This window comes from Rhipicephalus sanguineus, chromosome 1 (assembly GCF_013339695.2).
Source record: "Rhipicephalus sanguineus isolate Rsan-2018 chromosome 1, BIME_Rsan_1.4, whole genome shotgun sequence".
Lineage (NCBI taxonomy): Eukaryota > Metazoa > Arthropoda > Arachnida > Ixodida > Ixodidae > Rhipicephalus > Rhipicephalus sanguineus.
This window is the reverse complement of record NC_051176.1, coordinates 150292100-150364188: the sequence shown is the minus strand read 5'-3', so window position 1 is coordinate 150364188 and position 72089 is coordinate 150292100. Positions and strand designations below refer to the sequence as shown.

Sequence of the window (72089 nt, the reverse complement as noted above, 5' to 3'; positions counted from 1 at the left end):
ATTTATTCGCATTTTTGGGCGGCAAGCATCAGGCTTGTTGTATTTCCCTCTGTTGCAGGCTTTGATAGCAAATGTAAGAAATCCTGCGTTCTCTGGCACATCATGTAATCCCGTGTAGTTCAATCTTTACTCATACAATCGTCTTACGAGATATACCGCTACACGAACATGACACAGTTCATCCCGACATGAAAATTTAAAGTTGTCATTTGCTTGGGCTAAGGAAACGCTGTATGGGTTATGTTGCTTCGTTTCGAGGTTTGCTACCTTTGAGTGCAAGTAATTTTAACAATTCTAGTTCATCTATATCCAGTTCACGGTTCCCGTTCCGAATCGTGAACTAGATATGTGTGTTTGCATATGTACTGTTATGTATTTATTTAGGTTGCCTGAAAGAAACCTATTTTTTGTATTGCATCAGCGCATCTTGCGTTTACATTAGTTTGTGTGCGGTGGTTACGGTTCCCACAGGCATTCCAGTACATTTCTCCAGGCTTTGTGCAATGTGTTCCGTACATTCATGTGAAAAGAACAGACAGTGTCCATCATGATACAAGAAAACAAAAAACAAAAGAGCATGATCTCAAGGTTGCGGACCAATCTCCAGAGCCCTCCTTTAGTTTTGTTACAAGCGATGCACAAAGTGAACACGTATCATTTTGATATGCGGGTGGCTAAACCTGATGATATCAAGAAAACCGTCGCAGCTTCGGGCTGTGGAAAAGTGAAAAAGACCGCCGAGACATGCGGTTCTGGCGATGCCGGACCGTAACTAAACCTTCCTAATTAATGTTTCCGTCGACAAGTATCATAACATTCAGCACGCGAATCACTATTTTTTTTTTCGCGGCGCTTCACGTGGCTTCGCGTTCGGATACCGCAGTTACGCACCTGTTCCCCTCCCTCCTGCCCTTGTTCCAATTCTGTCTCCTCTTTCCATCTTCTCTTTCTCGCCAAGGCGCGAAAGCAGTATGCGCGCACTCTACATAATCAAAAGGCGTACACGAACAGCCCGGTCCTTCACAGCTTACGTCCCATTCACTTCAGGCCTGAACTGCGTTATGGAAAAAAAAAAAAAAGAACAGAAACGCTGCATCACCATCTACTCTAGCCACACAAGACACCACACTCATGTCGTCCGAAAGCACTTTCTTCGAAGTGCGCGTCACCCCTAACACCCGCAAGGAGTAATCGTCCCAAAGGCCACTATACTTGAGTCGCCGTCGTTACTCCTCGACACAGTACGCTACGCAAAGTGTGGCTGCCAAACCGTGCCGAAATCTTTCGAGATAAAAAAAAAAGGGGGAGGGGTAGAAAAGTGTAAATTCTTCATTTCAGAAACCTGTGACTTTGTTCGAATTGTCGCATGCTGCAAATAATTGGGCGTACGCGCAGCGATGCCTGTAGGGAAGAAATGTTTTATGCGTTCGTGTTTTGGGGGGAATGTCGGCGTGGCGTGAAAACAGAACGCGATGATTCCACAATCAACCATATAGCTCAAGAGAAGGAAGAGCTCAGCTTGACGATTCCCTTTCTCTCTTTCCCAGTTGTTGCCGTTTCACACCGACTTCCAAAAAAAAAAAAACCGCAGTACGTTTTGTTCCCTCCGGGCCGAATGCTTTGTAAGCATCCATGGAAGAGCCTTCGGCTTTAGCCGCAGCAGGCACAACAAAGCTGCGTACGAGAGAGTTCTTTTTTTCCCACTTCGGACGACTAAAGGAGTCACAAATCGTCTTCTCTTCTGATTACCCGCAAGTTCGGTGCGATGGTTTTTTGATCAATATATACAGATATAAATATATAGCCCCTGAGAACTCTTGCGGCACTTGAAGAAAGCTGCGAACAGGCGTCGCAGCGATATATCAGTCCCACGCACATCTCACTCGACATAGGCTGTTGTAATGCACCAATTTCTAGTTTTTTCTTTCGCTATTCGCAGCACTGCCTTGAAGGAGAGCGGCAATTCTCGAGGCCATCTGAAGTCGGAGGGTATTAAGCCTAAATCGAACCACTACGGTTTGCAATTGGTCCTCCTGTATGACCAAACTGACAATTTCTCTTATCGAAAGAAAAGTTGGGAGCGATGTTACATCGGCGTTTCAGAGTGCAGACGATTTGATACACTCCATTTGACGCCGCTGTCTGCTCGGTGCACGAAAGCAGACTGCAAATGTTGGTTAACTCGCGAAGCAATGCGTTATAGGCTTGTGTTTCTTCCTGATCTTCGTCAACCACCGGTTCTCGTGGTGATTTACTGGCGAACTTTAGAACGCCAGGAAGCGCTCCACCGAAGCGCTCTTCCACTATCTCTCATTAAATGTCGCTTTAAACCTCCGGCCCATCGTCTCGAGGTTGTCCCTCTCACGAAAGGTGCGCCAATGTCACCCGCGAGGCAAACCACGACGGTGGAGGAGGGCGTCTCTTGTGAGACGCGCGCATAATTCACGCGTCGTTCGCCTCACCCACCACCCCCCCGGAGCTTGCACCAACGAGGCTTGCAAGACTCATCTCTGGGTTTGTTTTAAGCCAACTTTTGCTCGACATCTGCCGCTATCCCCAACGGGCATCTCGCATATGGGCATCACGATAACATATACTAATCCAACAAGGGAAGAAGAAAAAAAAAAGTGACAAAAAATCGCGCGTTTTCACATTCCGCGAGGGCTTTCTATGGTTCTTTGTTCCTCTATGTTGTCACGAATTTCCCCTTTCGGCGGTGGAGGGAGATGCGTAGGAGGAGGCCGACGCGCACAAAGCAGTGAGGCCACATTCACCGGCTCTGGGAGTCGCTTCTCGCGGCGCCCTCTTTCGCGCACACTAAACCTCGACTGCGTCAGTACTACTCGCAGAATCGGCGTGACAGGGTTACTCTATAGGGTTCGGCAAAGATATGCTATCATTAAGAGGACACTAAAAAGCAGCACTGTATCACCTTAGACTGATCAAATATTATTTCGAAAGTATTGTCGAAAGAATTTGCTAATTTTAGGTTTTTCTTTAACTTTTTTAGCGAAACAACAGCACTGGAAAGACTCCGTGACATCATAGATATCAGGGTATTTGCTTGCACCTGCTTAAGTATTTGGTTATTTTATAATGCTATGTAAGTCCCCCTCTAGCGATAAGCAGTCACCTAGACCCCAGTAGACCCAGTGAAAATCTGTGACATCAAGGTGAACTGTCGCAGGATCATTAGTAGGCGCTGCTTTTCGTCTGCAGCTTTCTAAGTGGTTTTGGCTTAGAAAAACCTTGTTTCTTGTTGAGTGACCACTTTTTTTTTTGCTATAGCGCAATTTACTATTCTGCCTTTACTTAATATTCATTCTTGAGTTATGACCATCCAACGTGAATCATTTGTCCTTTGGCCTCGCAGGGTCGAGTCGAATGCGTTTAGAGCGTCGTCACCCATCGCGACCACAGTCAGTCGTTCATGCAGGGGCTTGTCACTTATGTATAAGGACATTATCTCATTTCTTAACTTCGCTTATGACCAATGAGTCATAATTACTTCGCTTATTTCTCTTTGAAAAATTAATATTGTCGCCGTAATATGTTCTTGCTGATGTTTATGCTTTTCTAGATCACCGGCCTCCGATAATGTAGCTCGACCCGCTTTTGTAAGGCGTCAGTGCGCTAGTTGTGGCCATCTGACGCCCCAGTTACGCGCAGCCAATCCGCGACATTGGCGCAAGTAAGCGCGGCTCAGCGTGCTTATTAAAGACAGACCTGTTGCGGTAAAGTACACGACAGAAGCAGATCCTTGCGCGTTCGCTTCTATTTCCTTCTCCTACGCTCTCTCTCCCGGTCGGGCTCTGCTGTGTTTCGTGCTCTCATGGTTATCATTATCTCGTCTGTTCCTCCCGGAGCGCGCCCCTTTAAGCCGCAGATGTTTGCCGTTCCTGCGTCGTGTGTCATTTGCCACGTCCCCCCAAATGCGCGGTACCATTGCAGCCTCCTCAAAAAGACTACTGCTAGTGCTACCACCACCACCACCACTACCCGAGTCGGTCGAAGGCTGTGTCATCCGTTAGTTAGAAATGTTGTTTCTTGAAAGGTTGTGGTCCAATTTTTTCTCTTACGCTGCAGCGTACGGCATCTGTCCGGTAGGAAGTTGGTACGCGGAGGGGTCGTAGATTTACTTTTTTTTTCCTTTTCACAATGTTCGCTGTTTTTTCTCGGGGAGGAAAGGTGCGCCCGTGGCGGGAGTTCGAATGACAGGAGGCACCGTAAACATTTCTTGATACACATACATATATGTAAGCGCGTTAAAAAAATTTTTTTTTTTCACTCATCTGCGTACGTCTGGCTGCAAGCTATAAATAATGCGAGTAGGCGAGAACACGGCCTTATTTAAAGTTTACGAGAAGACTCTCGTCTTTTTCCTTGCGGGCTTTCGATTTGTTTTGTCTCGTCCGTTTTTTTATTTCTTTCTTTGCCATCTCGTTACTTCTTTGGGGAACTGTACGAAGCAGACACTCCCTCTTATTTGTACAACACTGGCAGCGTGTTCTCTGCCTGTTTAAGCTTCGTACCGGGCTTCCTCCGGCCAGTCGCCGTGCGCCGACCAATATATCATTCCAGGCGTGCCGGGTGGACATAGCTGTTCTGCCCAAGGTTGAAGGCTGCCTCGCGTACTGTGCATTGCAGGCCGCTACGAGTCGTTCCTCTGCAAGTGTGGGGAAACGTGGAAATACTGGTGCCAATCATTCCAAACTTGTGTCACTCTCTCCCCGTTTCTCCTTTGTCTTGAGAAATCACGTCTTTCAGGTGTCGCCGCACAGAGAGCAGACGCTGCTGAATAAACGAGTCACGGGTTGAAACCTATAGTCACCCCACTGCGATCCAAGGCTGAAAGACATCTCATCGCGAAAGTTACGAAAACGATTGTCCAGGGGCGTCGGCCCTGCAATGTGTGTGCATTGTTTTGGCAAAATGGGGGTAATATGCGTTAACGCACTGCCGCAGCTTTCTCAGTTCGATGTGTCAAAGAACATGGCCGTTTCGTTTGTATGTTGCCACTACTGCTGTTGGTTGTGGTGTATTTGAGCAGTAAATCAGTCGCGTTAGATGTGTCACTCGCAAAGGTTGCTGAGTACGCTGATAGTCACTGGTACATGTTGAACGTCGCCTCCATTCAGGTACACGATGAACCAGACTTTGAGAACGCTCAACATGCAATCGGCACATCTTTAAAAATGACCGTGATGTGACCATTTTATTCGCTATATTGAGTAGTAAAGGGGAAAAAAACTTTTACATGACAGAGTGGTTGTTCGCCGTAGAAGACTGCGACAGAAGAGCTTTTGAAACACGTCAAAACTGCACACGTATCACTATTACCTTGTACCTCTTGTTCACTTAATGCTACGGTTAAAACAGCGGCTGTAGAAGAGTTTTCAGGTTAATTCCCGGCTGGTGTAATAGTATGTGAAGCCGATCTCTATACTTTGGACGTGCTTCCCATAAGATCACTTCACCTTTTGCCGAGAGTGGCAGAAGAAGAAAGGAAATGTTAACGAAGAAAAAAAAGTGTATATATTGCTGCTATAACTGTAAATAGATGTTTCAAATGACGTAGTGCTCAAATGCGGGCGTCACAAATCGCACGTGAGCTCTTTTATGGTGTTGATATTATTAAAAGAACACGCGACTACGGCGCTACGGCCTCATTTGCCGACATAGTGTTATCGACGCCATCGATGTTACGTGACAGTATGGGTACCGTTTCTTTTTTATTTTTTTGCTCCTTTCTTGTATAATTAGCTCGTGGTTTTACTATCGGCGCTAAATTTAATTATGGTCCTCAAGCTTGAAGGAGGCGATGTTCTTGTTTATCTGATTTTTTAAAAGTCTGTTACGAACACAAGAGTGCGTACCATGCGTCAAAATTAAGCAGCCGCGGCGCACACCTGTGTCGTGGCAGCAAGCTTTAATCAGAAGCTGCCAGTGATTAACAGCGTATAGTTTTTCTCTGTATTTTCCGTGTTACTTTCGACATTCGAGCAATTTGTAATCTCGGAAAGCTGCTTCCTGAACTGCGAGCCTCAACAAACAACAGCTACGAAAAAAAAGTGATCCGTTTTGAGCAAGAGATTGCATGCTCACGATTGAGAACCTGAAAATGAGCATGCCGACACCTGACGGCAAAAATGGGCCATGTCCAGTTCGGCACGCCCGAAGTCTGTGTTTCTCGTGTGATTCTGGTGATTACGGTTACAGTGAAGTTTAAGAACACAATCATTGTTTACGGACTTTCACACAGCCACTGTTGCATATTATATTGCCAGTTTATCCTTGCCCCCACCTCACAGACCAAACGGCGTTCACACAATACTTGACGCTATTTTGAACCTATTTTGATGTTGGTTGCTGTATTCATGGTATGTGTTTATGTGGGTGTGGTTATCCCCCTCCCAATGAGAACATGTGACAGATTTGATGAAATGACGGCGGGAAAAAAAAAGAGGACCGGAGATATTTGTATATATACAGCCTATTTACACCTATACATAATGTAGGCAGTTATACACTCTAAACTCTATAACAATAAGAAAATAAAATTCATTGCTTAAAAAAAACTGACACTTTTAAAAGCTGCATTGTATAAATGCGCAAAAGAGGTAAAACGAAACTCTATTCGGAGCACTTCTGATTCCTCCCACGCTGTTCATACCTAAGGCGCACATCTAGCCATTGCTGACAGTTTTGTAAAAACAATTCTTGGAAACGAAATAAATGTTACATGTTTCTCTGGGTGCGTGTTTACTTTTAGCTGCCAATGCAGTACGGTGACAACGCCTGGGAACGTATGCTGCCACATCAGGCGGCATTTATCTCTCGGAGAGAGCGCTAATGAGCATTGCTGTTAAATTTTTTTTTGTCGCTAAGCACCAATCGATCAGTCCTTTAAAGGCTTATGGCGAATTTGAGCAGCAATAAGGGCAAGAAGAAGAACGTAGCAGCGAGGAAACCGCAGCACAATTTGCAGTACTAAGGACTACAGGACTTCACACCAAGCTAGAAGTGTTGCGCTGTTTGCTCTACCTGCATTTTTTTTTTCTCATAAAGATGGCTAATACAATGGATGAAAAACAGTACACGCCCGCTGATTAGCTTACCAGATGTTCTGGCACATGCTGCCTGTAGTTACTCTTCAGCCAGAGTATCTCAAAGTGACGCGGCTAAAGCTGAGTGCAAATCAACCGTAAGTACTTTTTTTTAAACAAATAAATACTATATCCTCTGGTTTGCCGTGCTATAATCTCCAGTACGATGTACCGTTATGCCGACATAATAGTTTTTAATATCAAAGTCTGCTGCTGCTGCTGTTGAGTATACGCAGTTACTTTATGTGCGTTCGCCTCTTTCCCCTTCCACCTTCCATTCTCCTCTTTCTCTTCCAGCAGCCCTTCTTTCGTGCAGGGTAGCCAGCCGGAAATACCCCTTGCTGACGATCCTCCTACCTTTCTATGCAATTAATTTATCCTAATGATAAAGTTGGCTAGTAAAAATCATGGCTGTGCTCGAGCCCACTCAGACTTAGTGCCACTCGAGACTCATTTGCACTTCAACAGAGAGAGGGGGGGGGGGGGGAGGTGCAGATGTAGTAAATAAAGCAAAAAGGGATTGGCTCATTCCATTTTCATAGGAACCGTTCGTAACACGAAAGTTAAGTCTTCATAAAAACTCTCGCAACTTTGTCGAACGTTCAGAAATGCGACTTGCACCATGGGTATTACCATTGGGCTGTCATGCCAGTCTTTGCGTGGATGCACCAAGCTGACAATTAGTGCCACATCTTCACAGCCCTGACTACAAGCGTTGATGGTTATCAATTTATCATCAACCACTTCTGATAGCTGCAGTAAGTTATGTAATAGCTAGACGCACAGTGGATGGTAAATGCCGCAACCACGGGTGTTCGCAAACCGTACAAGCGAAGCCGAAGGTGTTCTCCATAAATAGCTTCGCGAACTCGTGGTCCTCCGCCGCGAAAAGCCCACGAATTGCTAGTTGCTGCATGTCTTGCGGCTTCGCTTGGCACGCCGCGTCCTCTTGGCGAGCGCCTTCACCGAAGACCCGAACATTTTGGTCCGTCTCAAAAGTGTCTGGGGCAGCCCAAGACCTTGCGACTCGCATATCATCATGCTTGCGGACGGCGCAGTTCATAGTACGCACCTTCTGCGCTTAGATTAGTTCTACTTCCCTGCGGCATATCTCTCGCTGGTGTAACGCGGTCTATTTTAACGCGATAGCGTTAAAGAGCTCGTTCCGCAGAAATTCCGGCGTCGGTGAAGTTGGTTGTGAGCGAAAAATCATCTTGAATAAAATAATAAAAAAATCTTAGGTTCGAGTGAGAATTGAACCCAGGCCGTCTGCTTGGTAAGCAGGTGTTCTACCACAGAGCCACTCGATTTTTTTTTTTTCTGTCATGGTATTTGTTATAATGCGTATTTGAAATTATCACAAACGCTATGACATAGTGATGCATTCACTTAGCGACAATAATCGCACAAGCACTGCACACGCATTCAAAGGCTTACATGCATATATACTGTGCAAGTCCAGAGGAACAGGAAAAGTTCTTCAAAGCTTGTCACACAGGGAGGCTGGTATGGATGAACACCTCATCAAGATGGGGTGCCAGTCTGGTCTGATGTCAAGTTCTTCGTAAATGTCTTTTAGATGGAGAGCCATACGCATGAAATGCATACTTGAAGCAGTGGTTAGTTCTGCATTACGGTCTTGCACGCGCGTTTTCCACAGACTGTGCAGTCCCATAAGGAAAAACATGCCAAAGGGCACTTCATCGAGAGACGTTGGGAGAAGGTAACGTATAGTATGTGAATTGATGTTGAAATATTTTTTAACAGTTCGCTGAAGGATGTTGCAAAACAGAATGTCATCTTTGCAGCTAATAAAACAGTGTTCTGCTGTCTCTGGTACATCGCAGAGACGATAGTTGACTGAAGAAACAAAAATACCTTTCCTCTGCAACCATGATTTCACCGGCAGTGTATCAGTATGGAGTTTGTAAAAGAAGGTTTTTGTATTAGGAGAAAGATGGATTTTCCGAACTCGCTTTAGTACATCATGCCCTGGAAGGTCAGAATATAATGAGCGGTAAATTGGAGGTGGAAAAAGCATGGATAACAAATCCTTGTAGAGTCTCTTGCGTGATACTGTGTATAAGTATTCTATGGAAAACCGGACCTTGAGAAACCGAACGGCGATGAAAACTTCCTGCATAAATCCCCACAAACACGGGCGTAACAGAGAAATCTGAAGAAACAATCAAGTCGGAGAAGGCATTAACAAACGTAATCTGCAAGAATGATCGAATGATGGGATGGGAACTGCCGCGAAAAAAAGTACAACTGTGAAACAATTTGCCATAGATATAAATGAACTAAACCTAGCCCTCCCTCCTTAACTGGCCTGAATAGGTTGTCCCGTCTCATTGGTTCAAAGGTCAAAGACCACACGAAAGTTGCGAAAGTCCGATGAAAGCGCTGTATGTAAGATCGAGCGCAATGAATAAGTTGCAATACATAGTACAGCTTTGTAGCTAAAAATGTATTGCAAGCTTCAGCTCTCCCAAAGATGGAAAGGCGTTGTGGAACATAAGTTTGGGCCTGTCGTTCAAGCTTAGGAACGCGTTCTTTCCAGTAACGTGCATTAAATCTGTACGCATCTAGCGGCACACCAAGGTACTTGGGTGGAGTACGAGTCCAATAAATTCCTGCGAACTTCTTCGGCGTACTACCCCATGATACAAACCATAATCCTGAACTTTTAAATGAGTTTAAACGAGCACCTGATACAATGCCGAATTTACTTATTGTAGATACCACATTCTCAATACTTCGTTTGTCTGAGCAAAAGAAAGCTACGTCATCTGCATAAGCCAATACCTTAACTTCATTGCCTAATATATTAAAGCCGCGAATACTATTCGATCGTATTATGCTCAGGCATAGCGGTTCAAGATAAAGTGCAAACAGCAGTGACGACATTGGGCAGCCTTGCTTTACAGAAGAGAAAATAGACACCGGCTTTGACAGATGGCCATTAATAATTAGACGAATTGAACAGTCACTGTAACAAAGTTTAACGCCTTCCAGCAGAACAGAGCAAACATTTGCATGTTCCAGAAGGGAATACAGAAAGGAATGACTGACACGGTCAAAAGCTTTGGCAAGGTCTACCTGTAGCATAGCAAGCTGTCCTTGACAACTGTAGCAATACTGAAGAAGTGTTCGAGCGATGTGTATATTTGTTTGTATGGAGCGACCCCTAATTTCACATGTCTGGTGAGAACCCATAAGTATTGACATCACAAACTGTAACCGATTTGATAATACTTTAGAAAAATTTTGTAACCATCTTTTGTCAACGCTATTGGCCTGTAGCCTTCAACGGAACGAACTGTTTCCTTTTCAGAACCTTTTGGAATGAGGACAGTACGGCTTTTGCAAAAAGACTGCGAAAGAGTCTTCATGACGTAACTTTTTCTAAATATATTCAGCAAATAGTATTGAGAGTTGTTTTGAATGATTTGTAAAATTCAGCAGGAATCCCATCAGGGCCAGGTGTTTTTGACAAATGTAGTTGATGAATGGCCTGCTTAATTTCCTCTAACGTGATGGAACTACTAATCATTGCGCAATCATCAAGATTTGTTTTGTTGTCGCCACCATGGTCATCAGGAAGAGCACTAAACAACACCTTGTAGTACCTTTCGAATTGCAAGATAATGTCTGTTGTATCTGTTAGAAGAGCACGGTTAGAACGCAGATACGGAATAAACTTGGACATTGCGTGGCGCCGCTCATCAAGTAAAGCTTGACGCGTCGGTAGATCAGAATTCAAAGTCCCGCTGTTCCGAGATCGAATACGTGCACCTCTGTAGCGAGCAGCATCATAATTTTGTAGCTGGCATTTAATGCTTTCAATCTCATTAATGTATGCGCCTGGTTTTTCGCATTCAATCTCGTAAAGTTTACACAGGCTTTTAAATAATCTCTTTTCCTCGTTCTCTCGATAGTACGATTGGACAGATCCAATTTCTATAGCTAGTGCACGAACCTCTTGCTTAAAAAGCTCTCAAGCAGCGAATACGTACAATCCTTTAGAAACAGAATTTCTCACTTCCTCTTTAACTCTATTATTGAATTGTTGATCGCTTAGGAGATCTGAGTTCATCTTCCAAAGTGCCCACGTCGAAAGTGAGTTCGGCGGCTTGGACCAATTTTTGCGATAACAATACAGTGATCCGAAAATGAAACTGGCTCAGTGCTGCACGAAAGTTCTCGAGGTAGGAGTGATGAAGATACGTAAATTCGATCAAGGCAAGCAGAAGAGCTTTCCTGAAGTCGAGTATATGCAGGTATTTTACCGAATATACCGATGTCAATGAGCCCTGCATTATCTACGATACCACTTAGAACTTCACCACTGTCTCGGTCACTATTAGGATTGTTGCGATCCCTAGGATCGCATACACAGTAAAAGTCGCCCATTAGTACAGTGAAATAATCACAGTTAATTAGATTGGACATATCTTCAAATAACTGAAGCGGTTTTGAAATCTCATTAAATGCATACAAGTTGATAATACCCCACGGCACTCCATGCAACACAAAATCGCAGCATATGTACCTGCCTTCACTGTCAACATGAGTAGTAATTGCTGAACAGGGTAGACATTTCTCAGAAGCAACCAGCAGCCCGCAGACAGATCCTTTGCATGTGAAACGCAAACGTTATAGTCGGACAGGAAGGGCCCTAGTGCCTTCTCAGTGCCTTCGTCACTCTCGATCTTTGTCTCCTGGATGGCGACAAAGTCGAGTCGTTTCCTTGTAAAAAGCCTGTGAAGCTGCGCCTGTTTCTGGAAAGACCTAAGGCCACGAACATTCAATGTTGCAAAGATAAGTCGCTCGGACTGCGCTATGATGGCTCCCAACAGTATGTTTACCGTCCCTTGTGATCACTTCTATAGGTCGCCGCTGACGGTGAGGCTTCTCTTGAACACCCACCAGGCCTCCTCGATCGCGACCGCCGACAATTTCCGTCGTGTTTTGATGTTCAGCGACTGCGCAACTTCCGATTCACACTCGTTGTGTCGCTCTCCTTGCTTGAATCGGAGCTGTACGTCGCGCGGCGCTTGGGAATCGTCGCATCTACAGAAACATGCATGTCGTCTTCTGACACCGTGGCAGGATGAAACAGCTGATGCGGAACTGAGGCGCTCTTATCTGGTATTTCTTCACTGGAATTCTCTGAAGGTACGGCCTGTTCTTTAACAGGCTGGTCAGGACAATTTTGGTTCAACTGCTTGCATGGTCCACTCGGTTCTTCGTTTACCGCAGCTTCCTCGGACGCATCGACTGTTTTTTTTTTTTTTTTTGCGTCTTCAGTAGGCGTTCTGCCTAACCCTGTAGCATTTGTGCTTGACGAAGTGTCTCCCGTCGCGTCGAGAACTTCTGTAGCATCCATGATATACTCTCGCAAGTTCTCATCTAGTTGCTACGTGCGTTGTCGTATTTTGTTGGCGTAAGTCATGACACATTCCTCAGCTGAATGACCAAGGCGTCGACAGTCGTCGCAGCGAGGAGTCCGGCAGTTACGACGAATGTGCCCTCCCTTATTACAGCGAAGACAAAGTGGTAGCCGGCCAGGAATGAGCACGAGACTGAACTCCGCAGACTGTCAGGAGATGTGGACTGTCACCCACTCGGACTCCATCGGCAAGGGACAATACATCACGATTAAGAGTCCGCATTTGCTCCATGTCCGCTATTTTCCAGCTTTCTGTTGATATTGACTTGATCTTCCCGAAAACATGCAGTGCATCTCGAATGTAGGTGTCTTTAAGTGCTCAGGAAGCCACAGGAGCTTCATCTTTACTTCTGTGGGTTCCTAGTCAATCAGAAGGCATCGACGGCTCTTGACGAGAAATTCACCACGTGTGACTAACTTCGATTTTGTCGTTGTTGACTTGCACGTTACCATCCATACGTGCGACATTTGGAATTGGCCTATGGAGCTTATTTCCTTGAAGTCGATAATGTTCCGAAGAGCATCTCCGAAGTCTTGAACGCGGTAAGGGCGACCAGCCAAGTCCGCGTGTAGAAAAACGGAGTCCACTACCAGCTTAACGGTAGGAAGGCGAGGCAACACAACACGGTAGTCATTACTGCTGGCTGAAGCCTGAGCAGCACCTCGGCTCAAGACCGATAGATCCTTTGAGGCGGAGAACATGGTGATGATGATGATGATGACGATGTTCTCGTCCTGATGGCGCTCACCCACAAAGGGGGATGGGCCAAGAACTGGGTGGCAGGATGCTTAAGGTAAGCTCCTATGATACTAAACAAATCTGTAAATTTAGGTTAAAAATGAAACGTCGAAAACATGAAATTGTTGAACGGTTGAGCGGTAAGACTATCGTTTGGGTTTCTAAGATAAATAATGACAGTTTTCAAATCAAGATTACGAACAGAGTAAAATAGACTAACACGGTAATCTTTTTGTTTCACTTATGTAACCGAACACAGCAGAGCAGACATCCCTGTGGCTATAACCTAACCAAGTGCCACCAAATGATAAAATTACTGGAACATTTATTGCCAATCCTAACATGAAAAACGCCACCGTTTGGTCCGTCGTCTTCGTAGTCACAGAGCCACTCCATTGCTTGGAAATGCACTGAGGTTAACTTTAATGCGTCACAAACATACGCGTCCTGTGTACAGGTGTCACAGTACCAGATGTGTTATTGCAGTAAAACGGGGTACAAGTGTATATTGCCATCGGGCGTCACACCATGGGAACTGCAGAACGAATTGGAGGTACTTTGAAAATGTATCGCAATACGATACAAGATACTCGGGCAAGAACTATTTGAAATACAGATACAAGATACTTCCGGAATTCCTATATCCGATACGATACTTCCCAATTGTATCTTAATTGTATCTGACTTTTCATATTTTACTTATCAGCTGCCGTAAAGCGTTCGCTAGACGTGCCTCGAGCGAAACAACCGGCGCGCGGACCGTCAGCCTACCAGTTCTCAGGGATTATGGCGTTTCCTTGCGGTATGCGGCCGTCAAAAATACTGCCGCACTGTGAAGCCGATGCTGCGGCCGCTCATTTCGCCACGGTCCACGCGCTGGTTGTTTTGCTTGAAGCACGTTTGAGAGCGCTGCAGTACGGTAGCGCACGAGAGCAATCACATGTTCATATTTTGCGGGCTTTCGTTAACCCCGGAAAAAGTCGCCACGCAGCATGTACGTTGCCACAAAAAAACTGCATCGGTCGTTTTGGAATGCCCTCAACAACATAACAAAACACACGTGGCCCTATAGTGAATTTTAAAAATGTTGCATAATTGATCCGACGTAATTAATCACTTAAGCGCAATATAGAAAGTACCCTAACGAGCGCCAACTCACGGAAAATCATGTCGTTGGTTTCATTCAGTTGAGGTTAACCACTTTTTTGTAAATATTTGGTTCTAGTTACGCGAAACGCTGCAGAAACACAGGCGGCTCCCTAAAAGCTCTGACAACTGAGCATTATGTATCGTCAACTTAGATGATGTTAAGGTCAGACAATAGGAAACTCAGCACTTAAGGAAAATATCATAAAAAGGGTCGTGGGGACGCTGATGAGAAAGATGGAGTTCTTGGTACTATAATGTTTCTCGAATCCCCTTTCTAACATATTTAACACGTTTCCTTAGAATTTCCATTATTATCATGCAAACTTAAATTCGCTATTTTACCAAGTCATATGCAGAATTTTTGTTTCTGTATAATCCAGGCAGGGCTAGATTGTTTTACCTTTGTTCTCAACATCACCTTGACATAAAAGGAAACTCAAATGGAACGCAGATACGTAAATAGTAAGAATGACGAAGACAGCAAAAAAAAAGAAAAGAAAAACAACGAATAACGCAGAGAACGTATTTTAGCAGCAGGTTTCAAAAACATATTGCGGTAAACAGACAGGAAAAAATTATAGATGCCTCGGTAATGTACGGAATGCAAACGGAGGACAGCAAAAAAAGCACTTGTGCTAACAATCAAATCATGATTACACGTACTCCTTGAATAATTTGGCAGGAAGAACGAAGATACAGTACGCCAAGATATCTTCTGTTACGTAAACGCTTGTTCTGTTGCATCGGCACCAGTGGTGCGACGGTTGTTAGAATCTGATTTGCATATAACTCAATCGCATCGTATAATTATAATTGTTGGGGTTTAACGTCCCAATCCACGATATGATCATGAGGGAGGCCGTAGTGGAGGGCTCCGGAAATTTCGACCTCCTGGGGTTCTTTAACCTGCACCTAAATCTAAGTACTCGGGCCTGAAGCATTTTCGCCTCCATCGAAAATGGGGCCGCCGCGGCTGCGATTCGATGCCGCGACGTTCGGGTCAGCAGTCGAGCACCGTAACGGCTAGACCACCGTGGCTTGTCAATCAATAGAAGACTGTAGGATTGGGCGTGTAGGATTGGGATTGGGCTCATAATCAATCAATAGCATCGTACGTAAGTCAAACCTACATCCACGAGATATTTCAGATTGCTTATGTGTGAAGGCCGCGATGCGCAAAGCAACCCCATCCTTGAACTTTTCAGACACAACGAAGCACCACGCAAAAGGAACTTCGAAACGACGCTATAACGGCATCATAATGTGCGCGAAAGACACCGCACCTATTGAAGTATACTTCAGTGGGTGCGGTGTCTTTCGCGCACATTATATCTAGCACAGTACAGCGGCTAGGAGCAAGTGTCACGGTACCGAAAAAAACTAAAACGGAAAAAAATATTCAGGAAAATGAAGGTCGGCTGTGCGTGGACGTTCGCGCGCTTGTTTTTGTCGAGATGGCGCGGGCGCCACCACGTCACTCTGCTCCACCAATACGAACGCGCAGACCTCATCTCCTGCCCTCGCTGGAGGACACTGGCGGTAAGATAAAAGGAATGTCACTGTCTCTAGTTTTATTCAGGCGGGTGGCAGCAGTATCAGCTTGGGAAGCGGAGATCAGCCAACGTTTACTATTTCGCATGGCGTTGTTTCTATGGCAGTATCTTGTATATTAATATACACGATACAGTATTGAATGTATCGGGAATACAGATAGAGATGCTTGTCTTGCGAGGCGCATCGCGAAACGAATACAAGGTACCCAAAGAGTACGTAAGATAGTATCTAAGATACATGCATCTTCGATACTGCCCTGCATTGATTACGAGTGAAGCATGCAGTTGGCGGCGTGTAAACACTGCTGCTGCATTTAACAAGATTCGTCATTGGTTAATGCGATGCGGAAAAGAATCCACGCGACGAAACTGCATCACCACCGCCAGACCAGAAAGCTCATACGGCCTTGCGAACACGCGTAGCCTCCGCCGCACCGGGTGATAGATGGATGCTATGAGCGTCCCCTTTATAACGAGGCGGTGACCCACCAAGCTCAACTTTTAATTCGGCCTAATACCTTGCCTACGGGAATTAAATCTTTTTTTCCTAAAGAAATTAGAAAAAAGAACAAATTATAAGCTAAACTATCTGCGTTTTGCGGTAGAGTAACTTTAGTTTTCGAGCTGCTTTCTTTCTTGTACTTTCTCCTCGCCTTGCCACCCATCTTCTGTCTTTTACTGATTTCTGTCGTGGACATGTTTACCTTTCCTGTGCTGTCCTTAATAAACAGGGCTTCATGTAGGCTAGTGCCAAATGTAAATCCGGGCCGATATCTTGACATTGAATTAAAACATGCTCCGTCGTAATTCTTGCTTTTCCACAGCAAGTACATGCGTCATCTTTACGGTATCTCGCTATATACCTGCAGGTTCTTATGCAACCAGACCTCGCTTCAAATAATAGGGCGCTTCCCTTTAAATTATCACAAGATACTTCCCTCCTTATTTCGTCTTTACCAAGTCAGTGGTTACTCCTACCTGTTTTTTTTTTCTTCGCATCTATCCAATAAATCTTCCCGGTCTATCTGATTTTGCAACCCTCATTTAAATCAGCGAGAGGTACTTACTCACCAGCGAGAGAACAGACAAACATTCGCAACTACCCACTCACAACTTAGTGGAGAAGAGGCGATGGATTGGCGAAAAATTTGGACACGTGTATTCCTGCACTTTAAACTCATTAATGCCATGCTTCCCACACGTTACTGGGCTGACTGTCCTCGGTGCGGTGGTCCTCCATCCCTATATAATACAGTCAAACCGGCATATTTTCAACTCGCAACATAGCGGTCATCAGTTCCATATATCGTATAATTCTATATAAATCTGTTCAAGCATTTGCCATTTTTTCGGTGCTAATTTCGGTTCGCTGGTTGACTTCACGGCACTGCTTCACCATAACGCAAGGTTGACGGCTTCGCGACAATACGCGGTGTTCTTTTTTTCTTTCTTTTTGTCCCCCCACCGCAGTTTGTCGTTTGGGTGCGGGTTATAATGAGGCGGCTGGCTATATGGCCAAAAAATACGGTATCTATGTAAACAGCGCTTCGCCATCTTCATACGCAGCCGTGCGCATGAAGATGGTGAAATGAAATGCCACGCGCGCGGGCCGTGGCATTTCGCCACGATCCGCACGCGTGGTTGTTTCGCGCGAAGCATCGTTCAGAGCGCTGCAGTACGGTAGCGCATGAGCACAGTCACATGGTTTTATTTGATGTCTCGTGGGCGTCCTGTGAACGCTTGCAAAAATCACGCAGCATGTACTACGTTGCCACAACAAAAAATTAGAGCTGTCGTTTTGGAATGCACTTTGCAACGTAACGAAACGCACTTGGCCCTAAAGTGTATATTAAACATTTTGCGTAGTTGTTCTTAGTTACTTCACTAATTAAGCGCGATATAATGCCGCCACATGAGAGCAAACTATGCCGTTAGTTTCACTCAGTGGTGGTTAACCAGTTTTCTTTAAATCCTTTCTTCTTATTGCGTGATACAGCGTTATAGGCTTATGAACTTTTTGAACACACTCAGTGGTGTTACTGTTTGTGGGTAAAGCAAAAGTTTGTTGCGTATAATTTGCGGAACGGTATTGGAGAATCCAATTCTCTAGATATTCTACAAACAGAACCTAGAGCTTGTGCATCTTAGCAAGCGCAACAGAACAAACACAGAAGAAAGAGGCACGTAAACAGGACGGGCGCTATTGTACTAGCGCCAGTCCTGTTTACGTGTCTCTTCCTGCTGTGTTTGTTCTGTTGCGCTTGCTAAGATGAGCGAGTTCTACACCCACCAACTGGCCCAAATATCTGCGTTGAACCTAGAGAGCGAAGATACCGAATAATAATAATAATAATAATAATAATAATAATAATAATAATAATAATAATAATACAGTTGTTATTATTGCAGGGGCCCCTTATAGCAGAGTCCAGGACTTGCTACTAGAAGGTCGCAAAAATTTGTGGCGCAGAAATGATTTCGCTGTTTTCGTATAAAGAAAAAGCACAACAGTTCGCCTTACATAAACGCGAAACTTATTGCCATCGCAGTTAGATTACACTTGAAAAGAAAGCATAAATCATGTGAGCTATCGTAAAATAATTCACTGACAATTACTATACTGCCTAATGCGAATTCTGAGCGCAGCTTCGTGTTGGGGCAACGTCAACTGTGTTTGAAATTTTGGCTATCCGCAGTTGTAGCAATGTAACATTCGTTACATGTTGCCACAGAAACTGCCAGCGCTCGAGAGCTGCGCACACCACTCTGTGCATTGCAGGCGTCGCGAACCAAGTGAAACGCCGACATCCCCGTTACGACAAGCGAAGCCAGCCGCAGTGCACGTGCCAGCACTGCATGCGCACGAGCTACGACTGAGGGGCCAGCGCGCGTGACGGAGGAAGAAAGCGAGGTTAGAGGCCGGTGGCTCGTGATATCGACAGACTCCACGTTCGTTCTCTTTCGTCCTCGTTCGCACTATCGGTTTCGCCGACGCCAACGGTGACGCCGCTCAACGCAGGAACGGGCGTCCAAGAGCTGCGATCTAAAAAAGAAACGTAGGTAGAGAAGCACCAAAACATTGCGAACTACAAACATTTCGAAACAGTTCATTTTCATTTGTATCTATAACAAATATAAGCATCTTTTTTTTTCTGCAATATTGGTAAAGTACGAATTTCACGTCGTTGTAATAAATGGTCTGTATAGTCTGCTGCAACATAAGGGGGAAAAAAGTCAGATCCGTCCAGCCATCGCTGTCCCTCCCACAGAGAATGTGCATAAATTCCACATCCAATAGCGCTTACAAATTGTGGTGACGTCAGGCACTTCTGAGGTACTTGAATTTCCCATGTAGCCGGTTTTAGGTCGGAAACTTTAACGTCCTGGTAAATTTCGTTAGGGATTTCGACATCACTGCTCAGCCGAATGTAATGTCTTAGGCAGTATAACGATGAACATTTGACTCGTGATGCGTCTGGTATGCACATTAGCGGAGAAAAAGTACTTGTGGTTCCAGCGGAAACCACCTAGCACGACTGTGTTTCGCGGGCGAAGTGCAGGCATGCCACGGTTCTGTGGGCGTAGCTACATCTCTGTTTTTTTTTCATAACGGGCTGTAGCTCTTACCGTTATAACTAATCAGCACACCTATTTAGTTCACATGAATGGGCGAGCATCCGCAAATAAATTCTTAACTTTAAATACTTCCATGTTAGAAAGAAAATGAGAGAGTGCTGGCAGGTGATGTCAGAAAGCACAACGAAAGAAATGACGGGCACGTAGCGTGCAGTAGCCGTTTCCTATATGCGTGCATATCTGCTGCAATTATATGACTGTCCCCATTTACCCGCTCATTTTCGTATACGTTGCGCTGCATTAATCATGGCACATCTGTCACAGTAATAATATCCCGATAACGAAGAAGCACGCGCGAAATGATCTGCCTGCAATAACCGCGTTAGCAGACCACGGAAAGCATGAAAGGTAAGATATCAATTTCCTTGGTTGAGAGCACAACAACGAGTAATTTGTGACGCGAGTCGCTGCCTTATCATATTGCAGTGACGCACAATCCCCCCCCCCCTCCCCCCACGACCTGTGTTATTGCATTAATTGCTAATAAGAGTCAAGAAATCAAGCGCATTGCAGCCACGCGCAGTATTCCGAGCGGGTCGGCACCACGGGTTTAGCACAGTGGCGCCTCTAGGTGGAGTTCACCGCAAACGTTTCAGGCTTTCTCATGTGCTCGGGCAGCGCTTTGGCCACTCTCCCAGAATTCTAGGTTACTCTGCCTCCGTCGCTCTAAGTACCCCTGCTGCCACCTTACGCAAATCGGCGACAACTCGAGAGCAGCCGAGTGCGGCGCATTGGCGAAGCGGCGCCTAGTGTCTCTGTATAGTAAATAGAGAGTTGACTATAGTCCCTGTATAGTGTAGTCCCACAGTGTGGACTAAGGAACATATTCCCGCAGGCTAGACTATGGAATTCGGAATAAAGTAAAGATGGGCGGAGAAAGTGATCACGTGTAGGACGAGCGCCGGCTCAGTGTAGAACTAGGCGAACCAGAAAGAATGCGGCGGGAAGTGTAAGCGATATAGCAAGCAAAAAAAAGAAAAGCAATGTCAGAGAGGCGGCGAAGATTTGCTCTATCGCAGCCATTAAAAAAAAGAAAAAAAAAAGAACACAGCTTTGAGTAACCACCTAAAGGGTAAACAGGACATCACGAGGGATAGGTTTTCTGATATTTTAAAGGAAAGTGCTTTGGTGTTTGAAGAAAGGTCGGATGGCCTTAGAACGCGTATCTAAAAGCAATATTCGATAAAAAATAATATAAATGTGCTTGTGTGGAAACGCTAGGGAAACAATGGAGCATGTCTTAAATGATTTCGAAGATATCCACCCGGGTGTATGTTGAGTACTAGCCTACGTGAAAAGAAAAGCTAAAAGAAAAACCCGCATGGGAAGGACCGCCAATCGATAATAAACTTCACGACTCTCAGCTGTCCTGAAAGTGAGCAATTCGCGCACTATTACACGTGGACTGCTGAGATGTAACATAACTGTTCCTGACGCCTGGATATGTTTGTTCCTTCGCTTTACTTTTTACAAGTTGAGATGACGGAATTTATTGCGTTAATGTGTATCACAGCACGGTGCTTGTGCCGCACAAGTATGCGTACTTACGTCGGAAGGATAATAAAATACGTCTCTCATTGATGTACGGCCCAGGAGATCGGTAGTCAAAGGCTGAAATTTGAGTAGACCGTCTTGCATGCATTCCCTGTAGCAACGCGTACGCTATTCCGTTAATGGTAAAAACATGATCTAGTAGCGTACCTACGGTAATAATTTTCATTCCCTCAAGTACATGTGCTAACACGAATACTTTCTGTACACATCGCTGATGGCACTGAGATATACACGCTCGCTGATTATGTATCGCGTGAACTTAATTTTCATCTTCCTTCCGGAAAAGTTACGGCTACCACGACATCATGAGCGCTTAAGTTCCGTGGAAGCATGTTTACTGAGACTGGGCATTTTCAAAAGCTAGCTCAGCTGCTCATTATGCGCATGGCACGTCGGTCAAGCAAAGGTGCGCCGATACCGCCGCAGTTTTTTGTCGCACACTACATTGCATCGCAACAAAGCTGCATGGCTTGCGTCCATTTTCTAACAAAACTAATGTCGCTGTTCATCGCTCGGTCCACAACAAACTGTTGCACTTTCAACAGCGGAGCTGCTTGAACCGACCTCCGTGTAGAGCGAACAGAAGACTATCATCATCGTGAACCGGCACGCTCTCTCTTCGTCCTCTTCTGCGCTCCCAGAACACGTACGTGCGCCGGTTTCTCCGGCGCGGGATTCAATAACTCTGATGGACGATAGAACGAGCACAGAGAGAGAGAAAGAAATAGAGACAGAAAAATTAAGATAGAGAAAGACAGAAATTGTTGGGGAAAATATTTCTTGGCGAGGCGAGATTTGAAACCGCGTACCCGTGATCCGAAGGCGCGCGTCTTAACCCCTCGGCTATCCAGGCACGCTATCGGAGCATAGCATAGCCTTGTATAGTATAGTATAGCACGAAGGTGGGAAAGGGAAGTGAAGGTGAGGAGGAGAGAAAGGAGGAGGGGAGAACAAGTACGGAGACAGAGAAAGAGAGAAAAAGATAGAAGGGCGAGAGAACGACTACAGGGAGAAACAGAGAGAGAAAGAAAGACATAGAAAGAAAGAGAAAAAATATAGAGCAAGAAAGGGAATAAAGAGAGATAAAGATAGAAAGACATAGGAAGAAAGAGAAAGAGAAAAATAGACAGAAAGAAAGGGAAGAAAGAGAGAAAAAGATAAAAAGATAGAAAGGCACAGATAAAAAAAAAGATAGAAAAAAAGAGCAAGCATACAGCCATGTCTAGTATAGTATAGCAAGGGGTGGTAAAGAGACAGAGGTGAGAGGGTATATAAAAGCCTAGCCAAGCCAGGACCAGCAGCTCTGCTGTGACCCAGCCTTGCCCGACCTAGTGGAAGCTGCGCTAATTTTTTTCCAGTAAAATTATGCAGATTATACTTACGTGTGGGAATCTGTGTGAAGCGAAGAATTCAAGCTAATGAAATGCAATCACATTAAATGCGACGCGTACGACAGTCCTTATTTTTATCCGACGCAGCGAGTAATCTAGGGCGCTGTTGATGCACCACACAGGTTGCAATTTTAATACTATGCATTTATTCAATACAGCACACTCTTCACAAACTACGACAAATTCCAAACAGTTCATGCCAACGCATACTTCGAGACCTCCGCGTAGCGGTGTTGCGAAGATGAAAGGCGATGTATTCCATGAGGACAGCTGTATACAGAAAGACATACACGACACCAAATACAGTGGTCAAGCTAATTTTCGCCCATTCCATTCATGTGTATCTGGTCTAAATGAAAGTGTTTGCTTTCACAGGTGCTGAACGACGTGTAGCGTACGCCAGTCGTGTCCAAGAACTTGGTGCTGACACAAAAAAAGTGTGCGTGTGATTTTGACTGAAAGGACCCCTGACAGCGAAAGTTTTGTTTGCGAATTTTTTACTGTAATTTGTAGCTTTGTGTCTGGTAATCCGGAAATTGAATCGTAAATGCTCTAATGCATCGTATAATTAATGCTAGCGTCGTTAATTAAGAATGATTTTGCGTCAGTTCGAAACGCCCGCCTAAATGCTATAAGAAACTAGCGCCCCACATCGGGAGATCACGTGCACTCAAGCTTTAGTGTCGCTGAAAGCGCATTTTTCGAATCGGGGCCCCACGCGCGGTAAAGAATGAAACGATGCAGGTGCTTCGGTATGTTAAGCGCGTGCCCCCCCCCCCCCCTCTCCGCTTCAGGAAAAAAAAAAAGCATTCCTGGCCGAAGCAGCCAGGAATGCAGCTCGACAACAGAGCGAGAGGGGTGAAATAGTCCTCGCCGGGCGCCCGTCGTGGTATTGTGCGCGCCCCGCAAATCTTCTCTGACGTCGGCAACACTCGCTTTACTCGCGGAACATCACACGGGGCCTCGGTCTACGTCATACGAGTGGCGATGTCGCGAGGTGCTGCCAGTTCAAATGAGCACTCACGCTTACTTTAAAACCAAATTAATATATCTTAAAGCTAACGTCCGGCACTAATAATCGTCCAGAAGTGCCGCCGTATACAGGACAATCAAACTACGCAAACATCTACACAAACTTACTCCCTTTGGGCGCCGTCATTGCCAAAGATAGCACACCAGCCCTGCAGCCCAGACCGATGTTCTCCAACCCAAACTACGAGCGCATCCAGAGACCTTCAGGGCTTTTTCAATACTCGTTAGGGGTGGCGTAAGCGGGAGGTGCGAGTAGGGAGCAGAGAAATATCTGCCCCCCCCCCCCCCCCCCAAGAGCAAAAATATTCAAAACACAGCGCATAAGCTCCCAGCCACCCGCCCCCTCCCTAAAGGAACTCACTTGTCGTGGGTGCCCCCCCCCCCCCCCCCCCAAGTGAAGAAAGTCCTGGCGCCGCCACTGATTTTACTCATCTAGCTTACTGGCAAAATAATGGATGTTCATCAGGATAAAATAAGCGCAGTGAACGCTGCACGACATCGAGAAGAGTGACGGTGGCTTGTTTTAACGATTGCGGCCACAGCACATTCGCCTGTGACGTCACGCTGTTTCGAGTCTTACCACAGGCTGTGACGTTTCTTGAGAAAGGCGTATTGCAGTTTATGATGCGAATATATTAGATTGCGAATGTTTTAATGTGTGATTCGAGGAACATGTGAAAGTAAAGCAGTATTAATTCTCGTTATGTGGTAATACGGAAGCCTTACTGGAGGAGTATTCGTAACATGACAGCGGGGTTCACTGTGGTAATGACAGCCGCGAGGGAGCCTTCTAAAAGATGACGCCATGAAAGTTACATTTCACCGAGGTTGCTGTTGGGTGGACTTGAAAAGGAGCAAGAATGCAAGCTAAAAATAGCCAAATGAGCTATGTGATTAATTTTCATCGCCAAATTTGCAGCCAAATAGAACAGAAGCAGTATTATGAGTAGGGTCTTCATTATTCAAATATAAATGATACCATGTTGAATGAGGAAGACCATGGAAATCAAAACCCAATTTTTTCCTTCTTGCTCGGTCTTCAAGCCCTAGGTAAGTTGTAAATAACTTAATAAATTATGCTAAATTAATTGCGCCTGCATAAGGTTTATGTAGAGTAGACAGTGTTCTTGCGAGATAAAACCTAATTTTAGAACGTTCCAGCGAACAAATCAGTAGGAGCACTCAACTCTGAAGTAGTTTTTCCGTGAAGCCTCAGACCGAATTTGATTAATAAAGTTTATATAATACCAGTCAGGCTTCAGATAGTGAAATCTGGTTGAAGATGAATAGTCCAGCTTCATTTTGTGGCGGATCTCTGTTTTTGTCAAGTTCACACGAGAAGACGCGCTGTGCATCAGAATGAGAAATTTGCACGTAGCATCAGCATAAACGGGAAGTTGAAAAGTTCCGAAAAAGTAGCCATGCAGCCAACTTGCAATTGTCGTTGCCAGACGGTGTCGTAATGTTGCCAATTGGGCGCAGAGTAGACACCAACGGCAACCCTGCATTCCAACGATTTGACAAAAGCAGGAGACCACTCATGCCCCATTACTAACGTTTTATTTTCTGCTGCACCTTTTGAACTTAAATAAATACGAAGCTAACGGCGTATGAACTTACTCGAGACAAGCTACTGTATATCATAAAATGTTTTGTATGTTGGCATGCGCATTTTCTATGTGAGGTCTTCATATTGTGCGAAAACGCTTTGACTGTACGCGATGCTCTAACCCTGGGATGGTAAAAAGCGCCTTAGTTGAACGCGGTTAAACCAAGCTCGTCGAGCTCTAGCAGCGACTACTGTGGAAAGATGCCGCAGCGGTGTCCCGCGCGTAGGCGCCTTCGTGCGGCAAGCAGCGGCACACTGTCCATATTTTTATTCGTATTGCAGTCGTGGGAGTCACATGACAGAAGTTGAGGTCTCGAGGCGTGCCCGCCCGCGGGCTCGCGGTTCTCGCCGACCGATGGAAAGGTTGCGCAGGAGATGAGAACATACCAATGCTGCACATGTCCGTTGCTATGACGACGCAGTGCGAGGAGGAAGAAGAGGGAATTGACCTTGGCTGAGCTTGGAGGTCAAAGGGTCAAACGCATGCATCCAGGCGTTTTCTGTGTTTGTACCGGGGGGAGTAGAGCTCTCGCTCTAAAATACTTGTTGTTGGCAAGCCCGTAGCCAAAGGGGGGGGGGGGGGGCTAGAGCCCCCCTCCCCGAAATTTTGGTGAAGTACGAGAGAAAAATAAATAATGAAAATAGGCGTTTTTCTGAAACAGTCGAGGTTTTCAGCAAGTGGGGCCCCCCCGAAAAAAGTTCCTAGCTACTGGCCTGGTTGTTGGAATGCCATCTAGACAATATTAGCGGATTCCCGGCGCAGTTAATGCAGGACTTAAATATTTCTTTTCTCCTTGTAGAAACAAACATCAAGAAAACATCCCTGATATGCTTGCTTTTTTCGCGAACTCCGGAGAACTAGGCCGGCGCGCTCTCTCTTTTTTCATCTTCTGCTTCGCTCTCCGAAGGTGTATGTGACCGGCGCACGCTCTCCCGCTGCGCGGATTTTTCCGGCGTGGGGTACAATAACTCGGTTGGACGAGAGAAAGAGCACAGAGAAAGAGAGAGAGAGAGAGAAAAAAAAGATAGAAAAAAGAGAAAGAGAGAAATAGAGAGAAAGAAATCGAAGAAAGAGGAAAAAAGATAGAAAGACAGAAAGAAATACCCAGAGAGAGAAAGAGAGATAAAGAAATCGACACAAAAAGAGATAGAAAAAGCAGAGAGGAAGACAGAAAGAGAGAGGGAAATAGAGAGAGAAAGAGAGAGAGAGAAATAAAGAGAAGAAAGTGAAAAAAAAAAGATTGAAAGAAATAGACAGAGAACTAAACAAATAAAGGGAATAAATTAAAAAAAAAGATAGAAGGAGCAAGAAAGAGATGGAAAGAAATAGACAGCGAGAGAAAGGAAGAAATGGAAAGAAACAGACAATAAAAAGATAGAAACAAAAGAGAGACAGAAGGAGAAAAACAAAGAGAAACGAGGAAGGTCGCCCAGCTCTGTTGTTCCTTCTGGCGTAGAGTTTCCTAATAATACTTACTAGAGGGAACTCTGGCGCTAGTGTCCGTGGGAGCTGCAACGCATGGCGCTTCAGCCAGCATGGGAATGATGGGTAGCACACGGATTTGTCTAAACTTCATTCTTTCGGCTTCGTTTGGCTCCGCGTCTCCTGCACCCCCTTTGTCGCAAGACAAAGTTCAGCAAAAGTCAGCAGTTCCACTTCACCACTTTAACCTTTTTAGGCTCACCAATTCAAATCTGGTCACGAAGTTCACAACGGTCCATTCTTTTATCGGAAACGAACACCAAAACACAGCAATAAACAAAGCCACAAGTGCGTTCGAAGCCGTAAGCACGAAGATTGGGCAAATCCGTGTACTACCCATCATTCCCATGGTGGCTGAACGATCGGAGCGCCAGAGTTCCCTCTATAGGTAATTGTAGGAAACTCTATGCCTTCAGGCTTGGCAATACTAGTACGAAGCTGCCTAATTATATATATATATATATATATATGTATATATATATATATATATATATATATATATATATATATATATATATATATATATATATATATATATATATATAGAGAGAGAGAGAGAGAGAGAGAGAGAGAGAGAGAGAGAAGGCTTCCAACAACTCCCTAGCAGTTTGTTTTATAACAAACAGCTGCTAGAGAGCTGTTGAAAGTCTTCTATATCAAAAAGAAAGGGTCTGGTTGTGTCAGTGACAATCTATAACTTTGTATTGTTCAGAAATGCGCTTTCTTGATAACATGCTATCTTCAACATGTCATTCCACGTCATGTGTTGACTTTTCACGCATGTGCGGGAGGCATCTTTCTTTTTCCCTATGCGTTCCTGTCATTAAACAGTTGACAGTCGGCGATCCATGTTCTTCTCTTACGCACATTTTTCACGAAATGTATTTTGCGCCACAGTCGAGGATACCCAAGCAATCTAAGCGCCAAGTCGCCCAAAAAGAAGTCCTTTCGTCACAGCTTCATCGTAGTGTAGCAATTCGCCATTGTGAGGAACCAACCAACGCTGACTGACCGCTGTCTGAGATATACTGAAAGTACTTGACAACGTCGGGGTGGTATTGAATTGAATGGGTAATATTTACCTGCACAGTACAGTGTTAAAAATGCAGTTTCATCGTAACAAGACTGCAGTTCAAGGAAAAATGTTGGCTTGAAGCGATGAAAATAATTGAACATGTAATATTGGTTCTAGCGAAAATCCCTGTTCAACGAATTTTCGTCAAATGCAGTCACAGTAAAACGACGAAGCAAGTAGCCAATGAACACGAACTTGTTCATCCTGTTGAAAGTAGTTGAAAACCATGGCGAGTATGCAGATAGTCTGGAAGACTACACAGTTTCTCGATGTCTCGGATGTCTCAATGAATTTTCATCGATGTCTGGGATAGACCCGAAGGTCGCGAGATCGAATCCTGGCCTCGGCGGGTGCATTATCGATGGCGGCGAAAATGTTTGAGGCCTGTGTACTTAGATTTAGGTGCACGTTAAAGAACCCCAGATGGTCGAAATTTCCGGAGCCCTTCACTACGGCGTCTCTCATAATCATATGGTGGTTTTGGTACGTTAAATCCCAGATATTATTATCTATGTCTCGGATAAAGGCTGCAAAATTTGATGCCGCCGATTTCAACATGGCAGTTTTGGTTACACATTTCTAACAGGCAGACTCTAAGAGCTCGCCGCGAACTAGGCGTCGTGTTGTATTGGCATTTTTAGGTCACGTTGCACTCACAGGAGCCGCCGAGGTGGCTTGTATTTGAGTTAACGAGAGGTACACTTTTGAAATATTTGCATGCGGAGCGACGATGCGTTGCAAGGCTGGACCTTTAATTCTTTGAATTGGGAGCAAGCTCCAATTCCATAAGCTTCATGCATCGCAATCCCCGACAACGCGACACGCGAAGAAATGGACAGCGCACACCAAAAGCAAGTACTCAAGGAAAAAAAGTATTACTCCAGAAATAATTCTATCGTGCCCGCTTGCGTGCCGTATTTTTATGTATATCTCTCTCGGCCGACAAACTGACATAATGCGATAATACGATGAACTGATATCATCGGTTGTAAGGAGGGATACTGGCCTTATGCGCATGCGCTGTGATATCTGCACGACATGGCGGCTCGACTTCCGCAATATGTGCCCTGTTGGCAAACTATGCACATAGCAAACGCATGCACGTTTATTACCACCGTGCTTGAAGCCACCTGTAGCGCGAGAAGCGACCAGCAGCAGCACCGAATGGTCTTGAAACCATGCCTTCATCACAATCTAGCTCGCCTTCTGCAGCTCAGCAGGTACTGTAAACTGCATTCTTAGTGTCATTCTTAGCTAGCGACTGTTGGTGTGCTCGGTACTCGTTAGCTCGTTCACGGGCTCTTGCATTCAATGGCAGGCAATGACGCGCGAGGCATGTTTTTGCATTCTTAGCTTTTGCAATTGGTGAAAAAGCGCCAGGCGGCATCAAAGCAGCGCAGAAATAGCAGAGTAAAAGGTCGCCTGCCACGGCGTTCTGCTGCCGTGGACAAGGTCGCGGGTGTGACTCCCGTCCGTGACAGTCGTATTCGACTCGTGACTGACTGCAAAAGCGTTTGTTCACAGGCGGACACAGAATTTTATGTGATCTACGATTGCGTACGAAATTAGACCTAACGTACAGTCGCGGTCAAAATTCTAGAGGCCACGGGAGGGCGTGGCAAACAGCACCACGGCACCTTCTGACGGCTGCTTGCGAAGCTCGAGAGCGCGCTCTGCGCACGCGCGTCCTTGTTTACCGGCCAGCCTGCTCGTTCGCTCGCTTCAAGTGCGCGTGCACCGGAACGCCAGAGAAAGCGCAAGGCGCCACTTCTGCAGTCGCCGAGGAATATCTGCGGAAGCACCGAGCGATTTCCTGGAAAGAAAACTTTTCTACCTGACGAACACTTTGTCCTGATTCGGGGTCAAGCAAGAATTTTTCGTCAGCTTGCAAGCTTTTCCTTTTTTTTTAGATGCATGTGCATTTTCTTGTAGCGTTGTGCTACAAACCGGTTCACGCCAGGTTTCTTTCACAGCGCATGTGAACGGGCCCAGGATACTTGCACGGAACGCGACAAGAAATTGCAGCATGTATGAGTTCCGCGAATGAAAGTGGTTCGGTAAGTTATCAATATGTCGATCTGACAACAAGGCCTAGAGTGCGTCGCACAGAGCACTGCCAGTACATGTTTGGCATTGTCGCCACGATATAATCGCTCAGTGCTTTCGTGGCGACTGCAGAAGTGGCACCCTGCGCTTTCTCTCGCGTTCCGGTGCGCGCACTTGAATCGAGCGAACGAGCAGGCCGGCAGGTGAAAAAGGACACGCATGCTCAGTGAGCGCTCTCGAGCTTCACAAGCACCCGTCAGAAGGCGCCATGGTGCTGTTTGCCACGTGCTCCCGTGGTATCTATAATTTTGACCACGACTGTACCATATTGCAGCCAAAGTGCTATTCAGGACATTGTCGAATTTCGCCATGTCAACTTCGCCGTCTTCTCTTTCTGATTGACCTAGAGGGCTGCTGCGACCTCTGTGATTGGTTCAAACTGCCGCGAATAGCAAACTTGACAATATGGCGGACACTGACGATTTCCAGAGTACCCTAGAAAAGCGGAACAAACCTGCAAATGATGCGCCTAGTGTCTAAACATGCCTGTCTTATGCCCATCATCCAGTCAATATGCAGGCGCTTCGTCCGAGGGCACAATCAAGTAGTCTGTTATTTTACCTAGGGAACTAGTTTGGGGGGGGGGGGGGGGGACATGTGCGCGGCTAAATCTATCAAATTCATTTTTTTGCAAGTTTATGAGGGATTGTTTTGCGAGCTGCGCATGGGTAGCAAAATCGATTTATTTTGAAGCTAATGTTTCTCACCATGGTCCATATGAACAGACCGAATTGCGTTAACATTCACAGACCATTATGAAAAAAGAGGGGGGGGGGGTCGTAGGCAAATAATTAATGCTTCGAAGAAACAGATAAACACCCAGTAGATATAGCCACGCGGAAGGCTTGCGCAATCTCAAGCAAAGGCAAGGTACCTTCTGTAACACCGTAGCAGACGGAAACCAGACTAGCGCGTTATAGACAGGCCAAAGTAACCACAATTGCTAACTAGTTCACGGGCCATAAGACCGTCTTCGTCAGCATTCAAGAAACAGACACTGTTGTGCCTCAGCACAAAGGCCACAATGTCGTCTACTTTCCAACAAAGGATACTGGAAAACGGAGTCTTCGCCCAGCCGGCCCCGACAACTGACGCCTGTCGTCGTTCTTCCACGCTGCCCAACGACTACGCGCAGCATTCCTGAGGGGGATGGAGGGGACAAAAAATGGCGCTCTCAACACCTGCGTGCTGCTCATACCAGTTTGACAACGATCGGGGGGAGGATCCAACCCGGCGTGCTGCTCGTACCATTTTGTCCCCAATCACACAATGGACGGGTACCTGATTTAAGGCCGTACCGGTCCGTTGTTAAGGGAGTCGCCCCAGCCAATATGGTCGTGCTGGTAGGCCTGTTCACTGAGATCAGAATCATGTAAATAGTCTGCACATAAAGTATTTCCTTCCTTCAACTTGTCCTTCTGACTGCTCCGAGCACGATGCACACCCATGTTCGCAACTACCACGCAACCCCAGTCCTTACAACACAAACCGATTGTCCATAAAGCCTCGATCCCTTCAAAAAAACTGTGTGCATAGTCTTTGCAAAATCAAGCCAAACATTCTTTCGCTCGTCATAACTACGTTTACTAGAGTTAAACCTCAGCCATTTTAGATGCGAAGCAGCTTTTGCGCTGGGCTTTGTCCGTAGTTCCATTGGCGACTGTCCGCTTTCTAAAACCTACCATAGCTATTTGTAACATACTGAGCGCGCGCTCGTGCCAAGGAGAAGTCTCCTTCGTCTTGTTCTTCGACCGCCTTGATGATGATACGTGCAGAGCGCGCACCAAAGAGAAGTCTTCTTCGTCTTGTTCTTTGACCGCCTTGATGATGATACGTGCAGAGCACTTTAGGGTCCCGGGCTGCCGTATGCTGTCCTAGCTTGGCGTAACCAGGCAAAACCACGTGTGCTGGCACGCGCTAACGCGTTCGGGCCTGTGTAAGAGGCTGGGTAATACGCTGTGGCCTTTCCCCCTTACACTCTCTCAGCAATCATGTGATGGCGTCGGCGAACGAGATTCTGCAGACGCTCGATGAACCAACGCGTTGTTTCCTAGTCAGAACGCGCTGGCACGCGCTAGCGCGTTCGGGCCTGTGTAAGGGGCTGGGTAAGACGCTGTGGTCTCTCCCCTTACACTCTCTCAGCAATCTCGTGATGGCGTCGGGGAAAAAATTCTCTAGACGCGCGATGAATCCGCGTGGGGTGCTCCAACAAGAGTTCGGGACGAGTAACAGCAACTACAGTGAATTCATGGTGTGCTCCACATGCAAGGATGCGTTAACATCGGGCAAGATGCCCGTGATGAACGGAACTTTAAGTCGACCCACGCGCTCCTTCGCGTCCCCACATGGTTCCCTTTAGTGGGAGATGGTGTAATTTTTTTTATCGATTGTATTTGACACCTCCCTTCTGGTCGCGCTTCACTTGCAACACACGTGACCCCCTTGCTTACGTCGCTCACAAATGGTTCTGGATCGCGTTTCGTCAACAGCCTCGCAACCATCTCAACTGACCCTAGTTGGGACCTTCGTATAGCTGGCTATGCGCGCAGTTGTGCCGTGCCACCTCAGCGCGCCTCAGCCCGAATGAGCGCATCTCAGTCGCATTTCACCCACATAAAATTGGAGTGAGCCAGCCCAGTCAGTGCTTGTCACTTAGAAAACGACTCTTCAAGCAACTTTCCACCAATGGTAAAAGAATGCGACTCATTAACGTACAGTCGTAGGGGAAAAAAGAACAGCACAAGTGATTCGTGGCCAGAGCGGCGAACTCGCGCCACGAGGCGCTGTTGTGGCCGAGCGCGCCGACAGCGAGAGTGTCAAGCACATTCCATTTTCCGAACAGGAGTGGCCATGCTGTGCTCACCTCATACTACTCGAGCTGCTGCTATGTTGCTACCCTGACGAACACGTAGCCAGGATGAGACCTCCGACCCGGCTGCCTGACCAGGGACTCTCCAGCAGGGAGTGGTCCCTCCTCCTGCGTCTGCGCATTGGCTGCTCCTGGCCTGCGGCCCAGCGCCATCGGCTTGGCAGAGCCATGTCACCTGCATGCAATGCGTGCGGAGCAGACGAAACATTCGAGCACCATCTGCGTGTACTCACTTCAAACTCAACGAGCCGCCACGATCGCCGCATTCCGTCGCCAGGGTCCACGCGCGGCTACGCAGAGGTTCCTCCTCTTCCAGAACCAAAGACCCACCTTGGTGTTCAAGGCGGTTCATCACTTACTTGGGCATACTGGACTTGACAACCGTCTGTAGAAACGGCCGGCCGCGTCCTCTGCTATGGACGCCACTCTCCTCTCATTCTCTACTCCTCTTCCCATCTGTATTGCCCTCTCCCCATTCTTCTACAGACTTCAGTACGACTGCGCAAAAAACAAGAACCATACTTTATGCACGTTCGTGCGTGTATTTGTATGCGTGCGTGTATGTATACATATGAAGCATTCGAAAATTTCGGGGATAGTGTGACCCCCCCCCCCCCCCTCGGGCTACTCCGACACTCGGCATCGGCGCGCTCAGGAACAGCGCCACGTGTCGCGATTTTGCGATCTAGGCGCCAGTCACGTGTGCTAATCTTTTTCCATTGAGAGTGCACATTCGTACGACCTCCTGGAACAGCAATTTTTTCAGCACGAAGCAATTCATGCGACGCACGCGTCATCGCAACTTGCTGCGTTCGCTGTCGTCTGTATATAAAGCCATACCAGTGTCAATGCCTCCGATATCCTCCGAATGGCATGACTAATGGGCCGCAAACTAAAAGCGCTCTAAGACAAAAGCAACCAGCACATAGGTTTTGCTTTCACAAGTACATCATAGGTTTTGTTTTTACAAGTGCATGTACACTGACAGTTAAATTTAAAAGACAGTACTGAAAATAGCCTGCCTACATCAAAACATTTTTATCGATGCATACCATTCTTGATCCAGAAAAACTCTCTCTTAAAAGAAAATATAGCCCCGTATCTATGTCCAGACGCGACCGTTGATTGTGACATTACTTATTAAAAATTCCAGGTGAAATGTGCATAAACTGTCGTCACGTTCCAAGTTTAGCGTTTCTCCCGAGTCCTGGTCTTGCCTGAAGTTGGCAGTGTTCCAATCTACGAACGATTGATAGCCATATCTGTCGCTTCGGTCAGCGAAGCATATTGTCACACACTTCGTGTACGTATGTAAGTCAAACATGACTAGAACTGGTAAGTGCAAGTGCCCACCGTGTCTTATTTCTTTTTATTTCAGGCAAACAAGTTAGCCGAGGCTCTCATGGATGACTTCGCATGGTTCCTGTACAAAGAAGCTCCAGATGTGTTTCAAAACGTCCACAGAATCAAACGACTTCTGAATTTGGCTGATAGACGCTTTCGGGATGACGACGACCGCATGCAGTCATTCTTCAATCCCTGCACACAAGACATCGAAGGCGACTGTTGGGCATTCTCTTGCCACCACAGGTTCAACACCGTCTTAATACCACATGGCGTTGAAATGATTGCCATTTTCCAGAGCGCTTTCGCTTTGCAAACTCTGGAAAATGCAGAGTACAGCCTGTTCGGTCCAGGCGACCTCTTTACCATGTGCGTCTGCATCTGGCTTTTGCGAACGCATTGCTGCATAAGCAAAGTAGTAATCAATGTAGCGACTGTCGCGCGCTTCTGCGCTCCCCTATTCTGGAGGCTGCTTTCCCTTAACGTTGGTCACCTTGATAAAGTCCAACTCATAGGCTTGCCTGCTGATCAGAGTCATTTCAGAGTATCTCAGGTGTTTGAAAATGCTACTGAGCTTTCGGAAATCGCCATTGCTCATATAGTACTCAGTGACAACCAAGTTGAGCTACTTTGCAGTGTAATAGAACAGAACGAGGGATTAAAGAGACTGGTGCTAAAATGCGTCAGCATGACCACAATAGCGTTGCAAGTCCTAAGCAGGGCCATCGCAAAGCACAGCCGTCCAACGTCTTTCGAGTTACGGGATAAAACACCAGCGAGCGAGGGTTACGAAACCGCTCTGGCTGGACTTTTGGGCGCACCTGTCAGCAAACTGTGTCTGGAGGCACCGTGCGATTGGGCGGAACTCTTCAAGCGTCTTCGTTATAATACGTGCCTCTCTGATTTGGAAATATTTGATTGTGGATCTCGTATGTGTACATCGCTGAAGGACCTTGCAGACGTCCTGCTCGAAAATTCGACATTAAGGCGCCTAAAACTTTCCGTTAGTTTTCCTCGCATGGGCGATTGTGCTACTGACCAGTGGCTTAAACTCACCCAGTTGATCGGACGAAACCGAGCACTGAAATCGCCGAGTTTAGCCTCGTCAAAGTTCTGTAAGGATTGTGTGGCGATGGTGGAACTTGCTGAAGCTATTGCCCGGAACAAATCTCTAGTCGAACTTTCGGTGGAAGAGTGTGATCTTTCTTTGGCGAGTTTGTTTTTCATTTTCTTCGGTCTGTCACATAACGAGACGATGGAGACACTGCGTATCGGTATCTTGCTCATGGACGAGGAGGTTAACCGCTTGGTCCTCGGGCGTATTGCTGAACTTGGCCTAGGTGAACGTGTAGACTGTGTGTACGCGGTGAAAAGCGACTGGCGGCTAGTGCGGTGTCGGGAAGCCTACGGAATGACGTGCTTTCGTAAGGTCCGAGTTCTGTACTCACCTGCTCTAGACGGCGACCACTCTCTAAATATCGTGCACCGCGTGCAGGAAACCCTGACTTCGTTGTACTTGGAAGGCATGGCTGGCGTCTATATGAGCTGCACTGCCGCCCAGTGTCTAGCCGATGTGTTTGCTAAGAGCAATGCGCTTGAACATGTGACGCTTCTATTGGACGTCGAAGCCGGTATTGTGGTTACAGTACTCGAGGGGTTGGCGTTATCTAGAACAATCTACTCTGTGGTCGTCGGCCATAGATGGCAGCTGTGTGGTAAAGTGGCGATCGCGTTCGGAGAAACCCTCCAAAAGAACAGTAGCATAGCAGAGCTAACAGTCTGGCAAGACACCCGAATTGGATTTGAAGAACTGAAAGCGCAGCTTCGACTAGGCGTTAAGCGTAATTACGCCATTTACAAGGTGCAGTTATTGTACGGCCCTGAGAAGAACGAATCGCATGACTGGGCTCTCTTGCAGATGTTGCATAACAACAGGATCGCCATCAACTGGGCTGCAGACGTTATCCTCGGAAACAGCTGTACGGGAGCATGTATGTATGCTTTTATTCGCATGAAGGCCTGCAACAACTGCTGGGCGGTTTTGCGGCATGCTACTGGTTGCGATAAACAAGAGTTGGAGTCGAAGATGGCGGAAGCCTGTAAACGTTCAGAAAGAGAGTTGCCCCGGGTGCCGCCTGGTGTCACTCGAGCTGGCGGACAAATAGAAGTGTCTGGTAAAAGGACAAGTGAGCTGTACACTCTCGATAATGACTTCATTGAGCAGGTCAAGATTTTCTTCGAGGCCAAGAAGCGCGAAAACAAGCCGCGTCGTGCTCAATAAACTTAGTTTTCGGAGATTCCTCCCAAGTTCCAGTGCATCTATGCTGATAGTGCGAGTGTTCGAGTGACTCTGGATTTGTCTTAAAAATCGCACAGGGAACTTTCCCGCGTGTTCTATGCTCGATAATTTGCCTGTTGTCATTCCCAAACATATGTTTGATAATTCCTAACATCTGCAGACATTTGTAGCGTTGTTCTAAGATTATAATGTGTTGGTTCTACGTCTCGCTGACTCTAAAGCTTTTGTACCATGGACTTTGCTGTCTAGTCCACGCGCTGTGAATAAAGTGTTGACATTTTATCACTTCGTCTTGTGTTGTCTTCGTGTATAGCTGGCAGCATAAGTCACGCCATATTTATTCAATAATGATGCCAGTTTTACAAAGGGTATATGCACGCAATGTTGCTGATGCACAGGGCGCCCCGTAGTTAGGAGCTGCAAGGAGGACCTCATTACAAAAGAATATAGGAAAAAACACCAAGCAATCCTGGCACGGTGGTCTAGTGGCTATGGTGCCCGACTGCTGAGCCGCGGTATTGAATCCCGGCCGCGGCGACCGCATTTCAATAGAGGCGAAATGTTCGAGGCCCGTCTACCTAGATTTAGATGCACGTTAAAGAACGCCACATGGTCAAAATTTCCGGAGCCCTCCACTACGCCGTCCATCTTAATCATATCGTGGTTTTGGGACGGAAAACCCCAACAAATATTATTGTATTAAAACATGGAGCTGTGCTTCTGGTAAACTCATCTAGTTGACAATTTGAAAACTAAGAAGAAAAAACAAGAAATGAACCAAGTTTTCTTAGTGAAAGATGAACAAGATTTATGTGTAATAAACATGATGGTACTTCCCTCATCGTCACGTGATGAGAGGTGAGGTGAGAATAGGCTTCGTAAAATTGGTGAGGAATGGCTGAAATTGTGAGCTGAGGACGAGGGAGCATCACATTATGAGGATAAAGGAAGAATCTGTTGAGATTGGCCACATGCAGAAAAGTCACTTGGATCGCATATGATAAATTTTTGAACAGGGAGTGTCACTCGAGCCAGTTAACATGTCGACAAGAGGACTCGTCTTCGTCATATCAGCAATTGTCTGCCTTAGCAGCGTTAGTGTGGCCCTAGTGCGGTAGTACTATACTCTTGAGAGTATAGTACGGCAGCACAGTGGTTAAAAGTGCGGTGTTGTGTCGCGAGTGGCGCAAAACGCGGTGAAATTACAAAACGACAGTAGCACAAGAGTCGTGCGTTGGACAGATGATGGCATTGGTGATCGGTGGCACGGGTAAGCGGACGAGGGAGAGAGGCAGTCAGTGACAAGATGGCATGAAGTGCGGTAGAGGAAAAAGATGTAAAACGACGGCCTGGAACGCTGAGAAGGCCATATGACCAAAATGACGTCATATTTTTATTTTCATTTTTTTTTCATTTGCATTAACCGCCGGCTTTTTGGCCAATCTTCCGTAGTGGCTGGCGTAACTAACCTAAGAGCACGTAAACAAGCAAAACTCGGGGATTTCATAGTCTATCCGCCACAGTGGGTGTGAGCCACATCGACTAGGAACAAGAACAAGAACCAGCAGCGAAGAGCTGCCGTTATGTCTTAATGGTTATATTTACATTACCCACGGGCTCGTTCGCCAATCCCCCATAATGGGTAGGAGCCAGTAGTAAGGAGCAAGCAAGCAAGTTCTTTGGTGCCAGGGACCGGGGGCGCTATTCCCGCGCTATTCTGCACACTGCCGAATTTCGCCATATTGACCAATGGCGGAATTTGACAACATGGCGCAATTTGACAATATCCAGAATAGCACCCCGTGTTGGGTTCTGGGCTCGAACACGAGGATCCCGACAGCGCCAGGACGGTCTCAGGCTTCCTAGGAGTAATCGTCTTTACGTGGAGTCAATACGTTCCTGCTGTTCCGGTCGCTGGCCATATACACTTGAATCGCTCCGGGGAGGGCGGAGTTTGTCGTCAAGGTTGGCACGCGAGTCACAGCACCAGTACAAGTGCCGACCAAGATCAACCATGGCGCCTGCGTGGGCAGAATATCCTGCTCTCACCTGGAGGCCGCCTGCCTGCAGTGACTAAACGCCTCCGACTCCGATGTTAGACTCGTCACCTCGTCCGCATCAGTGGTTTGCTATCGCCGACATCGTGTACGGAAGCATCGACACAATCAAGCACACACCATCGCCGGACTTACAACCAATTTATTGCCGCATCCACGTATATTTATACACCTCATCCCGCGCACACGCGCACGCTACAACATGAAGCGTATCATCTACCCGCTAATTAGTCATACCCTGAAAGAAACAGCCACTCTTTTTCTGCGATATGCACAGAAGGTGATATGCACTTTTTCATTTTTTTGCACAGAAAGAACCTTTAACCAAATTTGACGCCTTAAAGATGTCGCTAGCAAGACGTCTCATTAAGGGGTCGTGAATCTGCTTAGAAGGCGTGTCCGCTGACTTATTTGATTCGTTGTTTATGTAACGCACGTACCGGGCGTCGACGGCGTCGTTTATGGCGGGAAAGTTTATCACTCGTCGTATTCACCCTGCTGGAGTACACGCTCGTGGAGATAAAGGCATTTCTGTCCTGTAGATTTCTGTCCTGTAGGCAACCGTCAAAAGATGCGAAGGATAGGAAATGACGGTGACGCTGCAACTGAAAATATTTCATGTCCTGAAGATATTTAGCGCGAGTGCCGCAGCAATGAAGCCAGTTTTGTGATACGAACCACGGTGCTTCAACGTCATACCATGCTTCTATTGCAATAACAATTGCATGCATAGGCGTGCGCAAGGTTCCCCTTCAAGGGGGGGGGGTGCAAAGGTTCGTCGCAGCGCCCCCCCTCCCAATTATGTCAATGTATGGCGCTGACATTGCGCCCCCCTCCCTATTATGTAAATGTGTGGGGCTGACTTTGCGACTTCCCCTCTTAGGTGAATAGTCCCCCCCCCCCCCCCCCCGTGCGCACGCCTATGATTACATAGACACTCCAGGCGCATTTTTGCACCATCACCGTCGGCGCTATCAGACTTTCTCCAAGACACACTTTTCTCTTGCAGAATCTTAGCCCCACATCCGAGACAGTTCCGCAATGATGCTGTTTATGTCGTGTTAGCCCATAGACACAGCAACCAGGATTTTTGGCAATTTGCCAGAACACGCCAAATCACACAGAACACATTTCTGAACACGTCCAAACATCAATATTCACTTCTTAAACATGCCTCATATCCAGCTTTTGTGGACACATCACAGCCAGCGCCCCTGGCGGCCCCGGCGCGAAGCTAGCGCGTTTTCAATGGAACTGGCGAGTTTTTCCTGAATAATTAAGTGTAGAGGGTGAATGTTGAAAAACGCAGACCACAGAGCGCTTCTGGGAACCTAAACGCACGAGAGGACTGGAGCGATCATGTTGCAGTAAGCTTCAATTTTGTTCCCAGAGCAGTTAAAGATTGCACAATGGGAGTCTATGGAAACGGCGAAAAATGTGGCCTGCTTTTCGAGATAAAAACGGTCCCTGTCGTAAAACTAAGCAAGGTATGTTAATGGTCAGGAAATCACATGCAGTCCTGACACTCAGCTTCCGTTTGAAGACATTCTCAACTTGCCGCAATTGGCATAACATTGTTCCCTAACGCGTTTTTTGAAGCGCGGTCGTTCAAATGTTCGTGGTAAATTGATAAACCCTTGCTTACCACAGGCGACAAGGCGTCCACCGTGGCCGAGCGAGCTAATCGCTCAAGTTCAGAGCGCGGCATCACCGCGCCGTCATCAGTTCGATTCCGGGCGATAGATCAGCATTTTTTTCAGCCCGTGACTTAGTTCCACAGCTTCGCACAGGATGTCGCCGCCGAAACAAAAAAGAGCTTTCATTTCGGTTTCGGTTCTTGACTGTAATCTTGAGCTGCCGTTTCTTTTTCTCTTTATTATATGAGTTTCTTAGTGTATGTTTAAACACTCCACGCGTATCACATCGTTCAGATCTACATTTGTAATTCTTACTTTATTCTTTTATAAACGTCCTAAGGAACAGAACGCCCGATCAAGTTATGGTGAACAAAGCTCTTTCGAACTTTTTTACGCGTATTGTGGTGGAAACTTATTTCTCCCTTCTCAATGATGTCGTTACGATCTTCTCAGGTACCTACAATTCAGCAACGTAAAGGAAGCGAACTAAGCTTAGACAAGCGAGGCATAGTAATTAAATGACAAAGTTAGACGTTTTTGCAGTTGCTTTTTACTTTAGGGCTAACGTAAATGTCTGTCGTAATCTTAACGAACGAAGGGGAATTTTTCGAGGGGTTCTTTTTTTTGTTAGACACTACTAATGAAACCAAAAGATAATTAAGCCAATCAAAGAATAGGAAAAATTATTTGTTCTTTTCCAAACAGCAGTGCAATGATTTCGCCCTAACTTAAATGAAATCAAAATCGCTATCTCGACAACCCAGTAAACCATGAATGTCCATTAGATATCCATAGAATGCTAGTCTCTGGATATTCAGTACATCTTCTGGATATCTACATTTCTCCACAGGACATTTCACGGATGAACTATAGATCATCTAAAATGCACCCAGATCACGCTCTCAGTACGTTGTATGGATATTAAGGCTGGATGTTCTGTACAATTAAAAGATGTTTTTCGAATAGGCAGCACACAAAACCAGTAAACCATGAATGTCTATTAGATATCCATAGAATGCTAGTCTTGGGATATTCAGTACATCTTCTGGATATCTACATTTCTCCATATAACGTTTCACAGACGTACTATAGATCATCTAAAATGCACCCGGATCACGCTTTCAGTACGTTGTATGGATATCAAGGCTGGATGTTCTGTACATTTAAAAGATGTTTTTCGAATAGGCAGCGCACAAAAGGGCAACAAATACGCACACATAAAAGACGCAAACAGAAGCGCTGACATCGCCTGTTTCAGTCTTTTATGTGTGAGTATTTGATAGCCTTTTGTGCGCTGCCTATTTGAAAATCATGGCTCACTAACTAGCCCATCAGTACATATTAAAATATGTTCATTCTTTAAACTTGCATCCACATGATGTCTAGCGGCTTGTGCGGTGTACTAATTATGGCTCTCAAAAATGAACGCTCGACAGACTGTAGGCCACAATACTTTTCGCTCACTTGAGTGCTCGCTATATGTACTGTTGTAACCTGAAATTAATCGTTGCAAATCACTATTTTGCAAATTTTAGTATTTATACATTCTAAAAAGACAGGGCGTGCAAACACGGACACAAGAAAGAAGTCAGGACACCACAAACGCCGACTAACAACTGTAAAAGACAAGAAGCGGACCGATATTTGTTTCGTAAAACACACCAACAAATTCACTGATTGCCGTACGAGTGTGGTGTATAAGGTCCCTTTCAGCTGCGGCCGCTTCTACGTAGGACAAACGGGCCGATGCATTAATCAGAGATTGTTGGAACATAAGAGATCGCTAACAGGAGGCTCACCTTCTAATCTATCTTTACATTGTCGAGATTATAAGTGCACGCCAAAATTCGATGAATGCGCAGTGTTGTACCGTCATAGAAATGAAGAAACGCGCCTGATGATTGAAGCATGGCATATCGAGAATAGTGGCAGCGCATGCTTGAGGCAACCGTCGATTAACATGCATAAAGAAGAAATCAAATGCCTTAACAGTTATCTTCCACGTAGACCGCCACGCGTGCCGGATTGATAGGTTCGCCTGGTGCACGGGCATGCGCAGATAAGTTTTCGCGCCTTCTTTCTTTTCAGCCGTTGTGCGTCTCTTCAGTTGTTAGTCGGCGTTTGTGGTGTCCTGATTTTTTTCTTGTGTCCGTGTTTGCACGCCCTGTCTTTTTAGAATGAATACTTACCAACTAGCTCAGCTCTCTGTTATTCTTAGTATTTATAATTTTGGAAGTAGGTGTAGGTGTCTCGGCATAAAAGAGCAGTTGTATTGTACTGCCTCCTATGCAGAGCACGCTGCATACCTCACATTGTTCCTTTTAGGTATATAGCACATAGCACATCTGATCACACATCAAATGCGCAATACTCTTCTCAGGCTATTGCAATGTTTTGTTACACACAATGAGTACAATGCACTGCCCTGAAAGATTACTACACATATAATCGTAAGAGTGTTTCAATACTGGCGAAATGACAAGAGAATGAAGTGAGTTGAAAGCAACAGTGTAGCAAAATGGCAACTTGGGCGAGTTGGTATCGGTTCATACTTCAAATATCAGCGCACCAACAAAACGAGCACACTAAAGGGGAGGCAACGACGCACACAACAAGCGCTGACTCGCAACTGAAAGGTTTATTCCACATCACACACACATATATAAGTAAACGTCAAATGCAGCACATATGACATGGATTGCCGCCGCTGTCTTGTAAAAGTAAGATGAGTAAGATGAAATTATGGAAACACCTGTCGCAGAAAATCAAATTCTTTGTCGCACAGATCAACTGACGCCTGGCTTACAAAATTATCTTTTTCCTTAACAATGTGATAAGATTCTGCCACCTCCCGATTAATCTGTTGCCAGTGCTTATAGACAATCCTCGTATCTGTGAAAACGGGGGAGCATCCACACGAACGAACGTGCAAGGCCAGATTAGAACTCGCCACTGTTTTCAAAGAAGCATTGTGTTCCTTAAGCCTCGTGCTTATCTGTCCATAATACGTTCTACCACAAGAAAAAGGAATCCTGTACACGACCCCACCCTCACACGGCACAAACTTCTGGGCATGCTTGATTTCACATTTGTTCTTGTGACGAGCTTCCTGGTTGACCATGGGGCACAACCTACTATGCTTGTCTTTGGCAGAGAACACAATGTTGACGCCGAACCTGTTCCCGACCTTCTTAAGCCCGTGGCCCAACTTGTGCTTGTACGGAATAACCGCATATTTTGTAGGTTTCTGTCGATCGGCCGTACCATGGGATCCTTTCTTCACCTGCCGCAACACTTTCTCGCACACTGAAGACACAACGGGAAGAGGGAACCCTGCTTCCTGCAATCTTCGCACTTGATTAAAAAAGCTCTCATTAGCTCGGTGTTCACATGACTTCTTCAGAGCTGATCCTAGCGTCGAAGCAGCAATGCCTCGCTTCACTATCTTGGAATGTCCCGATTTAAAATTTAAAAGGGGTTTTGTAGACCTTGGGTTGTAATACCAGCACGTATGATGTCTTTGAAAGTCAAGCTGTAAATCCAGAAACCGAATCTGGTGGTCTGAGGGCATTTCTTTGGTTAAGCATAGTCCCATGCCTTCTTCTTGGAGTGCGTTCATGACTTCAGTTATGCGTTCGGGTCCAATTGCTTTTGGCAGAAAGATTAAATAATCATCGACGTATCGAAAAACGCCTTTCACCGTATCAGCCAGTCTAACTTTAAGTGCCCTGTCGACTTTCTCAAGGAAGATATCACTTAGTATGGGGGCCACTCTTGACCCGATACATACACCGTTTTTTTTGAAGAAGCACCTTTCCTTTCCAGGTAATAAACGTAGAATTCAAGTAGAATGTGAGCAATTCGGTGAAGGACTCGACCCAAATCCCACTCTTTTCAATGAATTGAAGCTCGTTGTTGTCATCGGTGGTGCATCCTTTGACACATTTAAGTAAGTCTGGGTGCGGCAGCGAGTAAAACAGATCAGCAACGTCAGCGCTAAAGGCAAAACACCCGTCAAACCTTCCTGAGCATGCGTTGCAAAAAACCAGAGACCACATGCTGCCAACTTCCCTTTTCCGATACAATTGTGCGGAACGGTCGCTCCGGCTTGTGCGTCTTGATAGTGAAGAATACTTGTAGATTAGCTTCTTTTGCTTTTCCCATTTGTTTCACGAGTTGCGTCAGATTTTTTGCTTCCAACAACTTCTTCGCTTGCTCCTTCACTTTCTGGTTTTTACGTCTACTTGCTTGAAATTCTTGACTAAGGCGGCATCAGCCGTCACCTCGTATTGACCATCCGTCAATAGCACGAAAAAGCCTTCTTTGTCAGCCGTCACAAGCTTGAAGTTCCTGTCCCTCAAGTTTCTCCCAATGGATTTCATCCTAGTGACTGCTCTGCCGCTCTGTGGATTGCATCGTATAAGCTCATCCACGCACTCTGATATGCATCGTCTTTTCTCTCCTTCCGGTTCCATCCTTGCAACATTCCTCGCCATAACCAAGGTGTCAACAGGTCTTAAATTCGGTTCCAAGCAAAATTTCGGACCAAACTTGAGGACTTCGAGATGATTTTCTGCAACAGGCGCCCCTGCGAGGTTAAGGAAAGGACCTGAAAGCTCAGGAACCTTTGTTCTCCTTGGCAAAGTCGGGCGAATGCTATTCCATAAGCTCTCTGTAGTCGCATCGGCGACGGCACACCATTCTTTGTAGATGCCAAGCTGTTTTTGTCTTCTCTTGTAATTTTGACAAGTTACCCCCAGATAGTCTTTCAGCAGTCTCACCTGACTCCATGACTCGGCCTGAAGAATTTAGCAAAGTCTTCTTGCGTGGCCGGTCGAAGGCTTCAAACACCCACACATCAACTGGATCTCCGGTGGGATAGTCCCATAGCGAATATGCCACGACGCAATCCTAGCACGGCACACACAAGCGGCTATTGTCGAAGCCAAAAAGGCTGGGTCTTGAAGAAGGTTAGGTGACATGAAAGGGGCCCTTGTACTAGAAATAAACTGGAGTAAAATGGCAACTTGGGCGAGTTGGTATCGGTTCATACTTCAAACATCAGCGCACCAACAAAACGAGCACACTAAAGGGGAGGAAACGACGCACACAACAAGCGCTGACTCGCAACTGAAAGGCTTATTCCGCGTCACACACACATATAAAAGATAAGTAAACGTCAAATGCAGCACACGTGACATGGATTGCCGCCGCTGTCTTGTCAAAGTAAGATGATATTAATGAGAACTAATAGACAATAATGCCAAGGAAAGTATAGGGGATGTTTTCAGTAGTAAATGTAAGGTAAATGTGAAGAAAGAAAAGTGGACGAAAAGATAGCTTGCCGCGGGCAGGGACCGAACCTGCGACCTTCGAATAACGCGTCCGATGCTCTACCAACTGAGCTACCGCGGCGGCCATCCCCCCGTCCACTTTATATATAGTGTATATATGTACCTTTAAACGTGGGAGCGTCAGTCAGCGCCGCCAGTAGCCATGACGGCGAGTGTGGAACACTCTTTTTCTGCCTGTTGGCGTCACGTAGCACGTGAACTTATTACGAGCTGGCAGCTGACCAATAATCCCTCGCATACAACCTGAAAGCATCAAGTCTGCCAGAACGAGGCCCTCGCTATGAATGAAGGAAAGAAGTGTTAATTTCAAGGGCTCGTTTTCTTTGTTATACACAATATTAATGAGAACTAACAGACAATAATGCCAAGGAAAGTATAGGGGATGTTTTCAGTAGTAAATGTAAGGTAAATGTGAAGAAAGAAAAGTGAACGAAAAGATAGCTTGCCGCGGGCAGGGACCGAACCTGCGACCTTCGAATAACGCGTCCGATGCTCTAACAACTGAGCTACCGCGGCGGCCATCCCCCCGTCCACTTTATAGTGTATATATGTACATTTAAACGTGGGAGCGTCAGTCAGCGCCGCCAGTAGCCATGACGGCGAGTGTGGAACACTCTTTTTCTGCCTGTTGGCGTCACGTAGCACGTGAACTTATTACGAGCTGGCAGCTGACCTTTACATTTACCTTCTTTCCTTCATTCATAGCGAGGGCCTCGTTCTGGCAGACTTGATGCTTTCAGGTTGTATGCGAGGGATTATTGGTCAGCTGCCAGCTCGTAATAAGTTCACGTGCTACGTGACGCCAACAGGCAGAAAAAGAGTGTTCCACACTCGCCGTCATGGCTACTGGCGGCGCTGACTGACGCTCCCACGTTTAAATGAGTTCATGAAATTGCTTGGACTAGAAACTTGTCACATTGCTCTTTCTATTTCATGCCTTAAAGTGGCTCTCTTGCAAAACACGTCAATGGAGCCCCAATTATACGACTTTGAGGGGGCACCGAAAACTATCGTAAATTGAAAAAGTATTAAGATACGCAGAGACTGTCGGTCTTTCCCTCAAAAAATGTGACATGAAGGCGCACTGCTTCAAGAAAAGTAGATTAAATTATTTAAAAAAAAAACATGGCAGCTAAGTAATTAACTGGAGAAGACGAAATTTAATTATTATCCAATCTAACATGTCTTTTATCCACGATAAAATGAGTCAGGGCATTACCTGCAGTGAAGAGTCAAGTACAAAGCTGAAACCTGCTACAAACCGTCTTCCATCAAGGGTGTCCAGTATGGTGTCATCACCATTAAATGGTAACGGAGAACATTTCTTGCAAGCTTGAGAACATTCATATTGGACACAACCAAGCCTTGTGTGTGATGCATTTGTTCCCAATCACTCAAAATACTAGGTTGCACACAACCTCGATGAGGTCCGAGAAGATTGTTTAGGTAACATCTTTTGAATAAGCATGCGATCAAGGAGTATTCAGGAGCGAATTACGGAACTGGATCACTGACTGCAATGAACTGCAAGAGAATTTCCCCATTCTATGAAGGCAAACTGTACTTTTCCCCTTTTCTAATCCTCAATATAGGAGCTAATCAGTTTCACCTAGCCGGTATCGCTACCTTACAGAGGCCCTGCAACATTTTTTGAGCATGGTCAGAAAGCGCTGCCAATCGGTAGTCGAGGCTCCCGAGAACACGCAAGCCAATATTATAGCGCATCACGTGGCCTGGACTGTAGAATGAATTCTCAAAGTCACCTAAAAATTGCTCCCTCTTCTCTCGACAAAATGATGTTTTAGTCCGCAAATCATAGCGTGTTTGTCCACAGTTCCGCCATTGGCTGATTTGAGCATGGCGCTTATCCCAACTAAGCTTTGACATGCTGGGGAGAGAGACAACAAGCAAGCGCACACAGCTGAACAAATACAAACTGAACTACAGCTGCGACATACCACAAAAAACAAAGCTAACAAATGCACGGTACCACAAAAAGACATGCTAAACTAAGCCTAACAAGGCTAGTCTGCCAGCTACAAACCATTACATCAGGAAAACGAAGCAGAAGTAATGATGTCGATTTCACCGAGGCATGCACGGCGATACGGAACTGCGCGTTTAGGAAAACGCGAGTGCGAAAATAAGCAAAAACCTTTATTCACGCATTACACATTCACTAAAGGAAAGCATAAGAGCACGTAATGTACCTTTGCTGGCCAATGGCCCACTGCCGGGGAGGCCAGGGTTCAGAAATTCTTCCACGGTTCTTGTTGTACGCAACACAGCACCCAACAGTGGTCTACGTCCACGCCAGACGACACGGTACGAAACTATGGGTTTAGGAAAACGCGACTGCGAAAAGAAACAAAAACCTTCATTCACGCATTACACAACGGCCTTATTCACTAAATGAAAGCATAAGAGAACGTACCTTTGCTGGGCAATGGCCCACTGCCGGGGAGACCAGGGTTCAGAAATTCTCCCATTGTTCTTGTTGTACGCAACACAGCACCCAACAGTGGTCTACGTCCACGCCAGACGACACGGTACGGAACTATGGGTTTAGGAAAACGCGACTGCGAAAAGAAACAAAATCCTTCATTCACGCTACACAACGGCCTTATTCACTAAATGAAAGCATAAGAGAACGTACCTTTGCTGGGCAATGGCCCACTGCCGGGGAGGCCAGGGTTCAGAAATTCTTCCACGGTTCTCGTTGTACGCAACACAGCACCCAACAGTGGTCTACGTCCACGCCAGACGACACGGTACGGGACTATGGGTTTAGGAAAACGCGACTGCAAAAAGAAACAAAAACCTTCATTCACGCACTACATAACGGACTTATTCACTAAAGGAAAGCATAAGAGAACGTACTACTTTGCTGGCCAATGGCCCACTGCCGAGGCGGACGGGGTTCAGATACTCTTCTACTGTTCTTGTTGCATGCGACACAGTCAGAGAACATCTACCACACAGCACCCAACAGTGGTCAACGTAAGTACACATACGCCAGACGAAAAGCGCGCGGACGACTGTCGCTGCTGGCAGCAAGCGAGTGACATGTCCATAGAGCCAATGGGGACGAATTTGGACGCGATGGTAGCGCCGTCTGGATTCTAACGGTAGTTGCAAAAACAATTAAAAATGTTATCTTGCTCTCAACAGAAAAAGCTTTTGTTATTTTTCACATGCAATTTAGTTTTAAGAACTACGAATATTGTTTGTAGATTTTATAGCTGTGTATTGTAAGGAGTCGGGTTCGGCGGGTCTCGTTACGGTAGCTGGCTCCCGCCGTCCGTCCCCATAGCTGATGATTCCCAGTGAGGAGGCGCGTTCTTTCAAGAAGGAACGTGTTTATTTACATGGTGAAGTCAGGAGGTGAAAAGAGAGAGCAGAGCAGAGAAATAACGTCAAAAGTCTTCGGCTTTTATAGCCCCGAGACCGTCACTGCAGAAGCACAGGCAAACCGGTGTCAGCGTCTCCCGCCAATCCGGTGACCTGTCGTCCTGGCGTCCGGCCTCCCGAAAGGACGCAAAGAGTCACACAATACACTCGCCACGCCCCGAAGACTCGTAGGTGAGAAGGTCGGCGAGGAGTTTCAGTCCAAAGGGGAAAGGGCCGATGACCTCCGCTTCCACTGCCAGTAATACTTGGAAGAAGCGTTGAATGATGGCTGCCACGGGTGAAGGCCCCACCTGGGTTGATGGGAGCGTCTTCAACGGCGCAGTCCCACGCTGACCAAAACGCACGATAAAGCAGGTGTGTCGAATTCCGGAAAACACGCAGACCGCTCCCTCTGGCGCAGGTTAATTTTCCCTGCTGCGGTAGGGTAGAAGGCAGATGTGGCTGGGTGAGAAACTCTCCCGTGGTGCTATCTCACGCAGAGAACAACAAGCCAAAAAGGGGTCTCCGAATTCCGACGTCCTTTTTCTGGGAAATCCGTCGACAGCGACCTGCTCGCTCGCTCGGCATAGGCTCCTCCAGGAAGAACTGGCGTTCCTGCCTCCGTCTAAGCGCCGATACGGGGGGAGAAGACAGCATTCCGGTAGACAGCTGTACGCTCAATGGCGTCTGCCTCGATGAATTTTCAGGCCAAACATAACAGCTCCTCCGCCGCCCGGAAAATCTCGACTGGCCAGCGCTCACAACCGCTGGGCACGAAGAGAGAGGCTGGTGACGAGGACGACGTCCTGTCTTGGAACCGCAACTGCGAACTCGCAACAAACTCCCAAACCACCTCACAATGATCGACAGCAGCAAAGCGAACCACACAACACAATGCCACGCCGCGATCAAGCGCGTTGGACTCGCTAAAAACTCTCCAGGCTTCTCAAAACACACAAAGAAATGAAAAACCCGCTACTCTAAAATTTTGGCAGAATTTCGTGCCGGCAAAGCTACAACACTCATGGATGAGGAGATGCCTACAAGATGGATCATTTTGGCCGTCCAAGCAAAACAACACCAAAAGCAGATATAATCTGGCTCTAGATCCCTGAAACAACCAATTTTAAAACAAGTAAGTCTGCTCCTACCATCCGCACTGCTATCTAGCGTTATCCTCTCATATCTAAGTACACGAAAAACAACCAACACAACCAACACAACTTTCACATGAAGACTGCCTAAAATCTACAGAAGATATCTGTGCGTATTCTCTACGCTCACTCAAAACAAACTCAAAACGTAGCCGCTATTACCTACTTGAGACCAGGGCTGGGCAGTATCGCGATACAAGAGTATCGCGATAGTATTTCAGAGATACTTTTGAGTATCTGTATTTTTGTATCGAGATACATTTGAAAAATGTATTTGTATCTCAGTAGTGAAATACATTTACAATGTATCGCCTGTATCGCGATACTATTAAGGACACGGGTATCTCGTTACATTGTTTTTTGTGTCGGAAATGAGTTGAGGCGTGTTTCCAATGGGGGAATCACGTTTTTTTTTCTTTTTTGTGCCAAGACAAGCAAAGGCGCGCCGCCGGTCGCCGACAGATCGGGCGGCGATGGTTTCCCCTCAAGCACAGAATGGTCCATGTGGTAAAGTGCGCGACAGCACAGACGGCAGAATCGCGGGGGCAGTGTTGTCGGCCTCTGCCGACGAAAGTCGCTGTCTCTCAAGGTCAGTGCAGCACGCCTAATTTTTTTCGGGTGGCAAGCCGTTACTTCGCGACCCCCGGTGCGGATACCGCCTTGGAACAGGCTTTGCAATGCTTCGCGGGCGTTCAGTTCTCAAAGCGGCTACACTTCCAAAAGCAGATCCCGTAGTCGCGGCCGAAGTGACTAGAAGATGGCTATCTTTGACGCGCTTTCAGCCACATCTCCAATGTCAGGGTGCGTTCCTAATTCATGACATGCGTGAAACGGTCTTTTGTGGTAGCAGGCTCCCCCACCGCCGGAGCCGACTTCGCCTGTTGCGGCTTTCTGAAATGGGTGCTGGTAGCGTCGGTGGTGGTGACAGCTTCATTGAAGCCGACAGGGTCAGACGGCTGAGGATTCCGAAGATGGGGACCGACTTCGGATTCTGAACAGTCAGAACAACCCAAGCGAGGGCGAAAGTGTTTCGGTATCTAGATGACCCGAGAAGAGATATCGCCACGCTGCAAGGCAATCTGACTATGAAGGCGGTATTTATTCACTATAACACGAATTTGTGCTCGCCTTCAGCTGTAGACACACTTTTTTTCTTTCGTGAGTCTTGTGCTGAGGCTGAACCGACGCTGTTAGAAGACAGCCCATTTGAGAAGCATACACAGCAACCTTCTTAGCAAAGCAGACCTTCAAAATAAATGTGTGCTTTTTCTCAATTCACTGAGGTTCATTAGTGCACTAGAAGAGATTCATCAGCGATTCGAATGATTTGCTTAAAGTGTGCTATTTCTAGTATAGCTTAGTTTGTTCGCCAAGTATGTCGATTTCGGCGTCCAATCCTTGTTACTGTTGCTGTGAAATAGTGTATTTTTATTGCAATTTATACTTGTAATTATGTCATTATTACTAATTATGTGCTTCGTCCGCTGCAATGTCTTAATGGCGCTGAGGGTACTGTAATAAATAAATAAATGATCTGAACGTTTCGATGCGCTGTAACTTTAATTACAACATCATGCTGCACTAATAAGTGTCTTTGCGTAGTATGAGCATCCTTGAAATAAAAAAAGTATTCCAGTATCTGTATCGCTTAACTGTATTCCGGAATACTTTTTTCGTCTTATTGCAAAAGTATCTCCAAAATATCCCGTTACGTTAAAGGCAAATGTATCTCAGTATCTGTATTTTAGGCTTCCAGTTCATGTATTTCGATATCTGTATTCCGGAATACTTTTCTGAATATCTCTGCCCAGCCCTGCTTGAGACACACCCTGACGCACTAACAAACACTTTCACAACAGATTCAGCTGCGTCATACAACTGTCTGAAAAGTGTCTAACCTCATCGTTCGGTAAAGCGTAACGCTCAGCTTACGTGATCACACGACCTGCAAGCCATCAATGAATCTAAACAAAATAGAGGGAATAAACATCGCGTACTAACATGCTTGGGTGGTCAATGCTACCCGTCCCTGAGAGCCGCTCTGATAAAGAACGCACTGCGCTCTGCTGTGCTCTTCAGCTCTACACTGCTCGCATTCATACAGCGCTGAAACATTAAACCACACAATTAGCCATACGCCACACCCCTAGTAACTAAACTTCTCTTAACGCGCGACAGAACCTAAATGTTCACGAAAAACAACACGCAAAGAAAATAACTCTTGATGCCGTACACCTCGGAAGCACCTGACGTAATCTGCGTTGGATTCGTGCTGAATATCCGGCCCCACATGCTTGTCAATACTGACAGTGGTCCACTAAAATAGCCACATTCAGCGCCAAACCTGAGCATTTCAAAAACCGCTTTGGTTTTACTCTAAAACCTTAGTCAAAATTGCTCATTTGCCCCCTTAAAATGGGTGACGGTATACTACTTCGCGCTATACATAAAAACACAAACAAGTGAAATTCAGTTCCGCTCGACAAACGCTACTACTGCTTCACAAATAGCGGTCGTACCAATTTTCACACATGACTACCGTGACTCGATCTTACGCGGTCAGCTCACTTCCGTGCGGGTCACTGCTTCCGCACAAGTTACTCATAATATTGCGCCCACAACTATTTCGCACAAAGCTTATAGGATCAATAAAAGAAACGCATACATCGCTTAAAAACACAAAAAGTAAGAAACTGCTTAACTAAACAAACTAGTCGCGGAGATAGCAAAAGAACACTACATCAAACTAAAATAACCTTACAAAAAAAATCCTTTCAACAAACTGTTACATTCTCCGACAAGCTTACAGCTTTCTTCCCCTTTTTAGTCGTACTCGTGGCGGTCGCGGTCTTGGCGGCATTTCAGATCGCCAGAGACTACAATGAGCACGTGCCATTAGCTGTACTTCTCCGTCACGCCGCATTCGGGAATTCCGACGGTTTCCTTCACAAAGGCGAAGGGGACACGAGAAACGCGGGGGAAAGAGTGGCAATCCTCTCCTATTGTTTGCTCTCGCCCGGCGATCTACTCCTCCTGCCTTGCGTCTAGGAACACCTTGACATGGTTGTCCCCGCAAACTTGTACCTGTCGAAGGCACCCTCCGTCGTGGGGATGCGCATTGTTCTCCCCCGCTTCCCCCTTTTCTCCGCTTGCACCTTACTGCGCGCCCCGAAGGACGTTTCCCTGAACTGCCCGATGACCTGTCCTTTTTCTTTCTGCGCTGCGGCGGTCGCTTGCACCCGACTGTACGCCTCAAAGGACGTTTCCCTGAACTGCCCGCTCGCCTGTCCTGTGTTTCGCTCTGCCCTGTGCCACCTGTCTCAACACTTCGCGGCGCCGCACGAGTCCGCTTTTTTCTTTTGCGGCGACGTTTGCGAACATTTCCCCGATTACGGTGGACTTCACTCTGGGTTGCGACATCGGCGTTTTCACAGCTCATGGGTGCTTGTGCGCCACTTTCTCTCTTGCTTAAGTCATTCGACTTCTCCGCTCCGTTGCACTGTCGGGCCAATTGATCTTTGCTCTCATTTGCAAAAACTACAGCTGGGCCCTTCTCGACAGTATGGCTCTCTACCCTCTCACATTCTGGGATATTTCCTCCGCTATCAAAAGGAACTTTTTTAGAGAGGCCCTCTCCGATAGTACTGTCTTTCTGGAGCGTCGCGTCACCGCTACGTTTAGGACTAGCGTTGTCCTCTTCTCCCTCCACTTCCGGAAGGCCATTCACGTGTTGGGGTGCGAGGGAAGTCTCCAACTCCTCAATGACCCTATTAGGGCGGCTAGAACTAGGCTCGGTCCCACACGGAATGCCTTTCGGAATCCTTTCCGTCTCCCTACCAGCCGCGGTCTCGTCTTCTATTTTCTCTGCCTTCGCACAATCAGAGAAACGCGTACATTTATCAGGCGCGATTTCACTGTCCGCGACCTGTCTCTCGGTTTTCTCCGCAGAAGGCTCCGTGCGCATGTCGCACTCGTAGAGACGCGTACCTTTCATTTGTGGTACCTCACAAAAAGCGGCTATCTCAGTGGCTTTGAAGTGCACTGCACTCGCCACTTCTTTGCACCTTTCGTGCGCAACCTCTGCGGACGTCTGACTTCTCCGCCGCATTGCCTCAACCTTACGCTCCAACCTTTCAATCTCTTCGTCTAAGGCTCGCTCGCGTTCTTCTCTTTCTTCTTCAAACCTTTTGAAAGCTACTAACGCGTCGTTAATGTCCTCCTCACTGGATTCCCTAATAATCAGCTTCCACATATTTGTCCTTGCCATCTTATTATCTACCCTGATGCCGAGATGCTCGCACACAAACAAAAGTTCATCTTTCAGCATCGTCCTCAAATCCATGACTGCCGCTTTGCTTTGGTCCTGCTCACACATAATTAGGTGATCCCTCAAACTCACTCGTTACGCATAACTAGGTGATCTACCTAACCCACAAAAACACAATCCAGCTTCTACACTACTCAAGTGTAAACGCAAAATGAAGCCTGGAAAGTCATAGCAAAGACCAAGCACTCACCACAAACGCAGCACCATGTCGCAAGGTCCATCCCACCGCTGCCACCAGTTGTAAGGAGTCGGGTTCGGCGGGTCTCGTTACGGTAGCTGGCTCCCGCTTCCCAGTCAGGAGGCGCGTTCTTTCAAGAAGGAACGTGTTTATTTACATGGTGAAGTCAGGAGGTGAAAAGAGAGAGCAGAGCAGAGAAATAACGTCAAAAGTCTTCGGCTTTTATAGCCCCGAGACCGTCACTGCAGAAGCACAGGCAAACCGGTGTCAGCGTCTCCCGCCAATCCGGTGACCTGTCGTCCTGGCGTCCGGCCTCCCGAAAGGAGGCAAAGAGTCACACAATACACTCGCCACGCCCCGAAGACTCGTAGGTGAGAAGGTCGGCGAGGAGTTTCAGTCCAAAGGGGAAAGGGCCGATGACCTCCGCTTCCACTGCCAGTAATACTTGGAAGAAGCGTTGAATGATGGCTGCCACGGGTGAAGGCCCCACCTGGGTTGATGGGAGCGTCTTCAACGGCGCAGTCCCACGCTGACCAAAACGCACGATAAAGCAGGTGTGTCGAATTCCGGAAAACACGCAGACCGCTCCCTCTGGCGCAGGTTAATTTTCCCTGCTGCGGTAGGGTAGAAGGCAGATGTGGCTGGGTGAGAAACTCTCCCGTGGTGCTATCTCACGCAGAGAACAACAAGCCAAAAAGGGGTCTCCGAATTCCGACGTCCTTTTTCTGGGAAATCCGTCGACAGCGACCTGCTCGCTCGCTCGGCATAGGCTCCTCCAGGAAGAACTGGCGTTCCTGCCTCCGTCCCGATACGGGGGGAGAAGACAGCATTCCGGTAGACAGCTGTACGCTCAATGGCGTCTGCCTCGATGAATTTTCAGGCCAAACATAACAGTATAAAATGAATTATGTTTGAAACTCACAAGGGCACTTTGATATGGCGGCTGGCGTTCCGCATAGCAGACGATGCCGTCGTCGTCTGGTTCTGCGTCACCGCTGTCCCGCGCTCGCTCCGGCAGCCCCCTCTCCACCCTACCTGAAATTTTCTCGTTTCCATAATGTACGCTGTAGTCAATTACTCATTAGGTACTCACAAGTGTCTTGCATACTTACTTTAGTAGGGCAGTGCTGCCGCATACAGGCCGAGCGAAATGACAACGCTGATCACACAAACTTGCTGCAATAAATTATTTTATTGCGACTGCATCGATGGTTACACAAAATGAAGGACACGTAAGTAGCGTTTTAGCATGTATACCAGCGAATAACATGCATGCATAAGCGTTTATATGCAAAGAAGGTACGTACTACGCATAGCCCCACCACAGATGTCCGGAGCACAGAAGCTGTCCAGCGTTGAATGATAAATAGATCCAACTGCACGAAGCCTTCGCTGGTATAAGAAATGTATACCGCTAAAGTCCCTGCACTTCTGCTGTTCAAGATGTTGCACCACTTCGTTCACAGTATTCAGCAAACTGTCTGTGACTGATATGAACATATCCGCGTCCCTTTCACGGCCACAGTGCGGCGTGACCTCTGTTTTCTGGTTTGCGCTGCCACAAAAGTGCGTTACTTTCAAATCTTTTTAGTCTTCGCGCTATACACGCTTCTGAAAGCATAAAATTAAATGAAAAACGGTTTTTTGTGCATATTAACCTTACAAATAAAATCGGCGAAAAAAAGGCTTAGATGACGTTTCGATTACCGCTGCCGGCGGTGCGCTGTCGTCGTTTCGATGGGGGCGACACCTGAAGGCCCTGACGCGAATCTTGCATCATGCCACCTGCTTGCTGGCAGCGCTAGCAGGGCCCGTATTCTCAAAAGGCGACAATCGCAACAGTATCGCCTTTGGTGCGCGCTGATTGGCTATTGAGCAAACCGGAAAAGTTAGGGCGCCATCTGGTAATTCCGCCGACGTCAGTTTTGCGTCATGCTGCTCGACGGTGTTCTCGACATATTTGCAATAAACGAAGGCACCGTTAACCGTCGGTTCGTGGTGAAGTCTAGCATTTCAGTGACGTAGGCGGTAGCTTCTAGTATTCAATCCTCGGTGGATATACGCAGCATTTTTTACGCTGAAGCTTTCATCGAGCATTATCTTGGCGTGTTATCAGCACTCGTTCTTTGCCAGCGCGTTTTTTTTTTCGTGGTTTGAACGTCCCAGGAACATGAACCGTGCGTTGCTCGCGTGGCTTATCGCGAGCCGGCAACATGTTGAGATCTTGAGACGATGTCGCTGCGGCGGCACGCTACAGCTGAACTCTCCGAGTACGCCGTGTTAAACTCTCAACGAAAATACGTTTCACGCAAAGTTGCATTCTTTAAATATTATACTGTGCATTAAATAATCGAACAAGAAAACGTTGAACGCACTTTCAACACGTCTTATACTTCAAGTAGCCACAGCCAAGCCGGCCAAGCCTGGACACTGTGTAGAAGCAGCAGCACACGCTCGAAAACGCCGCACTTGGGTTGTTCTGCTCTCGCACGGTGCTCTCACTCCTGTGTTGTGAGACATTCGTACTACCAACGGCCAGTTGCAACAATGACGTCACAGGCAAGTGTTTTTTTTTACTTATTGAACGCATCGAAGTCTACGTCACCAAACGCGATACTATCGCCCTTTGCGATCGTTTGAGAATACGGGCCCAGGCCCAAACCACGACCGGTCCAAACATGGGTCCAAACATGTGCGAAAGAAAACGTGATGGCGATGACGGTGATGGTGACGACGCTGACGCGTGTCACAACTTGGAGAAGTATTATGTACAAATTCATGCTTTATATTGCCGTTCATTTTAATTTAAAAGTAATTGTACTAAGTTTTTACAAACGTAATGCTTTTTTGTACAATCATGGCGGCCATGACGTAATTTGCGTTGCAAACGCACATAAGCATAGCCTTTGAGAATTAAAAGCGTAGGCTTCAAGATGTGGGCCGGGAGCAACAAATATCACTCTCCCGTTAGAACGGGCGTCCGTGCGCGGCCAGATAACATCACAAAAATAACAGAAATAAAATGCGCCGATAGTAGTGTGCACCACTCGCACTGTACCGACAGACGCACTTCAATTGCTTCAATTAATGGCGCCTTGCGGCGCGGAGCCGCAACCACGGCACAGGAAGCATGGCCTCCGAGATTAACATGTGGCGCGCGCTCCGCCGGTAGGTTAATCTCGGCGGCCATGCAGGAAGGAAAACCAAAAAGGGAAGGGAAAAAAAAAAACCACGACCACCGCGCGAGCCGACTTAGATCTGTGGGTTAAGGTGCCTTGATGCGCACACATCGAGGCACACTACTGTGGGTGAACACGCAGCGCGCGCCTTTGGCAGCATTGATGAGCAGACGACAGCGGTGTTTTCATCAACAGACGCCCAATTTATTCCGTTCTCTTTCTTTCTTTTTTTGTTGCATCCGTTTCTGCGAGCTAACGCGAGGAATCAATGCCACCTAAGAAACTAGGTGGTGTTGAACGAATTCGCGGCGACAGAGCAAGAAACGAACGTGGCCGAACGTGCTCCGCGTCCACGATCCGTGTGACGTATACGGTGGAACGGGAGCAACATGTAAACGCGACCGGTTCCCTTGGCAACCGAATTTGTATTTCCTCTCCGCAAACCACTACCCCACATGGCCTAACCAAATGTATTGCACAAATAAAATGTTTTTGTTTGATTAAATGGAAGACTTCAGTGGATGCGCCGATCTCGTAAGATCTACCGCGTGAAAGACGTAGACAGGGAACACAAAAAGACACAGTGTAGTTGAAACATTAGTTGATTATTTATAATCTCTTGAATGTCGGTGTTTTGTGAAAAATAAGCTCAAATGTGCACCGCCTGTCACTGACGTCCAAAATGCGTCCATCGTTCACATAGCGTACATGTGCATTGTACGTCCGTTACAATAGGCCTTTGTATATCTTTTAGACGTCCACATTGCACAAAGCGAAAATTGGACATCTTTCAGACGCAAATAAGACATCTTCTTTCGTCCTAGATGTTTGGATTATACCGCTACGTACCATGGACATTCGTGGTTTACTGGGAAAGGGCAACAAATACGCACACATAAAAGACGCAAACACAAGCGCTGACAGCGCTTGTGTTTGAGTCTTATGTGTGCGTATTTGTTGCCCTTTTGTGCGCTGCCTATTCGAAAATCATGGCTCACCAACTAGCCCATCAGTACATATTAAAAGATGTTCATTCCTTAAACTCGCATCCACATGACGTCTAGCGGCTTGTGAGGTGCACTAATTATGGCTCTCAAAAACGAACACTCGACAGACTGTAGGCCACAATACTTTTCGCTCACTTGAGTGCTCGCTATATGACTGTTGTAACCTGAAAGTAACTGTTGCGAATCACTATTTTGTAAATTTTAGTATTTATGATTTTGGAAGTAGGTGTAGGTGTCTCGGCATAAAAGAGCAGTTGTATTGTACTGGTTCTTGGATGTGGGCGCGAAAAGACAAGGACAAAGGGAGGAAAACACGAAGGGAGGAAGACACGTTTGTTGTCAGTAGCGCCAGTGTGTGTGTCTTCCTCCCTTCGTCCTTGTCTTTTCGCGTCCACACCCAAGAACCATGACAGACCAACAAGCCCGCATCGCTACCCTCGTGTATTGTACTGCCTTCTATGGAGAGCGCGCTGCATACCTCACATTCTTCCTTTTAGGTATATAACACATCTGATAACACATCAAATGTGCAATACTCTTCTCAGGCTATTGCAATGTTTTGTTACACACAATGAGTACAATGCATTGCCCTGAAAGATTACTGCACATACAATCATAAGAGTGTTTCAATACTGGCGAAATGACAAGAGAATGAAGTGAGTCGAAAGCAACAAGGCAGTATCACAAAAGTTTATATGAGCAAAGCAATGCTGTAAACCATAGGAGTACTCTCAACGTGTAAGAACACAGGCTAAATGTCTAGAGAACGCAGATACACTCAAAAGAAATGAGGCGGTGTGATAACAGTGAACTGTGCACCAACTGAAGACTAAAACCGAAACTCTCCACCAGCAGTCCCAACATAAGTCCAGAAAAAACAAACTGTCTGCCAGCACTCTCAACGTAAGTCCAGACAGGCTCCTCGGCCGAATTAGTGTGGTCTTGTGGGTCACAGGAGGGGCTACTTGATATACTCAGTCCGATCGCTGTGTGCCTGGATTCAAATAGAAAGGAAGGTAAAAAAAAATAAAGCCGGCACAGTAAAGGGCTCGAGAGTTCATGAAACTGCTTGAACCAGAGAAACTTGTCGCATTGCTCTTTCTATTTTATGCCTTAAAGTGGTTCTCTTGCAAAACACATCAATGGAGCCCCAATTCTATGACTTTGAGAGGGCACCCAAAACTATCGTAAATTGAAAAAGTATTAACATACGCAGAGACTGTCGGTCTTTCCCCCAAAAAATGTGACATGAAGGTGCACTGCTTCAAGAAAAGTAGATTAAATTCTTTAAAAAAACATGACACCTAAGTAATTAACTGGAGGAGGTGAAAGGTAATTATTATCCAATGTAATATGTCTTTTAAGAGTCAAGTACAAAGCTGAAACCTGCTACAAACGGCCTTCCATCAAGGGTGTCAAGTATGATGTCATCATCATTAAATGGTGACGGAGAACATTTCTTGCAAGCTTGAGAACATTCATACTGGACACGACTAAGCCTTCTGTGTGATGCATTAGTTCCCAATCAGGTGCAAACAATGAAGCGCTGCTTTTATTAAAACTGCTAACATGAAAGGGAAGGTGTGTTATGCACTAAATACGGCTACAAACGCTGTATTATATATATATATATATATATATATATATATATATATATATATATATATATATATATATATATATATATATATATATATAGGACAAACGATTACTTTTAGGGCTAGTTTTCTCTGCGAGACTATATATATATATATATATATATATATATATATATATATATATATATATATATAGATTTCCAAATACTAGCTTGCACACAACCTCGATGAGGTCCGTGTAGATTGTTTAGGTAACAGCCTTTGAATAAGCATGCGATCAAGCAGTATTCAGGAGCGAATTAAGGAACTGGATCACTGACTGCAATAAACTGCAAGAGAATTTCCCCATTCTATGAAGGCAAACTGTACTTTTCCCATTTTCTAATTTTCAATATAGGAGCTAATCAGTTCACCTAGCCGGTATCACTACCTTACAGGGGCCCCACAACACTTTTTGAGCATGGTCAGAAAGCGCTGCCAATAGGTAGTCGAGGCTCCCGAGAACACACAAGCGAAATATTATAGCGCAGCACGAGCCCTGGATTGTACAATAAATTCTCAGTCACCTAAACATTGCTCCCTCTTCTCTCGACAAATGATGTGTTAGTCCACAAATCATAGCCTGTTTGTACACAGTTCCGCCATTGGCTGATTTGAGCATGGCGCTTATTCCAACTAAGCTTTGGAATGCTAGGGAACGAGACAACAAGCAAGCGCACACAGCTAAACAAATAAAAACAGAACTACAGCTGCGACATACCACGAAAAACAACGCTAACAAATGCACAGTACTACAAAAGGACAGGCTAAACTAAGCTTATCATGGCTACTCTGGCAGCTACAAACCATTACATCAAGGAAACGAAGCAGAAGTAATGATGTCGATATCACCGAGGCATGCACGGCGATACAGAACTGTGCGTTTGGGAAAACGCGACTGCGAAAATAAACAAAAACCTTTATTCACGCATTACACAACGGCCTTATTCACTAAAGGAAACCATAAGAGAACGTACCTTTGCTGGCCAATGGCCCACTGCCGGGGCGGACAGGGTTCTTGCTGTACACGACACAGCACCCAACAGTGGTCTACGTCCACGCCAGACGACACGGTATGAACTATGGGTTTAGGAACACGCAACTGCGAAAAGAAACAAAAACCTCCATTCACGCATTACACAACGGCCTTATTCACTAAAGGAAAGCATCAGAGAACGTATGTAGTACGTACCTTTGCTGGCCAATGGCCCACTGCCGAGGCGACCGGAGTTCAGAAACTCTTCTACTGTTCTTGTTGCACGCGACACATCCACCACACAACACCCAACAGCGGTCAACGTAAGTGCACATACGTCAGATAAAAAGCGGCGGACAAACGTCACTGCTGGCAGCGTTGGCCCTGGCAGGACCAAACCTCAAGACCCAACCAGGCCCCGGAAAGTCTCAAGTTCCAGCGATCGCCGCAGAGGGCGAAAAAATCAACCGCGGCGAGTTCCATCGATATGCGCGGAGAGTGAAGCTACTGACTCCTCTTTTAGCGGTCGGATAAGAGTTCGCATTTTGCGTGTTAGGGGCGCTCAACGTGGCCAAAAATTTTATTTCAGAATGTATCAGAAGATTGTTCAAAGCTTAGTTACCGTGTCATTTTTCATACAGCTAGTAGGGAACAGTTTTTGTGTTACTTCTAGAGTTAATACAAGAGCTTGATTGTTTGAGGACAAGTATTGAAATTACACTGACGCTCAAACAGCAGCCCATTGGCATCGATTGCGCTTCGGTCAGTTATTTCATTCAAATTGTACCGCGGTCGTTATATTTGATCGGCGTTACGCAGCTCCGTTTTAAATCAGTTTTGATATTCGTAATGCCCACGAACTATAGGTGGCGCGCCGTGCTTTCCAAGATGGCGCCAGGAGGAGGGTCAACCCGTTTGTTAGCATAGGAACAGATAGGACGTGCGGACGTACGGACCGTGCCACTTTCACCGGATGAAGTCATGAGCTGCGCTGAAATGGATATGAGACTAAAATACTTTCCCAAACCATGGAAAGTGCTAAGTACTCGCCACCTAATTATTTGCTGCGAAGTGAAAGGTTATATTTCAGCTCCGTTACCGTGCATAACGACGCTTTGCGAAATCCTGTGCGTGCTACATAAACCTGTATGAACTAGAATTGACGTATGAGCTGAACGGCACTCCGAGATAGTACGTACCGAGCCTGCCTGACGGATTTGCCGCAGTAGTAGTACGGTCCCTAGAATTCTAGGGACCGTAGTAGTAGGCCGCCAGCGAGTAGCGCCATCGCTGCTGCGCGTGATGATGGCTTGCAAACATAAAAGTGTTCTTTGATAATACCCCGTCGTCATTACTTGCGCAGTCGGAAACGCGGAGTTACGTCTTCAACGGAACACAAGCATTTAACATCCCGTTCAGTAGCGCTTGTGTCACAGCCATGCTGAGAATCTAGCCGTGTGTACTTCACTCTGCATGTTGCAGGTTCGATCAGCACGATAGAAACATGAATATCGAAAAGAATGCACACGTATGCTTTTCTCGAAGAAGTTCGCCGAGAGGTGTGGATTGTGGCCGTGACTGCACGTTCCATCGCTCTAACCATTTCGCTTCGCTGGTCGAGCTCGAGCGCGTTGGCGGCATGCGGCGCTCCCTAATATCCACAATAATTGTGATACATGCAATGCACAAGAGGAACTATGCTTTTATTTTGATCTCGCTCAAGGATATTATACATACAATCAAAGTGACTTACGAGCGTGAAAGAACATTAACGCACGAGGGGACGTGAAGTGCAACTCGCTCCTCGTGAGTTAGCAGCTGGTGGTTCATCGTCGCTGTCAGTCTCGGTGCTTTCACAGTCTTCTACGTCCAGTGAAAAATCCTCGTCGTCAGGATGGTTTCTTTCAACATCACTGCTGAAAGCAATCTGAAGAATTTCCTCCGTCGAACGATTTCGACCACTCCGCGTTACCACGTTTACAATTAGAGACGTCTGGGCGCGGAGAACGTTTTGCTCTCAGACCGGTCAACAAGCAAATCGCTTGCAGTGTGCTGCCACCTATCAACAAACGTACAAAAACAAGCGGCGCAGCGAACCCAACACACTGGCGAAGGACGGCGTGGAAAGCGTTCGCTTCACGAAAGGCGTCGAGCAGACGCGTCCTCGAATGATTGAAACGTCGCTCGCACGATTCGTAACAGCGCTTTGCTGACAAAGGATAGAGGCCCTATTTTAATGTGTCGCCAACTTGAGATCGCTCAGTTATACATGAGCACATCGCGAGCCCGCGCGACCTCCCTCCCGCGTACAGTGTTATGGGACTCATGCACTACAAGAAACACTGACCAATTATATATGCAAGTAAAACAGGGTGAGCTTCAACTGAATATGTCAGACGATAACAGTTAACTAACCTACGTGGCTACAGAAAGCCTCGCGAAGCTGATAGTATCTGTACACTGTGGACTAGCATTGAAAGCGCGAGTTGCCACGTATTTTCACGAAAACTTCGCGTCTCGCAAGAACGAATCAGATTTCTCGTGTCACGGAGGGCCCGGTTTGTTCACTGATGCAGGGAACATGCAAAGTCGTAGTGCTCCTTTTTTGCCAACGCGTTAAAACACTGAGGCTAGCACAGCCGAACAAAAGAGCGACTGCATAGTGCCGCCATTTTGTCGTCTACTAACCCTCCTCGAGAGGACGCTCCTGAATTCCGCTCGGTGGCGCGACAGTCTATGGGCATTGCGAATAGCAATGCGAGTTCGTGCGCCAAACATGCCGCTGCCACAAAGCGAACGTCTCTAAAGCCTGTGAATCACGTCAGCTGCGGCGCTTCACCGGCTGCCAGCGTGAAAATTCAATGCCAGCAAAGAGCTCGGAGACTACCTACCAAAACGGAATAACCATGCACCATGTGGGTGTGCGCACCGGTGAGTGAAAATGCACTGCTTTGAATTTGAACATAGCTTTTTTTTTTGCATGCGCTAGGGTTTTTGTCATTTCAAAAGGTTTTACGACTCGTCCAGCTGATCGGATGCACCGGCTGTGGATTCCAATGACATTTTCTAAGATTATTTACTTCGTTCTCAGTTTTGCAAAAAAAATATCTTTACTGCTAAACTTTGTAACGCAGATCACAGCATAAGTTTTACCTATTTCTGCACAAATTAGTCTTCTGAGATAAATGCTCAAAAGTCCCATGCATGGTAGAGCCAAGTGAACTTATTCGCAATGCCCACGAACTATAGGTGGCGCGCCGTGCTTTTCAAGATGGCGCCAGGAGGAGGGTCAACCCATTTGTTAGCATAGGAACAGATAGTACGTGCGGACGTATGGCCCGTGCCACTTTCACCGGATGAAGTCATGAGCCGCGCTGAATTGGGTATGATACTAAAATACTTTCCCAAACCATGGAAAGTGCAAAGTACTCGCCACCTAATTATTTGCTGCGGTGTGAAAGGTTATATTTCAGCTCCGTTACCGTGCATAACGATGCTTTGCGAAATCCTGTGCGTGCTACATAAAACTGCATGAACTAAAATTGACGTATGAGCTGAACGGCGCACCGAGGTAGTACGTACCGAGCCTGCCTGACGGATTTGCCGCAGCAGTAGGCCGCCAGCGAGTAGCGTCATCGCTGCTGCACGGGACCGCACGTTTAACGTGGTGATGGTTTGCAAACATATTACGCCGTCGTCATTACTTGCGCAGTCGGGAGCGCGGTATTACGTCTTCAAAGGAACACGAGCATTTATCATCCCATTCAGTAGCGCTTGTGTCACAGCCATGCTGAGACTCTAGCCGTGTGCAACTCGCATGTTGCAGATTCAATCAGCTCGATCCAAACATGAATATCGAAAAGAATGCACACTTATGCTTTTCGCAACGTCGAAGAAGTTAGGTGACAGGCGTGGATTGTGGCCGTGACGGCACGTTACATCGCTCTAACCATTTCGCTTCGCTTGTCGAGCTCGAGCGTGTTGACGATGCGGCGCTCCATAATATCCACAATAATTGTGATACATGCAATGCACAAGAGGAATTACGCTTTTATTCTGATCTCGCCCAAGGATATTATACGTTAAATACAATCAAAGTGACTTACGAGCGTGAAAGAACATTAACGCACGAGGGGACGTGAAGTGCAACTCGCTCCTCGTGAGTTCAGCTGATCGTTCATCGTCGCTGTCACAGCTGTCACTCTCCGTGCTTTCACAGTGAAAAATCCGTGCTTTTTCACAGTGAAAAATCCGTGCTTTCACAGTGAAAAATCCTCGTCGTCAAGATGGTTTCTTTCAACATCACTGCTGAAAGCAATCCGAGGAAATTCCTCCGCCGAACGACTTCGACCACTCCGCGTCACCACGTTTACAATTAGAGAGACGTCTGGGCGCGAAGAACATTATGCTCTCGGATCGGTCAACGAGCAAATCGCTTGCCGTGTGCTGCCACCTATCAACAAACGTACAAAAACAAGCGGAGCAGCGCTGGCTATGAAACCGACACCAACACACTGGCGAAGGACGGTGTGGAAAGCGTTCGCTCCACGAAAGGCGTGGAGCAGACGCGTCCTCGAATGATTGAAACGTCGCTTGCACGATTAGTAACAGCGTTTTGCTGACAAAGGATAGAGGCCCTATTTTGATGTATCGACAACTTGAGATCGCTGAGTTTTACAAGAGCACATCGCGAGCTCGCGCGACCTCCCGCGTACAGTGTTATGGGATTCATGCTCTACAAGACACATTGACGAATGCTATACGCAAGTAAAACAGGGTGAGCTTCAACTGAATATGTCAGACAATAACATTTAACTAACCTACGTGGCTACAGAAAGCCTCGCGAAGCTGATAGTATGCGTACGCTGTGGGCTAGCATTGAAAGCGCGAGTTGCCACGTATTTTCACGAAAACTTCGCGTCTCGCAAGAACGAATCAGATTTCTCATGTCACGGAGGGCCCGGTGTGTTCACTGATGCAGAGAACATGCAAAGTCGTAGTGTTCCTTTCTTGCCAATGCGTTAACACTGAGGTTAGCACAGCCGAACAAGGGAGCGACTGCGTAGTGCTGCCGTTTTATCGTCTACTAACCCTCCTCGAGAGGACGCTCCTGAATTCCGCTTGGCGGTGCGACAGTCTATGGGCATTGCGAATAGTATGTATATGCATTTATGCATTTTCGTAAATTTACAATCATACATATTACATTTGCACATACCATGAGTTTATAGAGTTGTGCAATTAACTAGCTTAGTATCCTCTAATTGAGGCTTGGTCAGACGCGGTCCACTGAAGGTCACCACTAAAACAAATTCACAAACAAAGCAATGTTATGTGCACACTATTTTTCTCATGCAGTGCTCTCATATACATTCTTCTCAGACATGAATCGCAAATCCACTCACGCTTCTACCATAGTAATCATTATTTTTTCCTCTTCCAACCCAACCACAGACTCCAAAAAACTGCTCATATCAGCACACGCTCGGATGCTTTATCTCTGAACCTACCTCAAGTCAGCAGAGGATGTTCCACTACTGAAAGTAAATTCGTGGTCCAAAATCCTCACAAGGTATGGTTGTGGACACTTTACTTATTGAATCAATTTGTCTTTCATCATTTCTTTCTTGCTTTTTCTCATGACTCAATTTTTTTTCTTCTCAGAAAACTGGACAATAGAGAGATCATTGGTTTCCAAGCTACCCACACCAAGTCGTAAGAAGCTCAAGAGTCGCCTATGCACCACCAACGTTTACCAGGCGGACAAATGCAAGCCTTATACTGAAAAGCAGTGATAGTGTATGGTATGTTGAAGCAGTACAAAATTGGGTCCACAAATTATTGCTTCTTGCTTCATGAATTACTCAGTTTAGAAAAAATGTGCTGGCTTCAAATTTCTTGGATAGTGCATGTGATGGGGTGCACATACTGTGAAATTTTGCATAGAGTATCACATGTAACTTGGTAGCAAGTGGGCCAGTAGTAGTGCATATTTAGCAGCACTTGTTTTTCCCAGTGAATATAGTTTGCTACAATTGTGAAGGCTGTTGCAAAGCAATGGCAGGGAAAAGCTACAGTAGTGCTGAAACAAAGAGTTATGTGTACCGATTGCTTGTAGGGAGGGACATTGTGAAGGTTCTAAAATAGGAAACTGTGTGCGAAGACCCGTGCCTTCATTAAACGAGACATTTCGTGTAGTGGTCACCTGGAGAATAGTTTCCGGGTCGCTACTCTGGAATTAAATAACGTTTGATGATGGGAGTAGGAGAATAGAAGCATGTGCATAAGGACATTTTGGCCAGTGTTCTATGAAACAGGCTGCTGAATTTGTAAAGCATTTGAAAATTTAGTTTTTACTTTTATTCAATGACCTTCGCCAATACATTAATGGGATGATATGTAAACAGACACATCCAGAAAAGAGGGTACAGCACCGTTGCATTTGTGCAAACAATTTATTCTGTATGTGAAGTGGAACCACAGACAAGTAGCAAATAATATTTGTTCTAGACAACAGACCTGACACATGACACGGAGTTTTTAAAAGTATGTTTATTTTTAACAGAAAAATAAATGAGTGCACTCAATAGATATAATCAGAGTTCAATAGAGTTGGTCACTGTTTGTGCATGTTAAAGATTTGAATGTGTAATAACTGCTATTTCCTTGATGTTGGCGTGAGCTATATATCCAAAAAAGGCTAGTTTTGTGTTCATGCTTGTGATGCGCTGCAGGTAGACACAGACCAGAAAAAACGACAACAACACAGGGTGATGCGCAACACCTTGTGTTGTTCTCGTTTTTTCTGGTCCGTGTCTACCTGCAGCGCAACACAAGCATGAAGACGTGCCAACTAGCCCCTATTGCCGCCTTATTAACTTTGTGTGACACCCGTGTTAAGAGTGAGGCAGACAGTTAGGAGGTAGTGAAGAATGAAAATGTAAATTCACCTTCTGCAATCGTCCATCGTTTAAGCAGTGTCTTTCACGACTATGCACCATTGGCACCAGAAAAAATGGACTCATTTATTTATTTTTCAGTTCAGAACATAGCAATTAAACAAAGAAGCTAATTATACACATTTGACAGAAAGGATTACTCACTGCCTATTTTTCCAACATTGCTACTATGACTTCCAGCACTTCCTAGCTGTCTAGTATACTACTGTTCCAAATGTCTCTATTGTGCGTGCACACATCATGTGCAGTCTATTGTCGGTGCTGTCCACTGGTACATCATTATTTTTTAATTATAAATGAGTGCTTTCAGGAACACGCGCAGGCATCCGCTATCACATACGTCAGTTGATAAACAGTGGGCGAGCAAGGGTAGTTCACTTCTCGAAACTTGTCTTCCGTGACAACCTTCACAGGAATGTTGACTTGCTGAAATGTTGGATTCAGGCTAAGGCTTTCATTATTCGCCAACAGTTACTCAACTGAAGTGTTTGTCGCTGCAACCTCTTTTGAAACATGAACCAAGTTTCCTTTTCAACGTGATACCGTAAATGGTGTTTTCCCAGAACACACGAGCTTAGTTGAACTGAAAGTTGAGCTAAATGGTCGGAATTCATCGTAAAAAGATCGGCGCGCAGGCACGAACACAAGGATATTGAGCACAATAACGAGAACACGTTATGTACAGGAATAGCTAGCACAACAGTGTGGTTTCACTTTTTCTTTTTTCAGCACCGAGTGGCTCTCGCCAATGTGTTGTCAAAATAATACGTCGGGCTGAGGCTAATCTTACTGGCACTGCATCTTTCGCGAGCTTTTATGCTGTTTGTTTATTACCGCTCAAATCGTCAAACGCGCATGTGTAGTGAGAAAGAGGACGGGCAGCACTGTACGCAAGTACTGTGCAAGGGTCACCCATCGTAAATAGTATCGTCTGACGCTTCGTTCTACGTACTATAAGAGGTATGCTGAACGAGCCAAGAGACATAGAGTTGCTCAGTTTCAGCTGGCAATCTTATTAAGCAGATGGATATTTCTGTTTCTTGTATGTATTGTTCAACTCTGTAACTGACAGTGCTGCTTGTTTACATGTATATTGCTACATTCACGATTGCTAATAAACAATATAAGCTTACTTGCTTGGCGTGTTTTTTGCCAGTTGAGGCCTTTCGGTCACCTGGCGACGTAACGGAAATATTTGTAGTAACGATAGGCTGCCGCGCGCGCGAATACAACCCCCGGACAGCCGTGAATAAACGCCCAGAACCAGCGGGCGCGCACCGCGACCACCCGCACCCGCCAGCAATGCGGCAGCCATAATGCCCCAACGCAATGATGATGATAGTTTTCGCAGCGCCATCTCTTGGTCGGATACTTTAGTTTACAACGCCACCGCTACCCTTATTTCCGTTGCACTGTCAAAGGTACAGTTTCCCTTCTGTAAATGGTAGTATAATGGCATCTTCGACAATTCGCACCGGTGTGCACCGGGGCGCCCAGGCGCTACGATGATTGGACTAAACGGCGTACCAGGGCGCCCCGGTGCGCACCGGTGCGATTTGTCGAAGATGCCATTAGTGTTCTGTGACCCAACCACGACTGGTCAGTGCGTACATGTGGGAAAGAAAACGTGATGGCGATGGCGGTGATGGGGACGACGTCGACGCATGTCACAACCATGGTCACAACTTAGGGAAAGATTATGTACAAATTCATGCTTTATATTGCCGCTCATTTTAATTTAAAAGTAACTGTACTAAGTTTTTACAAACGTAATGATTTTTTGTACAAATCATGGCGGCCATGACGTATTTTCCGTTGCAAACGGAAGTAAGCATAGCTTTTGAGACTTAAAATGTAGGCTTCAAGATGTGGGCCGGGATCAACAAATATCACTCTCCCGTTAGAACGGGCGTCCGTAGATGGCCAGATAACATCACAAAAATAACACAAATAAAATGCACCGATGGTACAGTGTGCACAACTCATACCGTACCGACAGACACGGCGCCTTGCGGCGCAGAGCCGCAACCATGGTGCAGGGAGCATGGCCTCCGAGATTGGCAGGCGCGTGCACCGCCGGTTAATGTCGGAGGCCACGCAGAAAGGAAAACCAAAAAGGGACGGGAAAAAAAAAAAACCGCGAGCCGCTTAGAGGTGGGGGAACACGCAGCGCGCGCCTTTGGCAGCGTTGAGGAGCAGACGACAGCGGTGTTTTCATCAGCAAACGCCCAATTTATTCCGTTCTTTTTCTTTCTCTCTTGTTGCGTCCGTTTCTGCGAGCTAACGCGAGGAATCAATGCCAGACTTCAGTGGATGCGCCGATCTAGTGTCGCTGAAACATTCGTTGATTATTTCTAATCCCTTGAAGGTCGGTGTTTTGTGAAAAATAAGCACAAATGTGCACCGTCTGTCACTGACGTCCAAAATGCGTCCATCGTTCACAAAGCGTACATGTGCATTGTACGTCCGTTACAATAAGCCTTTGTATATCTTTTAGACGTCCACATTGCGCAAAGCGAAAATTGGACATCTTTCAGACGCAAATAAGACATCTTCTTTCGTCCTAGATGTTTGGATTATACCGCTACGTACCATGGACATTCGTGGTTTACTGGGAAGCATCAGCGGACGGCTCATATACCCTTCTACATGCTGCGCTCTCAACTCGAAGAGACTGTGCGAAATCCTCTTTCCTACCTGGAGTGGCTGCATTCTCTTACAGCACCATTTTGTAGAGTTACGCGAGACTGGATCTAGAAGAGTTAGCTGCCAGCTTTACTTCGTTTGTTACTATCGCACTCATTGCATCGTCCTTGCGGTGAAACTGGGATTTTTATTCATCTCTTGTCATATCTATCGCCCTACGTGAACAGAAAAAAACCAGCATGCCTTCTCCTTTAACATCACAAAGCACTGTGCGCTGCATGGGATAGGTCCGTGTGATATGATGTGTCTGGATCAATGCTTTCGGGAAGTCCAGGGACTGGTGCTCCCAGTTACAAAACGAAAATCTTGTGATTCAGCAGCTTTTCGCACGCACTCGCAGCCCACCTCAACGTACCGCAAGGAGATGCCATTTTAAACATCTGTAAATGGAAATGTGCGCAGCATGTTCTGGTTGCGCAAGGCTGGAACCGAAAGCGGAGCTAGCGTTCGACATAGCTTCTTCTAAGGTTTTGCTATTAATACCAAGCTATTGCTAGAGGTGCAAAGTTTTTGCTAGTATAGTATTATAGGATATGGCTAGGCTTGGATAATCTATTCTTCTCAGGTTTCGGTCGGTTCCCCAGACTACGCACTTGTTGCGTGGTTCTGAAGGGGAAATGTCGCGTCACTAGTAGTTACGTGATGGGATTTTAGTCACGTGAGAGAGAAAGTACATCTTTATTAGAGTCCAGTGCAGACGCTGAGGTTGCCCCGCGCCACCCGGTTGTTCCGAAGTTTTTGGCGCCAACACGTCACGTCAATAGTTACGTGACGTTACGGGAATTTAGTGGCGAGACTAATTACGTGATTTTACGTGATTTTTAATCACGTGGCTAGTTGTTACGTGAATGTATAGTCACATACGTAGATGTGCGATGTTACGTGATTTTGGTCACGCGACAATTGCAGGCCTGGTGTACAAAAAATTGTAGTCACAGGAAACAACAACCCATCATCGATATCACATATATTTTACGATCACGAGAAATTCACTTTCGTTGCTCGAAAGAGCAAGCGAAGCTGCACTCGTGCACTTTTTATCACGTTTCAAAATTGTTTGGGCTTCTACGATTTTTTCAGGAATTTTTTGTAGGCTTCATTTGCTCTATTCTTTTTTATTTCCTGGTG

The 72089-nt window shown here is 46.3% G+C and overlaps 2 protein-coding genes across 2 annotated transcripts in view; both read left to right on the top strand.

Moving 5' to 3' along the window:
• The window catches only part of LOC119400214 (frequenin-1), a 271350-nt gene extending 264595 nt beyond the window's left edge, over positions 1-6755 (top strand). The window contains exon 8 of the mRNA XM_037667220.2: positions 1-6755. This exon is cut by the window's left edge and continues 4774 nt beyond it. The gene's annotated coding sequence lies outside the window, so the exon portion shown is untranslated.
• Positions 6756-28816: 22061 nt separating this feature from the next.
• Positions 28817-36674, top strand: LOC119400205 (uncharacterized). Its single transcript, XM_037667211.2, has 2 exons — positions 28817-29002; positions 34136-36674. The coding sequence occupies exons 1-2, from the start codon at positions 28961-28963 to the stop codon at positions 36380-36382; spliced, it is 2289 nt and encodes a 762-aa protein (XP_037523139.1). The 5' UTR covers positions 28817-28960; the 3' UTR covers positions 36383-36674.
• Positions 36675-72089: the final 35415 nt, after the last annotated feature.

Coding starts and splice junctions, on each gene's coding strand:
- LOC119400205 (XM_037667211.2), top strand. CDS start 28,961: ATGCCTTCATCACAATCTAGCTCGCCTTCTGCAGCTCAGCAG. Junction 29,003..34,135: donor CGCCTTCTGCAGCTCAGCAG/GTACTGTAAACT, acceptor TTTTTATTTCAG/GCAAACAAGTTAGCCGAGGC.